The sequence below is a fragment of the Solanum stenotomum genome, chromosome 3 (assembly GCF_019186545.1).
Source record: "Solanum stenotomum isolate F172 chromosome 3, ASM1918654v1, whole genome shotgun sequence".
In the NCBI taxonomy this organism is placed as follows: domain Eukaryota; kingdom Viridiplantae; phylum Streptophyta; class Magnoliopsida; order Solanales; family Solanaceae; genus Solanum; species Solanum stenotomum.
Genome location: NC_064284.1, coordinates 43,448,352 through 43,520,440, shown reverse-complemented (window position 1 = coordinate 43,520,440; position 72,089 = coordinate 43,448,352). Strand labels below are relative to the sequence as shown.

Genomic DNA, 72,089 nt, shown 5'->3' with positions numbered 1-72,089 from the left:
GCATTGAATGTAACTTAGTTCATTATTATGGGAAGTTTACCATTAACTAACATAAACCATATGAGTTATAACAAGGAGTTCAGTGTATTGCTCCTACACCAAAAAGAGAGTGTCTGACATGCCAAGGTAAGGACCATGAACTTCTAGCGTAGGTGGACCACCAGCTAAAGAAAACATCCTATAGTATCACATAGTTTATGGGACATGGGTAACTAGTCCACTCAGTGCTAAGTAAAACATCCTATGGAATAGTCTTTCATCATATTCTTTGTTATCATCCATGGAAATGTACAATTAAGCAACCAATCCAAGCTATAAACATCATAGAGTAGCTCCTTAGACCATGTGTGAGAAAACATTTCACCGCCTATGATCTTTACATATTAGCTTTATAAGACCCACAGTCATTAACCTCATGCAAGAAATGCCATACTATTAATGGAAATAGTTTAAAAAGTGTAATCTATAATTATTAATGGCATATCCGAATATCATACTAATCAAGGCCTAATTTCAAAAAAATAGCCCAAAATTATTGATGGCAAATCTAGATGTCATTCATGTCATGTGGCCAAGCTTCATGGAACATATAAATACCTTCATCTATAAGCTTACTAAAGTCATAATCATTACTTTCATAAAACATGCATAATTTCAATAAATCATAGTTCATAAGCTTCATCATGTGTTCATATTCAAAAATCATGGATCATGTATGGGATCATATGAAATCAACTTTAAAATATGTAATATCTTCAATTCATGCATAAATAGATAGAAACAATCGATTGAATCATAATTGAAAAGAACTCATGAATATTGAATAAAACCCTAACTTTGAATTGAGAATCCTAACTTGTAAAACTGGAGATTTTGAGAACCCTATGTAGGAAAGGACTACATAGGTGAATACTAACATATCTTGGAGTTCAAAGCCCAATTCCTACGGTGGATTTGAGATCTTGGTGATTTAAACCCTAACTTTCTCTTCCTTAGCCTTAGAGAAAATTTTGAGAAGGAACTTGGAGGGAATTTGGAAATTAGGAGAATGGGTTTAAAGTAGGTAGATCTAGGACTTAAAGTCTTTATATAGGCCTTAGGATTGAGGCAAAAACGACATAGTATAGGCTTAAAACAATTAGAAAAAGATCAAAAAGTCTGTAATAAATAACTGCCAGAATTCTTTATTGTTTGGACCTAGGGTGTGTAGGACTTTCTACCCTCAAAATTTCACTAAATCTTGGACTCACCTGCGAGACCTATCTGCAACTCGTACATATGAAAATAGACTGTTCTGGTGAACCGTAAAAGGATAATAAGACTTGATTTTAGAAAATTATTTTCCCTCTTCATATGATTGCCATCTACAGCCCGTAGAAGCTTATACGGTTCGTAGGTTGTACTCGTAGAACCCGACTGCAGTTCAAAAAAATTATTTTCTTTCTCTTTCAAAATTTGAGGTGTTACAGATCAAATCTCTTTTTTTTATGAAAAATAGAATTAAAAAATTGTGTTGACTATGAACCGTTAATCGACAAAGAAAGGAACACAACATATTCAAGTTATTACATTAATTATATGCTTTATTTTATCACACATCGAATAAAATTAGGATTTATATCTTCTTTCCTCATTAATTTATTTTGAATAGTTGAGTTTATTGTTCTTTTCAAAGTAATTTGAAGAAAAAATAGTCGGGATAGAGAAACAACTTAAAGAATGGGTCAAAGATTTAATCTCTCAAAGAGTTCCGTTAATATACATCTAAACTATTTGTATAAGAAAATGGACAAAAACCAAACCTAATAAATTTTTGAATATTTAAAGGACTAAAATCGTAAGTGTGTAGTTAACGGGCCAAAGCTTATAAGTCTTTGAATACTTAAAGGACAAGAACCGATAAGTGTATAGTTAAGGGACCAAAGTTGATAAGTTTTTGAATAGTTAAAGGACTAAATCCGAAAAAAGTATAGTTAATGAATCATTTTAAACCTACTTTTATAGTTAAGGGGATATGTTTGGCATTTTCTCTATACTTGACTGTGGTCAATTCATAATCATAAAAATCACTAATTCAACTTAGACGTCCAAATGACTTCAAAGCCCCTTCGGACCCATCCAAGCTATCCAACTTAGTCTGAAAACACCATATATATTGCCTTATAGGATCTGTGACACCTTGATTTTGAACTCACTAACCCCAAATGTTGACATTGGTCAACTATTAGGGTGTGTTTGGTATGGATCGGAGGAAAACATTTTCTGGAAAATATTTTCCAATTTTTCCATGTTTGGTTGGTTTAAAATATTTTCCAAATCAACTCATTTTCCTCAAAATTAAGGAAAATGACTTCCCTTCCAAAATTAAGGAAAATATTTTCCAAATCAACTCGTTTTCATCCTTTAATTTTTTTTCTTATCCTACCCATACCCCATACCTGACCCTCCCTACTCATAAAAAAATTCAAATATATTTTTATTCCTACCCCCAAACCAGCTCACTCCCCCGCCCCACCCCCCATCAAACAAAAAAATAAGAATTATATTTTAAAATGTTACCTCCATCCCTATAAAGAGTGTATTTTAGAAAAAAATATTTTTAGAAAATATTTNCCTTTAATTTTTTTTCTTATCCTACCCATACCCCATACCTGACCCTCCCTACTCAGAAAAAAATTCAAATATATTTTTATTCCTACCCCCAAACCAGCTCACTCCCCCGCCCCACCCCCCATCAAACAAAAAAATAAGAATTATATTTTAAAATGTTACCTCCATCCCTATAAAGAGTGTATTTTAGAAAAAAATATTTTTAGAAAATATTTCAAATGTTACCTCCATCCCTATAAAGAGTGTATTTTAGTCCCAAGCCAACAAAAAAAGAAGATATTTTCTGAAAAATATTTTTCATTCACCAACAAACATTAAAACATATTTTCTAGAAAATATTTTCTACTCTCCAACCAAACATGAGAAAATAAGTAAGAAATTGTCACACCCCTAACTAGAAAGGGGCAGACATCAAGGATATACACAAGCACCTGCTAAATATCTTACTAATCTCATGCAAAAGTTGAAGATTCATAAGCAGCGGAACCTATATGAAGACACATACTAAAACATAGATAACAAAAGGGCCCGTTGGACTACTTTACAATGGAAACAAGACTAAGTCTACGAAGCCTCTAAAGAGTATGCCTCTGAGAATCTGATAACTAGTCGGGACAGGGCGCCGACATGCCCATTCTGATATATGTATATACGTAGCAAAATATAGGCTCTAAATATCTGATAGCTCCAGGTAGAGGTGGAGCTTACCAACTGCTAAACTGGAAGTCTCTAGTCTAATGAAAATGCTTATTGTCCTGAGTACCTGAGCCTGTAGTGATAAAAATGAAATACCAAAATAATAGGGACGTCTGTACATACAAAACATGTACTGGTATGTAAAGCAAACTGAATAACAAGTAGACATCAAATATCATGATAGGCAAATCTGAGCATATGTATGCAGGAGACATAATTCGTAACTGAAATGGTGACCAACCTCAAGGGTCCTCATCGAACGTTTCATGGCTTAGTCATTTATATATATATATATATATAATCCCTTTAATTTTCCTAAGTGATAGCTTTACTTCATTATATTGCTTCTTTTCTCTTTGTAAAGCTAACTGTCAGGGAATCACATGATGGCCTACTGACGGGCGATTAGTGAACCCTGTATGGCATCTGTAGCCCACTGTCACGACCACGCGTGAAATCTCACAGTCTCGTAACGAGGTCTATCAAGGTACTCCCCCAGGGTTCCTGTATGGTCTGCCCACAGGCTTGTATCAGTTAGGTGAATCCACGATGAGAAATTCCAGCTGAATATATCTGAATTATGTGCACAGAGTAGCGTCACACGTAGTAGCCCTAAATATACCCAACATACGCTGCAGAGTAGTCTATAGTCTCAACTGCTTGCAATTGTTTATAATAATTAATTCATTAATCACATAGCTCGTGATACAATTCTTTATTACATTATTTATCTTCAGAATCATATATCTTGTTACCTAGGCACTTACGAACAGTCTGTGGCTAGTTACTTTCTTTAAATTTATGCAACATGTACACCGCTAACTTCTAAGAGTTCCACCTGTAGACAAATGTAGTTGTGTGAAACATATTGCTTCCTTGAAGAGTATTATAACTCTATAGGTTTAGGACTCAATATGAGAGGGTTTATAAAATAGGATAACTTTCTTTCAAGTATCATAGAATCTATAGTGACATTTATCGGAAGAACATGCAAGTTTAGGTCGTGCCTTAAGGGCAAAAGAGGTTTTAGCTTTACGTACCTTAATTCGAGACTTACTATCTTACGTCGTCAAACTCCTTTGCTGACAACTTTATCTATAACATAAAATGATAAAAGGATAGTATAAGAAACTAATCAAGAGTCACAACAATGCCAAAAACACAATAATGGTTCGCAAGCGACAATCTCAACAATTACCATAGATGAGTGGTGTATTTCCACACCCTTCTCTTTCTCTACTTTCCAAGTAGGCTTATGAATTATTTACATGTTCTGTATTACTCCTCATCCTTTAACCATAAAGAACCAGCCCCCTTAATCATCCACACTTAACATAAAAGTAAAACTCATGGCCTCCGATCATCATCCCACCGGTTCCTTGTTAACAATGTCAAATTCCTTTATAAGCTCATAGTTTAAGTTGGTAGAGAACTAATACCATAAATTTAAATAATAGGAGCTCATATAATCAACTACAACATATTCTTAGTGACTTAGGAATTTCATCAAACACTTGGTGAGCGACAAAGTTTCAAGAACTATAATAGTCGCGTTCTCTATACCTCGCCTTCCGTTTTAATGTAACCAAATTACTTCCCCAATACAATACCATTGACCCCTCATTTGGTCAAAACAACAGCCCACACAACCTTCTACAAACTCCCTCCTCACCAAAACATCAAATACAATGGGTAAAACATGGACTCACGGCTTCTTATCACCGTCCCGTGAGTCCTACCCGCAAATTATACTTAAAGCATCCTTGGAATACTATTTATGAAGATAGAAGAGGATTCATACCTATATATCAAAGAAAAGCAGCCCCTGTCCTTCTTTATTCTCCAAGAACAATACTTTTTCCTTCAAGAAAATATTTAGCTAAGTATATCTATAGGTCTATGGAGAGGAAGACACTTGATTCTTGAAGAAACCAACTTACCTTAAGCTTTGGTGGATTGAAGATGAGAAAAACTTAAAGAAATAACTTGAAACCAGTCCTTACACGTTCTTGAGTATATGAGAAAGTATATCCCTAACTTCTAATAAAAAAACAACAAATTTGGCCGACTTTCTCTAAAGTGTCACATGTCCCGCAATGATTGGGCAGTGCGCGCGTCTGTCGTAGAATGAACATAACTTTTTACTCCGATTTCGTTTTAACAAGCGATTTATTTTTTTAGAAACTAGACTCAAATAGCTTCAATTGGATAGGTTGTAGGCCCTCTAACTCGTTATATATTAGGAGATATGCTCGTTCAAAATCAGATGAGAAATGAGATCATTTGTAGTATTCCTCCACAATGAACCTTTAAACTTTAATCTTTTCTTTAATGATCTCTTTGACCTAAAACTTTTGTGTAACCCTTCAAATGACTAAATATAAGGGGTACATGGTATGCCTAACCATTTTCAATGATATACCTCCCCCGATATCACATCTATGCATTGGTGTTTACGAGTCGCAAATGTATTTTAAGTTACGAGATATTACAGAAATGCACTTGTTTTCCAAGAAAATATTTTTCATGAAAAACATTTTCCTTCATACCAAACACTCCCTTAAGTGTTCAACTTTCTTTTTTGTGATTTTCTGTTCTAAACTGCGCCTTAATTAGTCCCTTGGGACCCGTGCCCCATATCCCCTCTAGTCCTAAAACACTTAGATAAACCTATGGGAAGTCTAGATTAGGAAAAAACGAGTGTAATACTCAACAAAACCAGATGGGTTGTTATAAGGGTAATGTTTTTTCCCTTGAATTTTCGGTTGGAAATTTCTTACGACGAGCCAAACTCTGATGGGTCATTCATCGGAAAATATCTTTTTTCTTGATAGTATCACCAGCATTCTTATTTCATGACACAAAATAGGAGGGAAATTTAATCCTAAGTTATACAATATTATTATGATGAATATATAGAAATGTACCAACCAAAAATTAAGCCACCAGTAATTGTTACAGTCATGTGGCATAGGCATTAACAGGATAATGTCAACCTTAAAGAGTTAAAGTTATAGGTTAACCTTATACCTCAACTTGGCTCATATTCTATAATTATATTAGTGAATATATATATGTATATATATATATATAGAGAGAGAGAGAGAGATATAGATATAGATATATAAGTCAATAAGCAAAACTGATTATAATTGAGGACTCATAAAACTCATGGGACCGCCTCTAGGTATCACTACAACAAAAACAATTTTTAGCGGCAATAAATAGACACATTAATAAAGAGTGCTAAAGTATTTACTGGTATTAGTTAAGTGTCATTAGATTCAATGTGCTAAAGGCTTTAGGGACATACAAAGAGTGTTAATTGCCGCTAAAAAAACATATTTAACGGTAATTGAGCTATTTCTGTTAATTAATTGTCGCTAAATATCATTTTTATGTAGTTTATAGAGATAAGATATAACAATGATTGGCCTTTTGTGATGAGTATATAAAATAGTATGCTCCTTTGAGTATAGGGAGAAAGTATATGTATACCTACAATTAAATATGAAACCAACCAACATAAATAATAAAAAAGGAAAAAGAGAAAACACAAACACATATAAACACACACATGGTTGTGTCTGGGTCCGAATTAAAGATTGACACTTGGCCACCCAAAAGCATTGAGGTGCATATTCTTTTCTTTTCTTTTCTTCTTATATATATATATATATATATATATAAGTGTGGGTATTTCTTAGAGCTAAAGCTGAAAGTAGAAGTTAATTCCCTAGCTCTTTCAATTCACAAAATATTCCGTCTCCTTTCCTACTTTAGAAACATTTTCAATTATATATTTGTCTCAATGGAGAGTGAAGGAGGGAAGTGTAGCAAAAGCATAAAACAAAATGAATCGGTATTGAAGGAAGATCCGAAATCAGCCTACCTATTGATATTTCTACGAAAGTATTACCGATCTGCTTTTCTCAAAAAGGTATTAGACTTATTATATTTTTGTTTTTAGATTAAAATAGTATTCCGTCAAAATGTTATGTTAATTGAAGAAATGAATGATGAATAAATTTGTAGGTGATAGCAGAAATAATAGCTACGTACCTATTAGTGTTTGTGACATGTGGTGCATCAGCTCTTAGTGGGAGCGATGAACACAAAGTGTCAAAGCTTGGGGCGTCCGTAGCTGGTGGACTCATTGTAACTGTCATGATATATGCTGTTGGACATATATCTGGTGCCCATATGAACCCTGCTGTTACCCTTGCTTTTGCCGCCGTTAGACATTTCCCATGGACACAGGTACGCATGCACGCTACGCCTTCTTATTAGTAATAAACTGTTCCTTTAACTTGCCTATTTCATACCCTTTACCCCTCTACCTCCCCACCACCATCTCATCATAAAAATATGTTTATATATATCCACCTGAAATTTTTTTATATTTTTCTAAAAAGCTCTTATTTACCCCGTATATTCTAAAGAAGAAAGATACATTTACGCTTACCATTCAACTTTAGGCATATATTTGCTTTTGGGCTGTTAAATTTCATTACCGCACTTTTATCATCTATGTGGCGCATACATCGCCATAATTAAAAAAAATACTCTATTTAATATTCTACTCAAACTAATCATTAAAATCCGACCCACCAAAGTATAAAAACCCATTAAATCTAACTCTTATATCCTTCACCTTGTTGGGTTTGAAAGTAGTCAGGGTATCATGTGGAAGCATACAATTGCAAATTATATTGGTGATAAATTAGATGAATAAGAAAAACTATATATTATGGATGCTCTTGTGCAGACTCAAGAAGTCTTTTCTATTTTCCAAAGATTTTGTCTGAACTGAAAAAGTATGATGTTAAACTATAGTCAATAAATCTAAATAAGATATAATAAAGATTATATAGTTTAAACTTAATTATTCTACCAAAACTTTTTATTTTATTTCACTAAAAATAAAAGAACTCTAACCAATATTTTTGAAATAGATTAGGCCCGAAAAGAAAAAAAATAGTTCAATTAAATTGTGATTGCTTCAAAATAAGAAATAAAAAATTTACATCATGGCAATTCCATTATTTTGATTAATTTTATGTGACGAAACATAAGATGAGATTAAAATTGCACTGTCAATTTATTTTTAGAAATACACATTCAAAACAAATATTCATGATATCTAAAGATGAAATACAAAGATGGTACTTCATTATTTTTAACAAGAAGTAATTTTATTTTTGGCTAAAATGATAGTGTTAGAATCGAATAATTTTCTCTTTCAAAATTGGCCTGAAAAAATGTACATTTTTTTGAATAAATTGTTAGGAGCTGATTTTTAGTTTGGTTTTTTTTCATTCCTACATACCTAAAAGAGGGCGTATTCACTCTCATTGTCACATTAACGTGCAAGGGTAAAAATTGTCGAATAACCAAATTTCAAAATGTAATTACGAGCCCGTTTGAATTGGCTTAAAAATATAACATTTAAACAGTAATTTTTTAAAGTGCTGAAAGTTATTTTAAAAATAAATAGTTATGTGTTTGGATAAAAGTGTTGCAGTTGAAAAAACATTGTTGATGTGTTTGGCAAATAAGTGTTGTTAAACACTTTTTTATCAAAATGTCTGAAATACCCTTAAAACTGTTAACATAATAAAAAGTTGATTAATCTAAGGTTCTTATTTCTAAGAAAAATTAAATCAAAATTAATTTATATTTTAATTCAATTTCAATAACTTAATATTTAAGTTAATTTTAAATGTGCAACTTATTTTAAATTTCAAAAATATATAATTTGAATAGATCACATGAATGAATTTGGGAATTGTTTAAAAGAATTAAGGGTAAAAAAGTAATCTACTTGGTCAAAGTAGAATGACTTTTGAGTTAAAAAAAAAGTAGGGATCATCCTACTTTTAACTTTTGACTTATTTTAAGTTGTTCTTATAATTGTCAAACTCTCTCACAAGTCAAACACTGACTTTTAAGTCAGTTTGACCAACTTAAAAACTCATTCAAACGGGCACTAAAACTATTATTACTAGTAATATTTTAAGAAGACTTGAATAAAACACATCAATTTTAGGATTGTCTTTAGACCAAACAAAACACATCAAATTGGTGCTCGGAGGGAAGCAAATAACACTATTAGAGAAATTTTGAGAAATGTGCGCATAAAATACCTAATTTTTTTTATCTAGACACATTTATTCAAGTACATCACAATTTGGACATAACTTCAACATGCATGACAACACTTTTCTCTTTTCTTAAACATAGTACTTCTACTAGTATATTTTTATATTTAAAAATAATTTTACTATGAACTTTCTAGTCATAGTTATATAACCACAAATATCATGACATTGATATTGTTCAAACATAGAGGCTGAAAAGTTTTCAATTTTATGCTAAATAAAATAACACTAGATGAAAAGGCATATAGGAAAAAATAAAAGGGACAGAAATCATTAATATGGCTAAAATGGCTTGTTGAATTTTATAAGTCTTTTCCTTACTTCTCTTAACTTAAAAGACAAATTCAAGATTGAAATTTAATTGTGTTTCCAAAAACAAGGTACAAATTGTGTAGTAGTTAAGTAAGTATTATCTCTCAATATAATAGAGGAATAAAAGATGTGCGGCATGAAATTAGCAATACTGGCCTGGGCTGTAGTTTGTCCAGCAGATGAGCTGATACACATGCACCTGCTGATTTTGATAGGCACATGACAATTATGAAAGTCATAATTCTTTCTATAAGAATAAAGAATAATAATAATAATTTTTCATTATATCTCCCATAATTAATGTCATAAATTCATTCAATTGCGGGTTGTTGCTCCGTCATATTCACTATATATATACATACTACTAGTTGCAAAAACTAATTCATTCAATTTTTGTTCCGTCGTATTATATATATATATATATATATATATATACACTAGTGGTGAAAACTAATTCATTCAATTGCTGGTTGTTGGTCCATCATATTCTAAATATCAAATTAAATTATTTGTGATTGATTTTTAAATCTATAAACCAAATTAAATTAATAAAATTTGGATTTTTCAATCTTGGATATTTTTTATACAAACATATAACTAACTTGTGTTCCAAATATTTCTTTAGTTCCACTGAAATACTGAAATATAACTATCTAAGGCGTTTCTTAAGAAAATAACACAAATATGAGATGAGTGATGACACTAAAATATTCAACAAAAAGTAATAATTAGGTCACATAAAATAAATATTACAAATTAATAAGTCATAATGAAAATGAACGTAATTCAAAAGTACTAAATAATCATGCTAAAATAAGTCTGACAAGTATTAATTACATGACTAAATAATAAAGAAAAGTTAAAATTAGATTATGTATTTTAACCGATTAAAACAATGTAAACTAAAGAACAAATATTCTACATTATTGTTATTCTTAGTGGTCAGTTGATTTATTTTTTTAAATATTAGTATTGATTTGATTTTGATTTGAGCTCCATTAGAGTTACTAATATTTATTGGACCATCCAAAATTCTAAGTTTCAAACTTAAAATAATATGTTTAAAGATAAAAACTATGAAAAAGTATAAGAAATATTTAGAAATTATATCAAAGAAATTTTTTTATGTATGAATAAACCATAACCTACCTCTACCGAAGAGTCGATGTCAAGTATAATTATGTGGTGTAAATAGGTACATTTTTCAGGCCAATTTGAAAGAAAAATTCACAATATCACTCAATGACTATAAATCACTATTAAGAGTCTATCTATCACATAGAATAAACCATATTCTACCTCCACCGAAGAGTCGATGTCAAGCAAGCTAATTCACCTATGTGTTTCCTTTCTTCAGTGCCTCAGATGATTTCCAATGTATCAAGTATGCAAAATTTATAAGTAGACGAGTTTATAGACACTCATATTACTATATGTCTAGCCTAGACCCAATAACTCTCCCAAATCTATAATCAATTTCCTAATGTTCAAGCCTAAGGTTAAGTCCCAATACCTCCAATTAACATAACTTTAATGGAATTCATATAACACAATATACCTAATATATATTTAATTACCTATCTCAATATACCATAATTTACTTTATAACATGATAATTAAAAAAGAATACTAATAAAAAAATAAAAGCCAACTGGTTACGAACCATTGGCGAACCATGTTAACTTTTAACATTGCACCATAACCAACAGCCTACCCAATTGCACCTTAATTTAATGTTTAAATTCTCATTTTTCTTTAACCCATCATCATCACCCAATTACTAACTTCCACGCCTAACACCACAACCTTAGCACTTTTCTATGACCCTTTAAGCTTCTACCTTCGACAATATATAAAATAATGTATACTACCTATTTAACAATTCCAACATACTAAAGTAAATGAATTCGTGAAATATCTTCCTGATGCACAATCGTTTCAATTTGGTTTTCGTTCCACGCCGCTTTCTGTTCTTCTCCTCTTCCCCTCTTTTCTTTTCTAAATAAAATAATTGTGTATTAAAATTGCTAAATTATATTATTTTTATTTTAATAAACATATGCCAAGTGATATAAGTTATTACATAAAGAAAAAATTATTTGGATGAGTACCTTTTAATAAATAATTATTGATTTCAGCGATACTTTTTATTTATTACCATTTATAGCAATGTTATGTTAAATCTCTAATATGTACTAAAAATGAATTAAATATGCAATATATATGTATTATAACTGTTTTTTAAAATATATTATGCTTGTTTGGTAAGAAATTGACACATTGTATTATAAGTGTATTAAAATATGTGATAAATATATTATCCATCAATAAAACTTGTATTATATGTGAATAATAAAGTGTTCTTTGTAATATGTATTAAAACTGTATTAAAACTGAATTAAAAGTGATCAAGTGAAAAAAAAATGTTATTACTATAAATGGTAAATATTTTTTTAATATAGTATATTTATGTAAGTTTCCCCAATAATAAATTATGAGCTCCCATAAATTATCAACTTAGCCCATTAACCACTAATTAAATCAACTATTTAAAATTACCCCATTAATTATATAACTATAATTAACTAATAGTCCAAAATAACCATTTAAAATTTATGGGAAGAGTCAAAATAATTCTAGTACTCAAAATGACCTAACAGGTTGTTACAAAAAATATAATAAATATAATTATAATAATAAAAGAATTTGAAAAGTTAATATAATGATATTGAAAGTGTTGTGTTGAATTTGATAAGTTGATACTATGATTTTGAAAAGATGTTAGACTTGTTGTTGTGCTTGAAATTTGTAAAAGATATACCAGAAAGTAAATTTTATATAAACATAAAATAATAGATTGTGCATAATGTAGGAAGTTTGACCATTGAAAGGCTTCATAATATTTAATAATAAGAGAATAAAAATAATGAAAGGAAAATGAATGAAGTATATATAAGGATAATAATGTCATGTTATTCGTCAGGATATAAACGAGACAACATAATAGGTAGCAACATAAGAAATGATAAACTACAATTAGCTAAATATTATTCTATTTTCAATTGTTTCGATCATTCCTATATTAAATAAGATAAAAAAAAAGTTATTATATTTTCCACTAAATATTTCTTTTAAAAAATTTAACATATGAAATATAAAATATAGCTTTAAGAAAAAGTGGGGCTCCAAATTTAAGACCCCAAATATTATCTTAATGGCCTTATAATCGAGTCATCCCTGATTAGATATTTTTAAAATTGAACCTACCTTATATTAGGAAGAATAACAAAACAAATCATGGCACATACAACTAGATTAATGTAACGCTTTAAGTCATAAGCATCCACTTAAAAAATTTCATAAAATTTATTTATTTATTTATTTGAACTAAATTCTGTTTCTATTAGTTAGGCACTTAAATTGTAGAAAACTTATAGATATTAGACATTTTGTAATGACATAACAAAATGTATAAAATAGATTCAAAATATTATTTGTCACGATCCAAAACTAGTCATGAATGGCACCCACACTTAGCCTCCTAGGTGGGCGAACCAACAAATTCAACCCCAACTTACGAAATACAAGCATAAAACGGAAGCTCAAATCTTATTATATATCGTTTCCCAAAACCTGAAAATCATCACATTAAGGACATCTAATCTCCAAATACTAAGTCTAAGAGTATCAAAGACACCAAAATAAATAAATAAAATAGTTTATGTCCGAAAACTAAGGACATCATGCCATAACCGAGAGAATCGAACACAATCTAAAATGAATAGCTCACCCTGGAACCTGATGTGCTGGAGACTGGCTAGAGTTGAGGGCGAGTGAAGTCACTAGTACACTTGCTGCACTCCACAAAAGGAAAACGAAGAAAATACAAGTAGGGGGTCAAACAGGGCCACATGTACTGAGTATGTATCATCGGCCGACTCAAAATAGAAATCAATATGTATAAAGTAATAACATGAAGTCAACTATAGCACTTAGCAGGTGACAAGCAACAACCAACATGAATAAGTGACAACAACACTGAAACAAGTACGAATCAGTCCACAATATCGAGAACACACATGAGGACTCATGCCTCCTCACCACTCTCTTTTGGGAATTAGGTTCTTTGAGATTGAGTATATTAAGTTACTTTAATATATTTTCCTTTAATGTTACCATGCCGGAACGTAAGACCCGATCCATATTGTGTCGGAACGTGACATCTGATCCAAATATATTGTGCCGGCTCGTGGCACCCAATATATTGTGCCGGCTCGTGGCATCCAATCCAAATATATTGTGTCGGTTCGTGGCACACGATCCAATAATATTGTTAATTCATCATTATGTATCATCTCTTTCAACTTCCTTAACAATATTTCATTAAGCCTTATTTATTCTAGGCATCACTTTAATAGAAGAAGTTCAAGATTATAGATTTCATGGTCTTGGGATTACAGACCAATCACAACAACACCTGAATTATCCAAACAACAACAAGCAAGTACATAAAAAAAATTCACAATATGACTCAATGACTATCAATCACTATTAAGAGTCCATCTATCACATAGAATAAACCATAACCTACCTCCACCGAAGAACCAAAGTCAAGCAAGCTATAGCTCCCCAATGCTTTTCCTTTCCTCAATGCCACAAAATGTTTCCAATCTATCAAGTATGCATAATTCATAAGTAAATAAGTCTATAGACACCCATATCACTATAATCACTTTTCTAAATTTTGATGTCAACTAATATGTCCACTCTCGTATTTCTCAAATTGTAAGCCTAGAATTAAGTCTTAATTTCTCAAATCATAATAACTTTAATGGAACTCATATAATACAATATCATAATATTTAATTATCTATCTTAATATATCAAAACTTGATTTATTATATAATATCTTACAATGAAATTTCAACCCAACACACAAGTTTGCTGGTTTCCTTAAAAGCAAGTGAAAATAATTAAATATAGATGGCAAGTTACCCAACTTAACCAAAAAAATCACTTTTTAGTTAAATGATGAAACTCGTATACCTTTTGTAAAGGGAAATATGAGAATTGTTTATTTTATTTTATTTTGTGAAAGCTTATACTTATCCAAAAATTCATTACCAATCCAATTGTATAAATCCACGCTATGAGCAATTTTCCCAACTCCAATCTCCTTTCAATCATAAGTAATCAGCCAATTTAAATCACCCTTTCCCAACCAATTTACATGAGAATTAAATAATTTCCCGTATACGAAAATTAAACTTAAAAATAGTTTTACCTGATCAATACGTGCGGCTGCTCTCGTCGTCTACATGTAAGTCCTTTTCTCAATTTGTTTTTAATTATTTAGGGCAAAAATTGTGAACTAATAAATATTAAATTTCACTAATTTCTTTCTACACATGGGTCATGTGGTATTAAATAAATTATCGATTTTGTCCATTATCATCAACTAATAAAAACTAATTATTTTATAAATATCCGCCAACTAAATAAATATAGTTATACAAATAGTTTAAAATTACCATTTAAAATTTACGAAAAAAGTCAAAATAGTTCTCGTACTTAAAATAATATAACGGGTCGTTACATTATTTGGCCAAAAAACTCTTTTTATCTTTGTTCTCTATAATATTTTCTTACCACCACTTCAACTACCGCACATCAACTGTCATCGCCGCTGCCACCACCCTTGTTTCTCCGGCAATTTACCACCTCGTTTGCCTCCAAATCTAATATACTATTGTTCTTCCTCCTTAGCTTTTAAAATCAAAACTTTACAATAACTTATTTGCCCCAAAAAGATAGAGCGACCCATTTATTATACTTTTGATATCAAAGTGTCTTAACATATACAAATTTCAAAGAGGAATAAATTCTACTTCAAATTTCTAAATGAATTTTCTGGATAATTTTAAGGGTTGTTTCTGACTTATGCCTGAGTGTCAATTTTTACTACATATACTCTCTGTCCACTTTTATTTGTCATATTGCGCTTTTTGAAAGTCAATTTGACTAATTTTCAAAGTTAAATTAAATTATATTAATTTGATATTTTAAACAAAAATTTAGATACTCAAAAACTAGACGAAGAGTACTATAAATTGTAATTTTTCGCATATCAATATGATGAAAAAATATATCTAAAATGTTAATCAAAGTTTTTATAGTTTAACTTTAAAAGAGGAAGTTATAACAATTAAAAGTGGACGGAGATAGTAACAATTATACCCGTATAGGTTTTGTTCATGACGTAATCTCTTTCTCCCTTCCATAAAAAGGTGTGGGCTTTTCAATTTTCTTTTCCCCGTCACATCAAGAATTCGAATTTCGTTTCTTTTCCATTGCTTTTCGAAACCAAACAACATAATTTTTCATCCAAAGTAATATTTTCTTTATCCTAATTTATGTGGTACAATAAAAATTTTATTGTAAATTCAGATATATAATCTTTAGTTAAGTTTTTTGAAAATTATATAGAAATTACTATAAGTTATAATAATTAATAACAACAATTAAAATATTTTTAAAAATAAATTAATTTGTTCTCATAATTGCAATTGTGTTACATTATTTGAGACGGAAAACACTACTAATTAATAATTGAAAGGGATATATGATAACTCCATTAACGGAGTTTGTGAATCATCTAAATTAAGTAAAAGAAAAGGAGAGAAATGCAGAGAACTCTAAAGAGTAAAAACAGTTACATTGATAATACATTGATAACCAACTAATTATACATGAACAACTAGATACTGTATTTTTAGACCATACAGTGTATTATGTTTTATTCCTAACTAACTCTAACTGATTTTATTGACTTATCTAACCATGGTAGCTTGTTAATCTTTCACTCTGCCACTCAAGCTGATGGTTTGAGAGCCCTGACCATGTATAAGATAGTCATGTGCTTTTTTTCAGCCACACCATTCTGTTGTGGTGTATATACACATATACTTTGATGAAATATGTCAAAACTAAACATAGATTGATAAGCAGTGCTAAAAAGTGAATCACTACCATTAAATTTGCATTTCAATTCTCAATATAATGGTTTTCTAGAATTACTACACAAAGAAAGAGGTAACAGGTAGATAATTTGGAATGTTGTTTGTAAAGGTGCCAGTGTATGCAGCAGCACAAGTTACAGGAGCAATATCTGCTGCATTCACGTTGCGTGTATTACTTCATCCAGTAATTAAACATGTGGGAACTACAACTCCCTCAGGCTCAGACATTCAAGCTTTAATCATGGAAATTGTCGTCACATTCTCTATGATGTTCATCACCTCTGCAGTTGCCACTGATACCAAAGCTGTAACTATTTTCTCTTTCTTATAAGTTATAACTAATTCACTTTTTTTGGACTAATTTTTAAGTAATTAACTTTTTATGATTATATAACCTTTTACTCGGCTGACATGCACTTCCACACTCAAATCATTTTTTTGAATGTTTAAATATTGTTATTTATAACATGTTTTATATAGTTTTTAAATATGTTAATTTTATTTTAAAAAATATTAAATTTTATAATTAAATTTATAGTCAAAATTTTAAAAAAATTATTCTCAAAAATTAAGAAATTTTAGACACTATTAATAGCTTATGAAAATACTTTTGTTTTTACTAACTTTTTATGAATCTTTAAAATAGAGAAAATGATAAAAAAAAATGTGATTATACAAAATTGAACAAAAAATATACTTCGATTATAGTTTATTCTAAGAAATAGCCCTATTATTACTTAATAGGTTAAAAATATCGTTTTTCTAATTTTATTTTTTTTAAATACATTTTCTTGACAAAAATAATTTTCTTTTTGTTGAACCTGTGTTTAATAGATTGGTGAGCTGGCGGGAATTGCAGTTGGTTCGGCCGTATGTATTACTTCTATCTTGGCGGGGTAAGCCGGTACTGGTCTCAAATCTTGAATATAAAAATACGAGCACCAAACAAATAAATGCATAATTTGAAAAAAAAAAATCTTTTTATAAAAAATTCAAAGTTATTTGAATCAATTTTTATTTTTATATATTTAGTATGATTTAAGTTGTAATAATTGATTATCAATCATTTCACAAAGCTTAGCAATTAATATTGAGCCATTAATATTTACTTAAGAAATTAATTACTTATAATTACTTTATAAACGGACATGATCGTGTAAGATTAATGGTAGAACTTAACCTTTTAATACAATGTTTTTTTTCATTAATCAAGAGCCTTAAAGAAACATAAAAGAATTTTTTAAATATTGTTTTCTTTATCCCAATTTTTGTTATTTAAGAAAGAATGACACTTTTACTTTTAAAAATAGATTAACTTTGATTATTCTTTTCGGAACAAAAATTTTGAAAAATATATTTAATCTCTTATGAAATAATTTATAAACAACACAAACATTTATGAAATTAAACTACAAATTTCAAAACATTTTTTAAAATTTGTTTTTGTGCTCGATTGAAAAGCCTTCATAAAATTGGATAAATGGAGTATGAGAAATCAGTTTCGGTTACATAAATGTTTATATTGAATTTGTTGTAGGCCAGTGTCAGGAGGATCAATGAACCCAGCTAGAACCATTGGACCAGCAATGGCTAGCAATGATTACAGAGCAATATGGGTGTATATCATTGGTCCCGTTTGTGGAACATTACTTGGGGCATGGTCCTATAATTTCATCAAGGTTAATGATAAACCAGTACAAGCAATCGCACCTGGACACTCCTTCTCATTTAAACTTAGAAGAATGAAGAGCAATCACGATGAAGAACAATGTGTAAACAAAGACCCTCTAAATGATTGAACTTCTTCCAATCCCATTTCACCCGTCTGTCTTAAAAACAAGTTTGGTTTCTAATTTATTTTCTCATGTTTGATTAGTGACTCAGAATATTTTCCATTGTTTGGATGGTGAATGAGAAACATTTTCCAGAAAACATCTTTTATTTTTAGGTAAAGAATTTAAAATACTTTTTAGAAAAATAGTTTCTGACTCAAAAACAAACCCTGATAACTGATTCGGGACCTGTTCCAACATTTGAACTAGGACATAACCCCGTCGATCGATTTAGGACCCTCCATAGATACCCAATTACCCAAAACCTAACCTCAACTCCCGATTCGGTACCCGACATTCAAACTAGGACTCATCCGCGACATCCAAACTTGGACACAAGACCAAAGATTGATTTAGAATCCGATCCTGACACCTGGTTTGGGATCTAACCCCAATTCTCGATCGAGACCTGACATTTGATGTAGACCCAACCCTAATCCAAACACTGACACCTGATCCAATGACTGATTCGGGTCCCGATTACGACACCGAACCCGATACTCGATGCCAACTCAAGACCCAAAGCTAGCTCAAGATCCGATGCTAACTTGGAACCCGACACCCAAAAAAGTCCTGACACCTGAATTAATACCCTACTTTTGAACCAAAACCCGATTTAGAGTCAATTCCCTAAATGGTCACCCAAGTTTAGGGAATTTCCTTGAAATATCATATTATGTTTCATTTAGGACCAAAATATAACTCAACTATCATTATTTTCCTTCAAATATACTTACCACTTCAAAAGTTTCACTCTCTCCTAGTTGGAATGCCATGTCATTGAAGCTTTTTTTTTTAAGAATAGACTTATTTAATTCATCAAACTCATTAAACTAAAATAATGATCTTATTATTTTCTAAAAAGTATATATTAGTTTATAAGAAGAAATTTTCATGCTTAAGAATCTTTTATCATAATTAATTTTTATTTTTTTATGCTATGAAGAATAGTTTTTTTAAAATTTACTATAATGTCATTAATTTTGAATACTTATAAACACATATATTCAAAATATATTGATATATAAATCACTCATGAATGTCAACTTACATCAATTAATCATATATTATATAATGGATCAATAATATTAACGGTCAATTAACTATTAAAAAAATAATTAATTGGGCACTTTGAAATCCATACTTACAATATTTTTTTTTGAAAAGAAAATAGCAAGTGAATAATATTTATATTAGAAAATAAAATTTTGATCTTTATTTATCAATATATTAATCTCATATAATATGTATATTACTAAATTAAAATAGACAATTCAATTAATTATTACTTGTATTTCATGAATTTGGGATGATATATATATATATATATATATATATATATATTGGTGTTTAATTGTATGATAAGTTAAAGTATGATATAATATAGCAATTAAAGAATAAAAAATAAAAAAATAAAATTAAAAAAAAGTTAAATAATAATTTTCTTTTTCTTAATACTTTTATAAAAAAATTGCTTAAAATTTTCAAATAATTTACTTAGGAATTTTGAAAATTACCAAGTAATAATTGCACACAAAGTCTTTTTCATTGAATTTTGTTTGGTAAAAAATATAAAGGAATTAGTTTTTTTAATTTTTTTTTGTAATCTTTATAAATGCTCATGTAATTTATATATTGTTTTGTAGAGACATAAGTTTGATGAATTAAATAGGTCTATTATTTTTTGAAATAATGTAATAACATGACATATCAACTAGAATAGAATGCGACTTTTGAAATATTTAGTATTTATTTATTATTAGATAAAAATAGTAATAATATTATTCACTTTTTATTTTTTTCAAGAAAAAATATTGTAAGCATGAATTTCAAAATACACAATTAATTTTATTGTAATAGTTAATTGATATTTAATATTATTGATTCATTATAAAATTTATGATTACTTGATGTAAGTTAGCATTCATGAGTGATTTGTATATCAATATTTTTTTTGAATGTATATGTTTATAAGTATTCAAAATTGATTATATTATAGTACATTTTAAAAACCTTTTCTTCATAACATAAAAAAAATAAAAAAGTTTAATTATAATAAAAGATTCTTAAGTATGAAGATTTATTCTTAATAAACTAATATAAAAAAAATTATGATATGATCACTATTTTAGTTAAATGGGTTTAATGAATAAAATTAGTCTATTATTAATAAAAAACTTTAATGACATGTCATACCAACTAGCAGAGAGTGAGGCTTTTGAAGTGTCAAGTATATCTGGAGGAAAATAGTAATAGTTGAGTGATATTTTGGTCCTAAATGAAACATAAATGATATTTCAAGGCAATTACCTAAACTTGGGTGACCATTTAGGGAATCGACTCCCTGATTTAGGACCTGAACCTGAAATTCGATTAGGGACCTTATTGTAACACCCATAAGTTTTTTGAACTAAAATCTGAACCATCCTTTCTGGTGAGTAGGATTTTACCAAGGAATTCAAAATTTCTTAAGTATTAAGATCACTAGATATAGCACCTTGAGTTCCAACAAGAATTAAAGAGAATTCATTCAAGTCATTCCTAGGTTCTTCTAAGTTTTGGGTCAACTTAAAATGGCCATAATCTTCATTAAATAATGAGTTATGTGACCCATAAGATATCCAATGAAAGGTCTTCGAATTATCTTTTCAACGCCACTGAGTTTGCTAAATTTTGAGCTCGTATGAGGGAGATATGCCCGTTTGAAGACGGGCTGTCCAATTAAGGAAAGTTACCCAAAAATATGAGGGGTATTTTGGTGTTTTCCTTACCCAATTGGATTCAAGCGTTTTAGTAAGGTTTTAGTAGTCTAAGCTAATTAGAATTAGTTTCATTCATCCCCAAAAGCGTTTAGGATTTTAGAGAGAAGATTCAAGAGGAGAAAAAGTTCAAAGTTTCAAGCGTTCGTTAAAAAATTCATGATTTCGCCAAGAACCTAGTTCTTTGTGATATGTAAGCTTCCATAGTGTTGGGTTTGTTCACCCAGACGCCAATAATGCGTTTTTTTTTGCGAATCTATTCATAAATATTGAGCAATTTAATTTCTTGATGAGTTCTTGATAAGTGTTCTTGAAGTTTCCTTATCAATTAAGTTTTGATGTAAGATTCTACTTGGGTCAAGTTTAAAAAACCATATCTCTTAGAATATAAATAGTTACATGAGTCATAACCTATTAAATTAAAGGTATTTGAATCTACTTTCCAACGCCATCAATTTCGCGTTAAAAGTTATGACTATTTTAGTAACCTATACAGTGTTGTTACAAATTTAGCCCACAGGAAAACATTAAAAGGGTTGTTTTTGTTTTTTTACCTCCAAGAAAACCCTAAACACATTTCTTGACAAATAAAAGGCTCAAAACAATAAGATTTTTATCTTTTAATCCATTATTCTCTTCTCTCTCAAACCCTAGGGCAAAACCCTAAGGAAAAATCAAAGTAGAAGACTCCATTCAAGANTCAAATGGAGGTCGGTAATTTCCGACCTNACAGGAAAACATTAAAAGGGTTGTTTTTGTTTTTTTACCTCCAAGAAAACCCTAAACACATTTCTTGACAAATAAAAGGCTCAAAACAATAAGATTTTTATCTTTTAATCCATTATTCTCTTCTCTCTCAAACCCTAGGGCAAAACCCTAAGGAAAAATCAAAGTAGAAGACTCCATTCAAGATTCTTTCAATCTTTTACAAGATTTTTCTTCAAGGTAAGTCTTTTTCCAAGAATTTCAATTTTTTCAACTCAAAATCCTCCATACAATTATGAATCACTAATGAAAATCATAATTCTTGGCCATAGAAATTTCAAGAAACTAATTCAAGAATCTCAAGAAAGGTTTTCTTGATCGTTTACCTCAAGCTAGGGTTTCAAGGCTTCTAATCAAGTTCTTCTTCAAAATCCTTTCAAGATTCTTCAAGAACCTTGGTTTTCCAGGTATGTAAGGCTAACATAGTGTTGGACTAGTTCGTCCTCACGCCCTCCATCTACTTTCAAATCAGTAAAAGAGAAATTCAAGATTCTTTCCTAGATTTGAGTATTCTTGAGATAAGTTGATTTGAGTTCTTGAGTTCATGGTTCTTTTAATAATTATATTCCTAATTATTGAGTTTTAAACTGAGTTTTGAGGAAGTAAGTATGAGAATGAGAAGAGTCGTATACATGAGTTCTATATTATTATGTAGACCCTCGAGTCGAGTCGTTCATGCCCATAAATTCCTCATGAACTTCATAATTTGAATATCTTTGAGAGGAGTAGTATCTTCGAGTTCTAAGTCTTTGAGAATTGAGTTTCTAATCCTTTTGAGATTATATTCCTACTGATGGGACTACTACATGTTACTCATGAAGCCCTTGAGTTGAGTTGTTCATGACCATAAATCCGAATGAACCCTATGAGTCGAGCAGTCTAGAGATGAGTAGTATCATTGAGTCTTGAGTTCTGATTACTGAAGTTCTTTATTTCTATAAGATCCCTAAGTTGAGTCGTTCATGTTCATAATTCCACATGAACCCTATGATTTGAGTTATAAATTTTAGAAAGCTTTTTAAAGCCAACACTTGAGTTCTTAAATTGAGTTTTGAGAAATTAAAGATGAGTTTTGAGAAAAGAGTTTTCTAAAATATGATTAGTATGGCAATCGAGTATGCCATCAATGTATGAGCAGTATGGTATCTAGATATACCATCAATGTTTATGCAGTATGACTTCCCCGAGTCATCAATGATCCCATTATAATATGATTTTGAAATATTTTTGAGAAAGAGTAGAGTTGAGTTCATTTTTTTAAAAATTATATATGGGAACTAAGTATTCCTAAGATTAAATGTTTTCACATTTAAGATGAGAGAAAACTGAGATTTTCAAAAGAGTTTTGAACAGTTTGAGTACCATCTCTTTTAAGAGAAAGATTCTTTAGTAATAATTTCAAACCACTGAAAAAGTTATGATTTTAAACATATGAGCTAAGTATATTTTTAGGACTAGTATTGAGCACCGATATGGGAATGAGTTTAGATAACTCAAGTCTCCATAAACTATGTAGCTAATGTGGATAGAAAGGGTCATACTTTTAGATGATTCCTTAATACTTTTTAGCATAGACTAGTGGATCCACTTAGTTGAGATGTTCTATACCCCAGCAAAGTATAGGATGGTTCTGGCAGCGTGGGTGAGACGCTGTATTATCACATAGCTCATAGTGATGGTTGTCGGTTAGAGTAACTCTCACAAAGTTATATTGTATTTTTATATATCCAAACTAAGTTATTATTGTATTCTTCAGTACATTGAGTTTCTATCTACTATTTTAAAATCTTTCCATATATATTGTATCTTTTACTGTTGTTTTATCCTTAAGTATCATGAGTTGAGTCTCTTGAGTTGAGTACCTTTGAGTTGAGTATCATATCTTTGTGTTGAGTATCTTATTCTTGAATTGAGTTGAGAAGAGGTAAGTATGTTTCCTTTTTATCAAGTTCAAGCCTATGTTTATGCTTTAGAATTCCCCTTACATGCTCGTACATTTCACGTACTGAGCCATTTGTCCTGCATCATTTCATGATGCATAAACAGGTATTCGGGGTCATCAATAAGAGCTTCGTTGATACCACATGGAGTTCCAGTTAGCTATGGTGAGCCTCCTTGCTTTCAGAGAATTTTATTTTCTTTTTTCAGTTTTGTGAGGATGTCGTGGGTCTTGTCCCGACTTCCATCTTTGTCATTAGAGGCTTCATAGATAGATAGTAGAGTTTGAGAAGTTTATTTCATTTATTTTGTTAAATGTTTTAAAGACTTGAGATGCCTATTTCTGGCGAGTTGAATATATTATTTTTATTCAGTTTTTAAGCTTTGTATGCTTGAATTAGTCTTCTGCTTGTAGTTAGCCAGGATGAGCGTTCACTTGGGGACCAGTAATGGTTCTCGAGTGCTGGCCACGTCCAGGGTGTAGAATTGGGTCGTGACACTAACCTCAACTCTTGACCCAAGAACAGACTTCTGAACCAAGACCCAATCCTGACACTTGATAAAGGACCCGACTTCTTAAATACGGACCCGACTCTGACTCCCAATGTATGACCTGACCCTGAATCTTGACTTAAAATCAGATCCAAACTCCTGACTCGTGGCTCGATTCTGACCTCAACGTGACATGACCTCGACTTACCACCCAAGACTCGATCCCAACTCCCAAACCGGGACCTCACTTTTGAACTAAGACTCAACCTTGATGTTTGACCCAGAATCCAACTTTCAAAATAAGATCAGATCTCGAGACCCAATCTCAAACCCAACCTTTGACTGTGATGATCAATTTGAGACCCAAACTTGACATCTGACCTAGGATCTAACCTCGACTCTCGACCTATAACACAAAAAATGACTTGAAACCTCACCCAACACCGAATTCAAGATTTGACCTTGACCTCGATACTTGACCTGGGATTTGACCTCAAATCTTGAGTCGGAACTTGATATCTATAATGGGATCCAACCTTGTTCGAGACTTTGGAGTTGGGTATCGAATCGAGGTTACAAGTTAGGTCCTAATTGGAGAATCAAGAGTTGTATCTCGTATTAGTATTGGGAATCGGTATCCAAAACATGTGTTAGGGTGGAAAGTTAAAAAAGTGTTTTTGAAAATATTTTTCTTAATTTTGGAGGTGAGTAATTTTTCTTAAATTTGAGAAAAATAAGTTGATTTGTGTCACGCCCAAGCCTATACACCCTAGGCATGACCAATACACAAAAACTACTTTTGGTCCTAAGCAAACCTTTGACCTGACTGACTTCTGAGCGAACGACTAAACAAACATAAATAAGGTTTATAAAATAAATATTTTATATCATTTAAATATATCCCATGCAAAAGTCTAAATAAATTTGAATATAAATAATAATAGTCATAATAATGTTTAAAACTTTTGCATGATAATGACTGATCCGGCTCTTTAATTTTGTCTATCTAGGAAACATCTACTAACTAAAGATAGGTGTCTGGACAAGAAACACGACTACCTGACTATTTCACTAACGATGACCAAAAATCAAATAAACTGAACTAACTAAATTTGAGTCCTCCCGAAGCAAGGAGGTCTCTCCAACAACTGATGGAAAGAAATCTTATCGAACGTATTCTATCAAAATTATCTGAATTTGCATAGTAAAATGATGCAATACCAAATGATGTCAGTACATATACAGAATGTAAGAAGACTAAATGAAATACATAACTGAACTTAATAAAATAGATAGAAGTAAAGCACGGACATGAACGAAAAATCATTAAAGTTTTACAATAAGATATGCACTAATTGCCAAAAACACTAAAATAATATACTTTGCTTTTCTGGGATCACTATGAGTCTTGTGATGACACAACGTCTAGTTCACATTTCCAGAGATGTCCTATACATTGTCGGAGTAGATGACAACAAAACTTAAGTTATGGATCAATCTAAAAATCCCTCAATGAGGCCGGGTTAGGATTCACCCAAATCAATGGCACAATCATATCTACACTGTGGCACAGGTTATGGGGTTTGAGATATCTAAAGTCTTACTCAAATCGGTATTCAATACTACTCCCAAAATATGCAATAATGCTCGTACTATTATTTGTGTTGAGTTACTACTCTAAAGACCCTCTTTAAGAAAAACTAATCTTTACTTTACCAACTGAGATTTCTTCTAAAACTATTTATGCTCTTCTTGAATTAGTTATACTTTTCTCAATACAAAATAGTTCATTTGGTTTCATTAGCGTTCCCTTAAAAACTCTTCTCAATTGAGTAACTTAAAATACTTGAACTTTACTTTAATTTAGAAGTCAAGCATGAAAATATGTATGTAAAAACTTTCAATAATTCACAACTAAATAGGGTTCATGTGATAAAATAAGCATGAACAACAATTTAAGAACCGAGATACATGAAGTACTATAATCTCAATGATAAGAATCAAAGTTCAATAACAAGGAATAAAAGTCAATTTGAAGTTCATGAAAACCTTGGTAAAAATCTTAGATTTAACTCTTACTAACTAAATTTTAGAGATAGAGAGTGAACACAAACTTAGTCCATCACCATGAATAGCTTACATACTATCATTCTAATGGAAACTCTAACTCTGAAGAGGAACCCCAAAACTCTCTTCTTAAACTTTAAGGATGAGTTTTTGTTTTTTCTAGATATAGGCGAAAGACTTGATGTTAGAATCTTGTTAAGAATTGTGATAAGAGATTGAGATTGCTTAGAATTAAATTAAATACATAGGAGAAACATGCCTTGGTATTGGAGATTGAGGAGAGAAGAGAATTTAAAAGAAATAATCCCTAAGTCATCCGAGATGAATTTTCTAGTGACCCATCAACTTAACTTAGAGACTGTTTGACATTGATGCTAAAAAGTACGTATTTATAGAAGTGTTATAAAGTAAAAGGAGAATATTAAACTAAAATAACAAAGAAAGAAAAAGAGAGAAAAAGTAGTAACTGTATTTTGCTTCTATCTTGTATAGATTTATTTCATATAGAATGGAGGGTTTTATTAGCCTTCAAACTTGGAGTAGTATACTTGCTACAGTAATCTACTTGGCCTCCAAGATGAGTGGGCCCCATCCATATATACATCCAATTCTTTATTTTACAACACTCCTCCTTGGATGTTCATGTAAAAGAAAAATTATAGTAAAAGAACAAATATGTATGGTTATAATTAAGACACATTGTTTGTTCCCTCATTACAAACAACTTGAAGAAAGATAGTAGGGCTACTTGTAAGCTGCTTATAAAAACTTGCTTGTGTAAGCTATTTATAGGAACTTGCATGCGGAGCTACTTGTAAGTTGTATTCTTGATTTCAAGCTTATCTAGGAAACTGTGTAATGGGCATCACAATATGATGTATTTACTATTTACTGGAGTTTTTTCATAGATAATGTGCCTCGTTAAAATCTCACTAGAAAAAAAAAATCCTATGGGAAAAAGTCCTAGTGAAGGAAAAAGAGTACACAAATCTAGAAATACACGTTGAGATCTGCCTCATTAAAAATCTTACCAGGAAACCCAGTGGGACAAACCCTTGGTTAAGAAAAAAAGAGTGCAGTGCGTATTTACTCCCCCTAATTAAAACATCATTTAATTCTTGTAAAGGATGTCTCCCAATCTTATACTTAGCTTTCCAAATGTTGATATTAATTGTGTCTTTGTGATCAAATCACATTCATAAAGATGTTGCATCATTGAGCTTATCTTGATATATTGTTTTCTTGTCCATTGGATATGTTGAATTCAGCCAAATACATTTTTGACAATCACTTAGTTTGTGACTTCGTCGGCATAGACAAATTGTTCATATAACTTGTTTGTAGAAATATTCAAGTGACAAAAACTTTCTTGATAATAAGATTGATTGTCTTGTTGTATAATATAATATGATAGTATTTCCACATGAAAACATGTATCTCTTTTGAGATCAAACTTGGTATAAATCAAATGATTTCCTGTAGTTTCATAATCAATAAACCTTGACAAGATGGCTAGAATAAATAAATCAATATTTAATTCACTTTGATATCACTATCGATAAGAATAATGTTATATTTTTCATGCACATTAATAAAATTATCGTACCATGAATAACAATAATAATAATAGCAGAATACATAAGTGCACCAATTGCACTATGACATGGTACTTTCTTACCATTTTAATGAGATAAAAACTTATCTTTATGTTAAGTGATCTCACAATCATTGGGGTACTATTCAATGGAATCACTTTAAAATCTTTTAAATCCTTTAGGGATTTACATATAACATTTACTGTCTACATGATAATCATTCATCATGCATATTCAAGTTTTTCATATATTATCAGACTGATAGAAACCTCATCGCATCCACCTTAGGAGTATATATCTCCATACAATAATATCAGGACTTTTGCAAAAAATCCTTATTTTTCAACGTATAAGCCTTAGTTCATATTTTACGATTTCACTTACCGCACAATAATTCATTTGTACCCCACTGACATTATATCTTGATATATGGATAAAATAAGTTCAAAAACATCACTTTTCCTAGTGAATAAAAATATACTTGAATTCTTTGGCCAACCATTTATCTTTCAACTTTAGACATATTTAATATCAAGATCCTCATCACCATTTATAATTTTGAGCACTACATTATATTCAGATATCGTCAACGATTATCTGATAACGATTCTAATGTGACATAACTTATCAAGCTCACTTTGTTTTTAATCGTTTTTAGGTACCTGAACCTTTACCAAGGTTTTTATGAAGTGTTATGTCACGGTGCTCTTTCTAAAGCACATGCCTCATTATTATGACCATCTTGATCATTTGCTTCTTTTCTTCTTAAAAAAGCTTTATGTTTCGAATCGGTTAATCTATCGCGCTTCATGCGTGCCATAAATTATGTTCCTCAAGGACCTTTTACTGGGACATTTATAACTGAATTATAACAAAGGGTCAGCGAATGCATTTGACAATTGACTTAAATTATCTCTTCAATGAGGATCATATCAATGATAATTCATTACGTATAACTTATTTCTAGTTGATTACCTCCCCCTAATGTTAGATAATCTAACATTCACCCAACCTCATTTAGGGACTCATCTTTGCGCATTGCGTAATGGTGGAGCAATGAAATAATATACCACACATTTAAATTTATAGGTGAGAATTATTTGGTTCCTGGCCCAAAATCAATTGTGATAGGGGAACTTTGTTGGCTTGATGCGTACACATGTTACTATACTTTAAATAACATATCTCATATCAAATTTCTTTTGGGAGTTTTGTTCTCATAACTAATGGTTTACCTATGATTGGAGGCATATAATTTCTATTTAAACCACTTGGATATAAATCAACATCACTACTATATAATTTTATAATTTGAAATGTTCTCTTGATTTAACAATTCGAGCAAACAACCTTTGCAAAAATCAAATTATAAGTTGAAAATAAAGCACATGTGACCTAGCATAGATGCATCTATTAAAATCATTTAATAGTAAATGGTCCACATGGCGGGTGAACGGGTCCAAATTCACATTTTTGTGCATTTAAAAAATTTTAGGAGATAAAATCTCAATGATAGCTGGTACAACAATAATTTTATCATGAGAACAAACAACACAAGACAATTCTTGAAGAATTTATTATTTCTTCAATATATATATATATATATATATATAACCACATAAATTCTCATTTATCTTTGTATCATATTTGAACCGGAATGGTCATCAACCGGTCATGCCAACTGATATTTATTTCAATAAACTTCTACTTTGTTTTTCATGTGATTCCCATCATCATGCCCATACTTAGTTACCACAAACAACATGAAAGCATGGTTAATATTTCACATAAATGTTTATAACCCGCTCTGAATAAATGAAGATCTTAAATCTTTCCATATTTTATAGTCTCAATATAATTTTTTCTTGACTATTTCTTTGAAACTTAAAAAGGTTCTTTTGAAACTTACTATAATTCCAATATCATGAGTAATTTTATTTATTTGGGTAGTAGCATATTAGCTTACCAAAGCTCACAATTAATATTGGATACTACCACATATTTCATAACATTGTTTGTGTGGTGAACATCTCATTCAAGGAGAAATATATATCATCATTGTCATGGTCAAAATCATTACATTATTTCTCTCAAACCTTCCGTAGAGGTGAGCACTGATATTTATCCAATCAAACGTGAGCACGACATTATCCAAAATTTTCATTATCTGCTGACACATTCACTTCAAGAATGATCGAAGGTTTGTTGATACTTATCACAAGTCATATTCTCGTCAAGGGATTGACTATAATCATATATACATGCTTCATAATTTTTCATTATAATTTTGTTGTCATATCTTGACATTTATCATATTTATATGACACATCTCAACATCACTTTGAAGGGAAAGTGTACCATCACTTTACTTTTATTTCTTTAGATGAAGGATTTATAGATTTATCAAATTATTAGGTTACATATCAACCGTTTGCCTAATACTTTTCATATCAAATTTGATGACAAAAATTATTTTCACTCTTCTAAGGATCAATTTGAGAACTCGTAATGTTCTTTCTTTTATAATTATAACAATGACTATTATTATTTTGTCCCTTTATGTCTATATTCATATGTTCAACCATAAAGTCATATTGTCATCTTTCAGACTTTTAATATATTGCTATCACATTCACATGGAGCATATAATTCTTGGTTGAGATAGGAATATAATTTTTTCAAGAAAATTAAAGTGTCGTGCTGATAACGTGTTATAAAATAAAAGAAGAATATTAAACTAAAATAACAAAGAAAGAAAAAGAGAGAAAAAGTAGTAACTATATTTTGCTTATATCTTGTATATCTTTATTATTGGAATGTTTTATAAGCCTTCAAACTTGGAGTAGTAACTACAAGAAATTGTACTTTTAACGACCATTTCTTAATGAAGGGATATGAATCCGCTCATTAAAAGTGTATTTATAGCGACACATTTTTTTTCCAGTCGTTAAAGGTCCATTTTTTTTTATTTAATATAGTTAGAGTTAGTATAATATCCAGACGTTAAAAGTATTTATATCAAGTTATTAATTATTTATATACTAAAAAAAGTATTGAAATTTTAGTTTCATTATTTCCTTATTTTTCCACTACACACGTGTTACCACTCTCCCACTTCTCCAAAAAGAAAACATAAAGTCCTGCGTAAACTTTCCTCATTGCCATATTTTTCTCTCTAGAAGTGAAAAAAAAGCTCAATTTTCTCAGCATCTATAGTCAATGGAGCGATGGTTAGAGAAAAATCAGGAATCGTTGGAGGAAATTTCGCAAGCACCTTCTCTCCCATGTTCTCTTTGAATAAAATCAGCTAAGCAGAGATCTAATTAAGTGCGTCTCTCCAAGGTTTGTTAGAGGAAAATTAGCATATACAGTAACACATGTTTCTCTGTTAAACGTTATAAAAATATGATCTGCATCTCGCTTGTTTGATTGCAGCACAACAAAATCATCTTTCTCTTCTTGCGACTTGTTGTAACTTTGCTTCAATTGACATTATTCAGACTCTATCTTGGTGTTTCCAATCTTCCAGGTATGATTTTGTTATTATAACTATGAATTGCCTTGTGGAATGCTTGATTTTGTTCGATTTTAGGTTTTTCTCAATTTTAGGTTTTTCCCAATTATGGGTTTCATCTGGATTTTTTTCGTTCTTTTTTTTTTGTGTTCTTGAACTTATATATATATATATATATATATATATTATTCATATTGATATTTTCACCATCCTTACTTGTTGTCTGTGCGAGTGGTCCACTTTCCGTTCTTTTGTCGAGTTAGATAGTTGATGGAGGATCCACTTATAGTGATATAGAACTTGAGTCAAACAGTGAGTAAGAGCATGAAAAATATCAATAACTTATGTACCATAAATTTCAATTATTAGTGGATGTAAGCTGTGTAGTAAGGAAAGTTTAAGTTCATAAAAGAGGGCGAGTAACTTGAACACTAAACTGTTACCAACAAAAATTGACAAACATTTCATTTTTAGGCTTTGAACAGAAGTTTACAACTCTTGCAGGACAAGAGGAAAAGAAAATGGAAAAAATTATTGCCTCTAATATGAACTGTTAGTTCCTCGTCTTTACGAAATTCAACAACAGTTCACTGTTTATATCCCTGCTCCACTATTTTGTGTCTTTGCTTATAAATGATAATTGTACTAACACTGATCAATTGATTTTTAGGCTTCCCTAAGACATCCATATCATTTTTGTTAGATGTTTAACTAGTATTCTTATCTATTGCATAATGTGTACCCTCTGTTTCTTTGTGTCTGAGTTGATGGACTATTGAAACTTGTATTATTGTCATAACTTGATATCTTCTGTTAGTGCCTACAAACTGCTATGTGTTTTTTAAAAAATAAAGTATACAACATGTTGTTGGCCTGGATTGTTGACTTAGTTGTTGCTAGCAGCTGTTGTTAGGTATTTAGCTGTTGCTGTACCTGCTAACCTGCTACTTTAGTTACTGCTAATAGATGATGAAGTATTGTCAAGGGTTCTTAGGTGTTTAGCTGCGACTGTATAATAATAATATGATATTTACAGAATCTTCTTTTGTTAATTATTATATATTTAATAGGAAAATTCATAAAAGTTGAGAATTTATTCAATAGTGACACGTGTTGAAAGAAGAAATATAGCCTTTCGTCGTCACTGCTCAACACTAGTGTTCTGTTTTGTTTGACCCAAATATATGTCGGGTCAACGAATGATGATGAAACGACTGCTTGTAAGCGTGATCCTCTATCCTCTCTCAATTCACCTATCACTTGATACGAAATCAATCAAGAAGTAAAGAACTAGTAAAATCCTTGAGTTGTACTGAACTAGTTACTGGGACAATTTTGTCCAAAAAAGGGTAGAACTAAAACTAGCTTTAAGATGACGGCTTTGAGTTATTTGGGAAAATATTTTCCATCAAACCACCTTCTATTTCTCTCATTTCTGAAGGCTCCAAAAATAGCAGCAGAGATCATCGACAAGGTGTTCTTGATGGTCTTATCAACTTTCCAACGACTCCAACTCACATATGCCTCTATCTAAATCTGAGGTAACCCATCTCAATCCAAAAATGTTGAAAAATAAGCTCCAAATGCCAAAATAAACTTTTGTAAGTCATTCTGTCCGGAATACTTGCATCACTGTTGGAAGCTTCCACCTTGGCTAGCAATTCCAGCAAGCCCTCTAACTTCTAGGCTTGAGGCTGTCTTCTTAAATGTACATTCCAGATGTTGCTCCAGTTTTTTGCAATTGAGAAGACCTTGTCAAGTTCCATATCATATAAATCAGGATAAGATGACGGCTTGTAGTTATTTGGGACAATATTTTTCATCAAACCACCTCCTATTTCTCTCATTCTGAAGGCTCCAAAAATAGCAGCAGGGATCATCAACAAGGTGTTCTTGATGGTCTTATCAACTTTCCAACAACTCCAACTCACATATGCCTCTATCTAAACCTGAGGTAACCCATCTCAATCCAAAAATGTTGAAAAATAAGCTCCAAATGCCAAAATAAACTTCTGTAAGTCATTCTGTCCGGAATACTTGCATCCTTGTTGGAAGCTTCCACCTTGGCTAGCAGTTCCAGCAAGCCCTCTAACTTCTAGGCTTGAGGCTGTCTTCTTAAATGTACATTCCAGATGTTGTTGCTCCAGTTTTTGGCAATTGAAAAGACCTTGTCAAGTTCCATATCATATAAACTAGGATAAGATGACGACTTGGAGTTATTTGGGACAATATTTTCCATCAAGGCACCTTCTGTTTCTCTCATTCAGAAGGCTCCAAAAATAGCAGCAGGGATCATCAACAAGGTGTTCTTGATGGTCTTATCAACTTTCCAACAACTCCAGCTCACATATGCCTCTATCTAAACCTGAGGTAACCCATCTCAATCCAAAAATGTTGAAAAATAAGCTCCAAATGCCAAAATAAACTTCTGTAAGTCATTCTGTCTGGAAGACTTGCATCACTATTGGAAGCTTCCACCTTGGCTAGTAATTCCAGCAAGCCCTCTAACTCCTAGGCTTGAGGGTGTCTTCTTAAATGTACATTCCAGATGTTGTTGCTCCAGTTTTTGGCAATTGAGAAGACCTTGTGAAGTTCCATATCATATAAACCAAGATAAGGTGTTTCTACCAAGCCATTTATCTTTCCAAAATTTGACATGCTCTTCATTACTTGAATTGAACCATACCTTTTGGAGAATTCATTACCCAGCTTGCTAATATATTTCTGAAGTCCTAATCCATAGCGAGCATTAGAGATATAAAAAATTTCTTCACAAGGAATAAGGTAAGAAACTAATAATCTTAGCATTTGAGGATTTGTTATTACTAATGATATGTTAGGTATTAAAATTGCAGCCCCTTATGGTAATAACCGAAAGTAAACAGATTAGAGTTAGTAACAAAGGCCTAAAGATCTGGATAAGTGCTAAATGACAATCTACAAATTGTAAAGAGTTTCGATAATCTCAGCAAAGTAATATAATCTCCGAACCTTCAAGCCTCCTATCTAAAAGAGTGAAACAATTTTAAGATACATAGAAAGATAAAATGTAATTGTAAGTCTTTCTTAAGTGATTGATAGTAATTAAATTGACTAGTAATCTTAGCTAGCTAGTTAATCCATTATTAAAATGATGAATATTTATTGTACTTACAAAAGAGAATAGTGATGTATCAAGTCTCTTAAATCTCTTAGCATTTGTTTTTTTGATGCATCATATAAGAATCACACCTTTCTTGATTTATACTATTTTTCATGTCATCTTCACTGCACTTCTCACTCAGAAACATGTGTTTACTATTCTATATATTATCCATATATATTTCCATCATCTATCTCAAAAGTTATAACTGAAACATCGATCTAATGTTAAATATCTCCGGATTAAATTTCACTTCCCAATAAGACATAATAATTATTGACTTCTGTAAATGTACATGAACTAAGTGTACATTTATAATTGGAGCAATCACTACACAAATAACTAATTGAAAATCACATAATCAGTTTTCTGAAACTTACCTAGAATCTTTCAGAAAGAGGTCTTCTTCAACTTTTGAACAATAAATGGTTAGTTCTTACTTATGTTGGTGTATTTATAATATCTTTTGTTGAATGAAGATTATGACACCTAATAAGGAATGGATGCAACTTGTTCAAGATAGACTTGATAATGCTTACATCATTGGGGTGGAGAAATTTTTGGATTATGCTTTTACAAAATTGGGAGAAACACAAGAAATACGTTGTCCATGCATCAGGTGTTGTAATGCATCTTCCAAAACTCATGAGATGGTTAGGTCACATCTATTAGTGTAAGGAATAATTCAGAGTTAATACTTTTTGGTATTATCACGGGGGGAGGTTAGGTCAGCCAGAGTCAAATTCTAAATTCGTAGAGGACAATAACATTGAAAATGATGATGATGAGGATAAAATGCATGAGCTCTTAAGGGATTTACACCCTGATTTCATTGAAGAGAATATGAACACTAACAGTGATGATTTTGTTGAGGAAGAACCAAATCCTGAAGCAAAACGATTCTACGGCCTATTAAATGATTATGAACAGCCATTATATGAAGGTTCAAAAGCAAGAAAACTTTCTACTTTGATTAAGTTACTTCATATTAAAAGTATTGGCCAATGGAGTAATGCTTCATTCACAATGTTGTTGAAGATGCTAAAGGAAGATTTATTGCCTGACGGATCAAACTTGCCAGATTCATATTACAAGGCAAAGAAGGTAATTCGAAATCTTGGACTTTCTTATCAGAATATAGATGCGTGTAAAAACAATTGCATTTTATACTGGAAGGATGATAAGATTCTCGAATTATTCAAAGTGTGTGGCGCATCTAGATGGAAGGAGAATCAACGCAATGGGGAAGCACAATCTAAACGTGGTAAAAAAATACCATGCAAGATTTTACATTATTTTCCTCTAAAGCCAAGACTTCAGAGATTGTTTATGTCCTCAAAAACATCTTCTTTGATGAGATGGCATCATGATGAAAGAGTTGATGATGGAATAATGAGGCACCCAGTTGATTCAATTGCATGGAAGAGACTTGATGAACTTCATCCATCTTTTGGTATTGAGCCTCGTAATGTTCGACTTGGACTTGCTAGTGATGGTTTTCAACCATTTAAAAATTCGAAAACTCCATATAGCATTTGGCATGTGGTACTTATTCCTTATAATTTGCCACCTAGGTTATGCATGAAGCAAGAAAATTTTATTTTATCGATGCTTATTCCTGGTCTTGAAAGTCCCGGGGATGCAATTGATGTTTATCTCCAAACTTTGATAGATGAATTAAGGGAATTATGGGAAACTGGAGTTGAGACCTTTGATGCGTCAACTAAATAAAATTTTATGCTACATGCAGCTTTGTTATGGACCATTAATGATTTTCCAGCATATGAAGTTTTTTTCAGGATGGAGTATCAAAGGGAAATTGGCTTACCCGTGTGGCAATAAAGAAACTATTTCAATTAGGTTGGATAATGGTCAAAAGCAGTGTTATATGCATCATAGACACTTTCTTCCTCTTAATCACAAATGGAAGAAAGATAAAGATTCCTTTGATGGCACAAATGAGCAAAGATTACCGCCAAAAACGTTATCTGGTAATGATATACTTGATCAAGTAGATTATTCAGAAGGTCTAACACAAACAAAGGATCCAAGGAAGAAGATTAAAATATCATACAAGAATAGGGGTGATAATTGGAACAAGAAGAGTATTTGCTTTGATCTTCCATATTGGAATACTCTATTGTTGCGACATAATTTAGATGTGTTGCACATTGAGAAGAATATTTGTGATAATATTTTGGGGACAATCTTAAATGTCAAAGGAAAAACCAAAGACACCTTGAATTCTCGATTGGATTTGCAAGCAATGAACATAAAGAAGGAATTGCATCCGATAGAGAGGGAGATAAATATGAGTTACCTACTGCAAGTTACACATTATCTCCTACAGAGAAGCACAAATTCTTCACTTCCTTGAAGAATTTAAAGGTTCCAGATGGGTTTTCATCAAATATTTCTCAGTGTGTCAACCTTAAAGATAGAAAACTTTTAGGATTAGAAAGCCATGATTGCCATGTTATTCTACAACATTTACTTCCACTTGCTTTACGTGGTATGCTCTGCAAATCTGTGCTTGAACCACTTATTGAGTTGTCAATATTTTTTAAGATACTCGGAGCAAAATGTTTAAGAGTAGATGAGCTAGAGAAAATAGAAGCCCAAATTCCAATAACTTTGTGCAAGTTAGAAAAGGTCTTAATTCCTGCATTTTTTGATATCATGGTCCACTTGCCAATTCATTTAGCTAATGAAGCTAAGATTGCTGGACCTATCCAATATCGATGGATGTATCCGGTGGAGCGATGGCTATACTTTCTAAAATCATTTATTCGTAACATGGCTCGCCCAAAAAGTTGTATTGCACAAGGATATATAGCATTTGAATGTATGACCTTATACAACAACAACAACAACAACATACCCAGTGAAATCCCACTAAGTGGGGTCTGGGGAGGGTAGAGTGTACGCAGACCTTACCACTACCTCGTGGAGGTAGAGAGGCTGTTTCCGGAGGACCCTCAGCTCAAGTTCAACAACCCAAGAGAAATAAGAGGAAACATTATATATGACATAGTATCCAATAAGAGAAAAGTGCATAGTCAACAACGGAGACAATAACATCAAGAAAATAAAGTGAGAGGTGAAACTCAGTAAACGACACAAGACTATATGATCACAGACAAGAACTACAAGATCAAGGCTAGGACTACTACAAACGTTACCAACCAAAACCCTCGCACGGGAAGACAACACGCTAGCCCTACTAACCTTCAACCTTAATACGCGACCTCCACTCCTTCCTATCTAGAGTCATGTCCTCGGTAATGCGAAGCTGAGCTAAGTCCTGTCTAATCACCTCTCCCCAATACTTCTTAGGCCTACCTCTACCCCTCCGCGTACCCTCTACAACCAGCCCCTCGCACCTCCTCACTGGGGCGTCTGTGCACCGTCTCTTCACATGCCCAAACCATCTCAGTCTCACTTCCCTCAGCTTGTCCACCACAGAGGCCACTCCCACCTTCTCTCGGATAACCTCATTCCTAATCTTATCGCTCCTAGTGTGCCCACACATCCATCTCAACATCCTCATCTCCGCAACATGCAGTTTTTGAACATGTGAGTTCCTGACTGGCCAACACTCCGCTCCATACAACAAGGCCGGTCTAACTACCACTCTGTAGAACTTACCTTTAAGTTTCGGTGGAACTTTCTTATCACACAAGACTCCAGAGGCAAGCCTCCATTTCAACCAAGCCGCCCCAATGCGATGTGTGACATCACCGTCTATGTCACCACTTCTTTGGATTACAGCCCCAAGATACTTAAAACTTTCTTTCTTGGGAATAATCTGTGTGTCCAGTCTCACTTCCCCATCTGCCTCATCCACCGCATCACTGAATTTGCATCCCAAATATTCAGTTTTGGTCCTACTCAACCTGAACCCTTTGGACTCCAGCGTTTGTCTCCACACCTCCAGCCTCGCATTAACTCTGTCCCGCGTCTCATCAATCAGTACTATGTCATCCGCAAATAACATACACCATGGTACCTTCTCCTGAATAGACCGCGTCAACTCATCCATCACCACAGCAAATAGAAAAGGGCTAAGGACTGATCCCTGATGCAACCCCATCTCAACTGGAAAGTGTTCCGAGTCTCCTCCAACCGTCCTAACCCGAGTCTTGGCTCCACCATACATGTCCTTTATCGCCCTAATATAAATCATCGGGACACCTTTAGCCTCCAAGCACCTCCAGAGGACCTTCCTCGGTACTTTGTCATAGGCCTTTTCGAGGTCAATGAATACCATGTGTAGGTCTCTCTTCCTTTCTCTATATTTTTCTACCAGTCTTCGCATAAGATGAATGGCTTCGGTAGTCGATCGTCCCGGCATGAATCCAAACTGATTTTCAGAGATGGACACCCCTCTTCTCACCCTCATCTCCACCACTCTTTCCCAAATCTTCATAGAATGACTTAGCAGTTTGATACCCCTGTAGTTGTTACAGTTTTGGATATCACCCTTGTTTTTATACAACGGAATGTATGACCTTATGTTCAAGGTATTTGCATACGATGGAGACAAAATTTAATCGCCATGAAAGGAATTATGATGGTTGTTCTATTGAATCTGATGGAGGTTTAGAAATTTTTTCTCAACCTGGAAAAAGTTTGAGGGGTGAAAACCACGCAATCTTGATTCAAGTGAATTTGAGCTTGCACATTTTTGTATTTTGAAGAACTGTGATGAAATTCAACCATTTCTCGAGTAAGTAATGACTCATTCAAATAAGTTACTCTTATATTTTCCATATCCTTACATAAAAGGACATGTTATACTTCAAATTATTTGCGGAGAATTTTCACAAATTTCAATTGAAACATCCAAAATCATTCAGAGATCGAATGGAATAGACAATTCTTTAGTTGGTTAAAAATAAAGGTGAGTAGTTAAGCATTTGTATATATTAAATCAACTTATGAATAATATTTTCTAAACAATGTACTAAAATTTGATAGGTTGCGGAATTGCACAAACACGTTGAGAGTAAGAAAATAAAAGATTTGCTCTCATTGTCACGTGGTCCTCTTCCATATGTGACATGTTTAAAAAGCTATGTTACTAATGAATATAGGTTTCATATGCGAGATCATGATAAAGGTTTGAGAACTCAAAATTGCGGGGTGGTTGTAGTTTGTGAGACAGATGAAGAGAATAAAAATATTGATTATTACGGAGAGTTAACTAAGATTCTTGAATTACAATTTACTGGTGGGAGAAGAGTGGTTTTATTTCGATGTATGTGGTTTGACGTATATGATCAACAAAGGGGAATCAAAGTAGATGAATATGACTTTGTAAGTGTCAACTGCAAGCGATTTATGAAAATAAATGAGCCTTTTATATTAGCCAATCAAGCATCACAAGTGTTTTATGCTGATGATCTTGCAAATAATGGCTGGCATATTGTACAAAAGGTTCAAGCTCGTGATTCTTTTGATGTTGGTGGAAAAAAGGATGATGATTCGGCATAGCTTCAAGGATTCTAGGAGGCAGTTGTGACTTTGTATTCATGTTTTATTTCTGATTCTCATTTTATTACTATGGTATTGAATTTGATCCTAAAAGTACTCTTGATGTTATAGTTTCTGTTTTCAAGTATTTTTCTTCATGATTCTTTGGTCGGTGCTTACAAATGGACTATTTATTAGTAGTAATGTAATATTGTTTATTTACATGTAAATTGTGCTTCAAAACTTTGAAGCACGTTGGAATTTTATTCGCAGATTCTGAGTGACTTGTAATTAATTGTTTCTCTTTGTCAAAGCTTCTTTCATAATATCCATCTTCTGAAACTGATATTCTATTCCTGGGCTGACCACATCCCTGTCACTGTTTTGAGATGAAGATTAGTTAGGTTGTAGATATCTGGAAATTAACCACTTTCGAAATGTCAACTTCATGTCATTTTTCATTCCAGAAGCTAGTCTTAAGTGGTTGTGCTCCTTTGATGCTCACTTTTTTTGGTAGTTGTACCTACACAGTCTTTGTACAGTTTAATTTCTTTGATAAATAAAATACTTTTACTTTTCAAATAAAGAAAGGGATGTAGTAGTGAAAACTTGTTCAATGACTTTTCTCTTATTGGATGAACTAACAAAGAAGTGATTTTTGTATTAGGCTTACATGGATCCCTTAAAAATTCAAAACTCTGGAATGAAATCAACTATCAAGCCTAATAAACTTGCATACCTTCCACCTGGTGCTTTAGCAATTAGGGGACGTGGGAAAAGCTTACGATCTTTGGGCTCTGTAAGAGTAAGGGTTGAAAAAAGAACTCCAATCAACAAAATTCTAAACATCAATCCATCAACATCTTATCGAAATGATCCAGTACAAAATATTGTTCCTGTACCTCTTGGTTTTGATCCAACAAAAGATATTGTTCCCTACTCTCCAGAAGTCGAACTGATGCAAGATGCTCAAACAAATGAAATAAGTATTACTGTCTCAAACTATATTTTTTTGTTGTTTTTGGTGTGATGAAACTCTTCTTTATGTCCGATCTGAATTAATTTGCAGGTGCATGTGAGCTGAAAATGCAAAAAAAAGTTAGAGGAACAAACATTTGTAAAAATGTTGCACGACTCAAACCTGGAGAAAAGTTAAATATCACTTTTTACCAAAATTGAGTTGTTGTAAAAAATTATGCCTCATTTGTGAGACACTTGGGTATTTTAATTCGTGATCGTAATATGTGCCCATTACGGGTACACTCATGGACAGACATTAAAGAAGATCAGCTAGAACACATGTGGGATGCTGTTACTGTAAGTATTTATAGAGTTATTAAATTAATATCTGACTTCTCATATCTAAAAAGGAAAATTAATGAGCTATAATTATGCAAAACATGTGGGATGCTATTAAGGTAAGTATTTAGAGAGCTATTAGCTGATAACATCAGTTTTGACTTCACATCTGGAAAAAGTAAAACTAGCACGACACATTTTATGCCAAACCTTTGAGATGCTGTTACGGTAGGTATTTACAGAGCTATTAGGTTATAGCTTCATTTCTGACTTCTCATCTGGAAAAAGTAACACTAACACGACACATTTTATACCAAACATGTGGGATGTTATGATAATTATTTAGAGAGCTATAGCTAATAGCTTCATTGCTGACTTCTCATCACGAAAGAGCAAAAATAACATGGCACATTTTATGCCAAACAGTATCTATGTAATGTTATAGTTATGTTTTCCTAATAACCTATATGTTGCTATTGTAGTTTGTGTTATCTGCTCTCTTGATCTCTCGTATGTTTTTCCTTCTTTCTCTTGATACAATCCTCTGGATAATCACTCATTTCTCATGACATATATATCACCTTCCACTGGAAGAGTGCCATAAGCAAGAAATATAGATTCAATTGACTTCTAGTTTGGCTGAAAATTTGAGTTTATGTTTAATGGTACATGTGAAATATTGTAGGATAAATTTAGCTGTGACGACATGAATGCTAAGAAAGAACATGTCCTTCAACCTATGAGAAGGTTGTGGAATAACTGGAGAGGATCACTTCATAAGAATATGAAGTCTAAGCCATTTTGTGATGCTCTAAAAGATGTGCCAAAAGGGGTAGATAAGAGTGATTGGGAATGGCTGGTTAAGGAGCATTTCTTAAGTGGCAAGTTTAAGGTACAACTCCATCGTATTTATTTATTAACATGTTATTTGAAGCGACTAACTATAATTTTTATGGTATGTTGTGAATATAGGAAACAAGTACAAGAAACATTGTCAACAGGTCTAAGTTGAGTATGCCTCATCGTATGGGGAGTAAGCCTATTAGAGAAATGATTTATGAATTGGTAAGTAAGTTTTGTAACTCTTTAAGAAGTCTCTTGTTTTCTAAAATGATTTATTTGACTTGTTTATTTATATGTTAAGGGAGGTAAAGATGGTAAGCCACCAAACATGGATACTATCTTCTTCGAGACTCGTAAGAAGGATAACAAGCTTGTCGAACCTGAAACAAATGCAAAATATGTATGTTTAGTGATAAATTTTATTTTAAATCATTCAACTTTATGTGTTGTATTATTTTAAGTTTTCTTGTATTTTATAGGCTGAAATCCAAAAATTGGTTCAATCTGATTCTTCTCTTACAAATATTTGAGGTTGTTGAAAAGTGTTTTGGACCTCAATGTAAGAGTCATGTAATTGGATTTGGTGGCGGGATAACGGCTAAAGAGTTGAAAGGTGGGAACTCTTCAAAGGCTGCATTATTAGATAAATTGAATGCACGTGAAAAAGAAAATGAATCACTAAAAAGACGCATGGATGAGTTAGAGAATAAATGTGAACGCATGGATGAGTTGGAGAGTAAACATGAACAACTTGCAAGAGTACTGCTTGGTCAGCCTTCAACACCTGCGTCTTCAAGTGATCAATAGATGGTACCATTAAACAGGTTAGTAAATCGATTTTTCTTTCTCTTTATGATGTACTCAAGAGACATGGAAGGACTTTGACTGCTCAATTTTTTTCCTTAGTTTGTTGTTATAGCCTGCTGGCTATTTACCATGTACAATTGATTCCAAGCATCAACATCCTAATTGCCTCTGGTAGAGTGCAAAATCAAGTGCCATTACATAGTGAATGTTGTATTTTAATCCTTGCTTCTAAGTTTTACTCTTCATCTGGTTATTTGGACAAGCATACCTTATGTTTTTATGTTTTAGGTGTAGTGTTCCTATATGACATCTATGTGATTAGGAGGTTGCTAATGGTACCATCTTTCAATAGATGGCAACTTTATCTAAATGATCATGCTGGCTGTCTGTGTATTTCAGCATATATACAAGTAACACCTCTTTTTCTAGTACCAAGCTGCCTGTCGCATTCTTTCATAGTGAATATGCTATTGCTTTCCCAAAAGATAGTATCTGTTTTGGTCTCATCATTTTTTGTATTTTTCCATTTCTGCTAGCAGCTCTATCAAGTTGTGCATTTCCCAATCATTAACTGCTCCTCTTAGTAGAATAGCCTAGTTTTTTCCATTTCTGTTTTGTGCTATGGTGGAGCTTTATCCACAGTAATTTGTTGAGCCTTTCTCTTATGTTGAATGAACCCTAAACGCTAGATTCGTCCCTCTTCATACCACTTGAAACACTAAAACATTCAGATATCTGACTACTTCTGTCATCAGTCCCAACATCATTGTCAAAATCCATTTTCGAAGCAGAACTCAAGCTTGGACATTCCATGAATAGTCTCTTAGGTCCCATTCCAAAAGCAAAATTAAAATTCTCAGTATCAAATAATCTCCCTTCATTTCTTCCAACCTTAGTTTGAGTACTATGGATCATGCTCCTTTTCCCCGACGCTCCTCTCTCAATTGACCCCGATCGATAGCTTCCATTGTTGTTCCTCAAAACAGGCTTTTTGAAATCAGCATCCATGACTTCAGACTTGCTATCTGCAACAATTACACTGGACTTCTCATTGAATCCTTGATTACCTAAAAGATCCATCTTTACGAGAACATTATTACCAAACACCGTACTAATCCGAGCATATACAGTACACACAGTCTTGGCCAAAAGTTCAACAACTTTATCATAAGTCTGATTCCTAAGTGAAACATCTTCTAAATGCCTCACATCTTGTTTTTGCCAAGCCAATTTCTGCTCAAATGCCTTTCTACTTTCCTCATGTTGATTATGCTGAAATTTCATTGTTGCCACTTCCAATTCATTCAAAACAACCATCTCACCATACAAACTAGCTGTAGAATTCACATATCTCTCCATTTTCCTAACCATCCCCTCCACATCTTTAACAAAAAATCCCAAATCCTTCATATCAATAACCCCAGAAATAACATCCCCATAAGCATGCTGAAACCCTTGTAAGGCAGAAATTGTACATTTTCCCAAGCCTAGACACTACACTAGCAACCCTATTCAAATCATCAAGTTTTTCAACAAGTACTAATTCAAGAAACTTATCTTCATTATTAGAAACTAAAGCCTTTACTTCTATAGACTTAAAAATCTCATTTTTAAGCTTAAGAATCTGAGAGTCAGTCAAACTTAAGAATCTGAGAGTCGGTTAAAGATTTATGAAGATGAATAATCTTAGACATCATATTAGCAACTTTAAATGAAAATATCCCTATAAACAACTTCTCTTGCTGGATTTGTTTCTTCATATATAGATAATTTCTTTGAATTTTCGATAAGTAAAGAGTGTTTCTTGACATTAGTACTTACCTGAATACCCATCCTCAAACACCAAGGCTCAACCACCTGACAATATAGTGTAACTTCCAAGGAGTGATACCTTCGTTTGTAAAAGGAGTGAATCACATCAAATTTCAACTTTCCTCACCCTATTAATACAACACCATTCCAATTTAGTGACGTGAGTCCTTTCTTCAAAGTCATATTATCAAATCTTTTCAGCATCTCTCGTGTTTTTGAAAATATAGTGTAACTTTTAAGGAACGATGCTATTGTTTAGAAATTAGTTCAACCAAACGAGTGAATCACAATTCCACTCCAGTGAATGGATTCCAGTCTTCAAAGCCGTAGTTTCTACAAAGTTGGTCTCTATTCCTAGTGGCATGGAATATTCTATACAGATGCAACCTTTATTTATAAGTCATGGCATAATGCTGCCTTTATGTTCCTTTTCAATTGTATTTCCATTTTAAAGATGCTTTTGTGATCATTTATGTTTTTATTAACTTAAAAGCTATAGATTTTAGAAGTTATAAATGTGATGTAGTTTGGCTAATGCCTTCTGATTTTATAAATATACTGGAAAGTTGAAATGGGCAGGAGGTTGTAAACCTCCAGAAACAGTTTTGGAGGCCTATCTATTTATGTATTTTCTGGACCATTTGGTCTGGTAGAAATAGTGCTTGCAAATGAAGTTGGAAGGAAGGAAGGAAATAGATAATAGTCCTTGGTGCTTGTTTTAAAAGCACACATTATCTTGTATTTAGATTCTTTGAAGAAACATAAGCAATGCTTTTATTTTGTGTTCTGTCCTTAGTATGTAATTTGGTCATTGGCAAATTTTAAGTATGTTTAAGCTTTTCTTCCTTATCCTTTTATTCTTTCCCTAAAATTGAACAAAATAAGAAAACTTCAATTTCTCGTACTTCTCCTATCCCTTTGTTGCTCACACTTTCTCCAATGTAATGGAATTTTAGGGCCTCTCTGTTAGTGTAAAGGAACTTCCATGTCATTTTCCTGTTTCATCTTAATTAGTGAATTTGCTTAGAAACAGAACACTATATTCCCATGTGGAGCAAAACATTCACTTCCATATAGCATTGTTGGTCTTATAATTGGGGATGTCTTGTACTTTAATGGCTTAACATTCACTTCCATATAACATTGGTGGTCTTAATAAATATTCTATAGAACTTACCTTTCACTTCGCTACACATTGTTCTATCACATAAAACTGGTAGCACTCCATTTCAAGCATTTGATTTTGATTCTTTGTGTAACATCTTTTTATTCTGTTCTCTGGAACAACGAACATAAAAACTTAGAAATTAGAAGAGAAAACTTCTTCCTGACTTGATTAACTCACAATGTACAAGATTGCCTCCTTATAGAGGAAGTTTTATGTGATGTATGATATGGTGGGCAATCATTTTGTCTACAAATAAGTAAGGTTAATATTTAATTAAATGCAAAATATCCTTAGATATGGTGTAGAGTACTCTATATGGTTTTCCTTATTCAAGTGTAATGAATCTAAAAAATGTGCTTTGTGCTTAACTCAAAGTCAAAAGGTAGTTCATGAAGTTGGGTTTGTTTAAAGATGACACAAGTAAATACTAAATAGTAGTTCTAGTGAAATTGGTGAGCTCAGTCTGGTGAACTACAACATCCAGCAGTTTAACATCGAATCAAACAGGCCGCCTGACCCATCCAAAACAGCAAACAGTCTTAATTAGGTACTGAGTATAGATTCTCTTTTCTATTACAATTTGATTATCGATATTAGCCTACTACAATTTGCTAAGTTATCTAGTGTGCTTGAGCTTCAGATGTCTTTTCGTGAATGTCCTCAGGGAATGTGGTTGAGCATATCTTAATTTGCATGTGCACAACTATCTCTCTTGCTACCTTCGACTCTTGATATTGGAAACTCTGGAATCTTTTCATGTTCTGCTTCCTTCATATTAGAGATGTTACTGTAGCAAACAGAAAACATATTATGCCTCCGTCTTAGAAAAAAATAAGTTGGTGCCTCGGATGTGCTCTCTATTTTGGTCTGATGGCTGTCATACTTTTTTCTTGTGTGAATTCTATATTGAACAGGCAGTCTGCTTCCCAAAAGATGACTCATCCAAAGTTTGCAAGGTTCAAATAGCTTTAATTCATGTATGTACTCTCCATTATATTTGAAACTTCTTGATCCTCCTCCTTGTCATCCAAAGCAGGAAAGAGTTATACTAGTCCCTTGTTATTATGTTTTGTTTTGTTGGCCTTACGAACTAATTGTTGATCATTACAGAAAATCGTTAAATAGTTAATAGATGTCGGGACGAGACTACAAGTTATTGTTGACATGCCTTCTTTTCTTTCAAACTTTAATGTTTTGCATCTTTTTTAGTAAATACTTTTGAGATTTCATGGTTCTTCTTTAGGAGTTTATTCTTTGTTTTTAAATTGACATAAGTTTTTTTCTTACAGATCAAGCATTTGAATATGAATAATATATCGTTCAACAATGTACGGAGCAAGTTGAATTCATGAGCTAGGGATTTTACTTTAGTTACGGGTGGTTTAAATTAAAGACAATGTCTTATTATTTATTTTTTGCAATTTTTTTCTTTTTTAGGAGTTGATAAAGATATATTATGCTACTTGAATATGATATATCTTTCTTTAATTAGTTCTTTGTATTGACCATGAAATTTTATATAATGAATTAAATTATTTAGTTTATTTTGAGTGTTTCTGTGTTCATCGTATAAAATTTTGTAAAACAACAAATGAAATTGGTTCTTTTAAACTCTTTTATAATTGGCTTCTTAAATTTTTTGAATAAACAACAATTAGCGACAGGAAATGTGGTCACTAATAGTATTGGTATTGAAATTAGAATATAATTAACGAAAGAACATTTGGTCGTTAAAAATACTTGTACTAAGGGCAAATCCGGTCGTTAAAAAAACTTTAAACGACCGGCTGTTAATTTGGTCGTTAACTTGACTGGATTTATTACGGTCGTTAATGACTTGTAGCAACCGGATTTGGACCTTTAACGACCATATTTCCCTTCGTTAAAGACCATTTTTCCTGCTGTACAGTAATCTACTTGGCCTCCAAGATGAGCGGGCCCCATCCACATGTACATCCAATTCTTTATTTTACAACAAGAACTTTTTTTTTTAAAAAGGTTTTGAAAAAACAATACTTTGGTTTGGCTAATTCATTTGAAAAGTTATTTTGATAAGTAAATTGTGTTTGACTCCTCTTTAAAAAAAAAAAATATTTTTGAGAGTCAAATTACAACGAAAGGGTAAGTATCAATGTAATTTTAATATTAAGATTATTTTATAGGGATAAACTATTTTAAATATCTATTACAAAATTTTAATTTAAAATGTACATATTAAAATTTCTAATCAATATTATACATACATATATAAATTACTTAAATATTAATATTAATTAACATGATGATTTAAGTATAATTAAAAATATCAGTAGTATAAAGTTAAAATCATTCCACAAATTAAACCACTATATAAGAAAAATTCACCATAAAAAATAAATAAAGTCCTTCATATTTTTAATCCTACAAAAATATTATTGTTACCTTTATTTCTAATTTAAAAGCAGTTTTAAAGATTCACCAAACACAAATTTTTTCTAAAAAAAGTGTTCTTTTCTCAAAATATCACTTTTGACTTCTCAACAACAATGTCAAATAGGCACTTAATAAATAGAGCATCTTAAAATCGCGGACACTAGAGAATTGGCTTGGGCCAGAGCTGCCACACTACAGGGCAGGGGAGAGTGCACAACCGATTTGATAATATCGAGGCTACAAACGTCCTGGCGCGGTGCACCCACGCTATCAGGTGCACAGAGCTCATGTCTTATTTTCCATCTCTCTAGTAAAATGTAAATAACTTTTTACTAAAGAGTCAGATTAACGAGCAATTAGTGGCATTGGAAAGAATACTCGTAGATTTATTATTTGATAGGTTATGACTCACCTAAATCTTATTATTCCTAAAGATATGGTCATTTGAAGTTGACCCTTGTATGAACTCATGTGAAAACTGTAACACCCATAGCCCAATGAGGGATGCTTAGCAAACATTTTTTTTGCAGAACTACCAGGTGTCACCCATGAGGGACAGCCACGCCTCATGGTCGGACCCATGCCCCGTAGATGGGCCTCCTGGTTGGGCATCCTGGAACACTGTCTGAGGCAGAACCACGACAAGAACTCACGCCCCGTGGATAGGTCCACGTCCCGTGGTTTCGGCTCCGTAGGTCCACACCCCAATTTCAGAGTCTCTGATCCTTGAACCACGATTGACCAGAACGTACTGTAGATCCATCCATGGTCCGTCAGTTGTTGTCTCGTGGGTCAAGTCTGGATAGTTATTTTGGGGACTTAAGAGTCTTTTCCAGTTTTAATTAAATGAATATGGTGTCATTTTGCCTAAACCTAGACCACCTATATAAGGACTTTAGACCCCTAAAGTCACTCAATTAAGTTATTCTCTCAATTCCCAAAAGAAAACCCAAATCCTCTCTCAAAATATTCTCTCTAGAAGTTGGAAGAAGAAGAAGAAGAAGAAGGAAGAAGAGGAAGCTAGGTCAAGTTTAAGTCTCCAATCTTGAAGCTTTTGTGGGAATTGTGACTAAGGTATGATGAATTTTCATCCATGGGATCCTTCCTCCCATGGAGTCCCCTAGAATTCCACAATTTGAAGAAGAATTTCTCCAATTCTAGTTAGGGTTTCTTCCAATATTGTGGGTTATGTTGAATGTTGATCCAATTGAGTGGATTATGAATGTTTATGATTGAATTGATAGAATTGCATGTATTTAGGATGAAATTACATGTACCCATGCCTATCTTATGATCTTAGGGTTGAATTGATATAGTTGAGTTGATGCCATGTGAGGGAAACTCTATGAGGTAGATATATCCTTATAGGATTGATGAATCATGACTATAATTGCTTGTGATTGAAGCATATATGATGAATATGATGTTAATTGCTTGAAAATAAAACTTCGCCGAAGATCATGAGAATTAGGGCTTTGAGAGTAAAGCTCATGGTATGAATTGTTGGTAATTGATGTTATTGTTGAGGAAGGAATACTTCACACATGAATTGCTTAGTTATGAATGTATGAATGTGAAAGGTTTACTCACATGAATGATTCTACATTGAAAAGATTGCTCACCTAAAATGAATCTAGACTAAAAGCTTATGTATTTGATGAGGGTTGAGGGAAGTTTTCTCCGAAGATTTACCCGGTATTCCTCCTGAAAGGGAAATAGACTTCGGGATTGACCTACTCCCTGATGCTTATCATGACCAACAACACTATCCTACGGTATGAGTGTCTACGATCATCGATATTATAGTAACCCAACCAAGGATTGGGCTCGTGTCCCAAGGGAGTGGTTTTGAGAATTGATAGAAAAATAGAATTGCATTCTAACTAGTCATAGCTAAAGATATTAACGAACAAAAACATAGTAAATAAAAGGGGGTGACACGAAAGTATCAAATATCAAATGGGGGTTTTGTAACAAGTGATAAAACAACAAAATAAAGAAGAAAATCAAGTATGGGGAAAGGTTCTTGGGATGTGACCTCAATATAAGTTGAGATAAATTGTTGGGTACGTGCTTTCGATAGGAAATTTACAAAATAATAGTGACTAGGCTAAGCTTTAAATGGAAATAAGTTCTCTCTCGGGCAACTTACCCCGTTTCAAATGCGTTTCTCTTGAACACCCATTTGCCACATCAAGACCAGCCTATGCCTTATCCCACTCACTATCTCGAGCTGAGTGTTAGGATATGGGACTAGGGCTCACCCTCTCGGGCTGAACCTCATGTCAACCCACTCCTTAGGCCATTAGTCTAGTGGTTTTGGTTTTGCGACCTCTCTCTCGGGCAGGCCTAAAATACATGGGTGGCTTTGTATTTGCAACTACAAACCCTTTAGATTAAACCACAATCACTAGGTGAAATCACCATTAAAATACATCTAACCTATCAGCAAGCAAGACCCAACAAGAATATCAACTCATATTTGCTAAATCACACCCCAAGAATGGGGTTTTTTAGCCACACATCAAGAAATAAGAAATTATACCTAATATGATAATGAAATCAACTGGGTATAAGAAATTAAACCTTAAATTAAGCAAAGAAAAATGAATAGAGAAGACCCACTTCCAACTTGGGGAAGAAGAACTCCTTTCTTCAAGTCTCCACAAAACCCTCCCCAAACTTGAGAGAAAAGTAAAGAAAAATACTATAGACTAATAATAATTTTTACACTAAAATGTTCCTCTCAAAATTGTTTTCCAAGACTATAATTCTAACTAGTATTTATAGTTTTCACAGATTGTTCTGCGGAGGATTGTTCGGCGACATTAGTCGAGATCGCCGATGAACTCAGCGATTTGCCTTTTGGTCAGTTCATCGCCTTCAGTGTCTTTTCTTTAGCATCCTCGCATTCTGGATCATTAGGCGGTACGTACTACTTCACGGAACTGATTGGCGACTCGCCGACTGCTCCTTTCCTCGCCTTTTGATCCACTTCCTTCAAGGCTTCACGTACTGGAACGAAGGGCGGTTCATTTCCTTTGGGCGACTCGCCAAGTTGAACTCAGCGATCCGAAGGATTCCATTTCTTGTTCTTTTCAGCCCTATTTGCTCCGTTTTGCGCCTAAGTATCCATGCTTCCACTAAAACTTCAAATACCTGAAACTTCAACATTTTAATTAGGTATTGAGATAAAACGAGAATTCAAGGACACTATTTCTATTAAAATAAAGCCCTAAATTAGTCCAATTTGTGGACTCATCAACACCCACAACTTAAACTTTTGATTGTCCTCAAGCAAACTCAAGTTCAGTCGTTCAAAAAGGGTGCCTCAAACAGTGCTACACAAGACTAATTCATGAATGCACACACCAAGACTCAATTTACTTATGCAAGGATCAATTGTGTACTCAAAGATTCAAATTGTGACACACCATCACCAAAGATTCTCATGCTTGCAATACTTGCTACTTGTGCAAGTTCAAGCTTAACAAAAATATCTAAATTCCTCGCACATAGAATGATTCCATATTCACACAGATATATGAGCCAATTTAAGATCAGGAATAAGATACAACACTCACACTCAAAAAGAGGAACACAATGTATGTTTTCACCCATAGGTTTGCCCTTATTTTTCAATTGACTTTCATCCAGCTTACTCAAGATAAAAAAGGTCTTTCTAAAGCTTGTAACGTGGCTAAGTGCAAAAGTATGGTCATTTAGGCTTAGTGACTTTTTCCTCGTGAGATGTGGTATTCTCAAAGCATTCCCTTCTTTTCCTTTATCACTTCTTTTTCTAGTGCTTTTAAGTCATCCTTTTATTCACTCCCCATGAGTTGCTTGGAACCCCAATATCCTTTGTACTTTATTCCACAAATTTCTTTTTCATTTTTTTTGGGGGCTCCATTGTTCTGCAACATGGGTAAAGGGGGACTTCTTATAGCACTTCTTGACTTCTCCTTTTCCTTTTCACCACACCCCCAACTTAGGCTTTTTGTCCTAAGTTGGCTATTCACTAAACCACAAATCAAGAGGATTATAGGTAGCGGATCAAGTAAGGTCTAGGGTTTATCAAGGTTCTTCCAAAGAAAGGTAAGGCTCAAAGATGTTCAAAAGAGTTTCACACGCTCACATGTAGGTCACAAAAAGAGGTATATGTCAAATTTGTGCTCACACTCTTTAAAATTGCCTAAGATCATCTCAAGAGTACACCTTTCTAAATCAAATTAGACTAACATGGAAAATTCTAGGTTTAGTCATGCATGGTTCAAAGTAAGCTAATCACACAAGGCATCGATACTTCAGTCAAACAAGACTAGACACGTTCGCTAGCGTGCAACGGTTCTCACAAGAAAATCAATTCGATAAATGGCTAGTCACAACGAGATGCGAAGAGTGCACATATTATCTATGTAACTTCATTTTGTCTCGTCGTTGCCGTGCATTCTTGGTTTTTCAATTGAGAGCACTATTCAAGTCATCGGTATTGATTGAAACCGAGACTTATATTTTTGCAAAAGAACAACCACTTTCAACACAAGAGGTGGCAAATTTTTTTCAAAATAATCAAAATTATTTTGCAATTTAAACAACAGGAGCCATAAGCTCAAACATCCACAAAAAGAAACAATATTTAAAACACAATTTAGGGCAAACCAAACGACCCAATTTCATGCGCAAAACAACAAAGTATTCACACAAACAAAAAGGTGAGCCTCACCCCACCCAATGAAAGAGCATTTGTCCTCAAATGCAAGTAAACAAAAATATACAACAAGTAAGATAGGAAAAGACAAAGCGAGAGAGGTAAGGAAAGGTCCTGTCTATGCAGTCTCTCTGTCTGCTGGGGCATCAATGCCCGGTGCATCTTTCTAAAGTAAAACAATGGTCCCTGGAGCATTGTCATTTTGGTTTCCACTGTTTGCCTTTGCCTTAGCCTCTGCAGCAAGATTTGCTGCAATCATCTGATCTATCTCCTGAGCTGCTCTGAAGACATGTATTGCATTAACTAAACTTCGATCACATGGGCACACATTAAGGTCAAAAGGAATTCGTCTCTTTTCCCTAGCCTCCTTGGTGTACTTCCTTTGTCTAGCTAGCTCTGCTCTCTTTTCATCTTTTCTAAATTCTCTTGATCTTATGTGCCTTGGTGGATCATCTCTCCCTGCGATTTTTGATCTAGCCATTTCTGCAAACACTTCGAGGCTAAGTTAAATATAGATTCACATAAGAGCAAAAATGGTGTTTCTAGGTGTGGAATTTCTCAGTCTAATAATTTAAACTGATGTACAAATGATACAAGGGTGCAGGCAAAAAACGAACAAATGCTCTCTCGGAGCGTCGCCGAGTGTATTGTGTGAACCAAGCTGACCACCGAGAGTCACAGGTCAATCAGTCATAAAACATGCAGTTAAGAGCAAAATGGAGCTGGTAGGCGAACCACTGAGCAGTTCGGCGGAATTCGATCACCTCGCCTATCAGCTCAACATGTCCATTATCAACCCAACATTTCGACTCTCACCTAGCAACCCCAGACAATATAGCCTATGCGCACGTAACTCAATTTCAATCAATGAAGACACACAGAAACTTCTATTCCCATCAGTAACAATCCAACTCAAAGTATAGCTAAGTGGGAACTCCTCGAATAATGCACTAGGTGCCATATTATGATAGAAAATACATGTAATTCTAGTAACTCAGAGACTCAGCAGAGGTTTAACACTTTCATCATTATGCAAATGAGTACAATTATAATATTCTTAAACCTGAGGTTCAGACTACCAACTTTAGATGCTGAGTAGATGCTAACGAAGTGCCAGACAATAATGCAATCCAAATCCGCGCACAAATCAATGAACCACAATATTCCAAAAGTGCAAAAAATATAAAACTAGGGTGTAGGTGTGAGTTTGGTAGGATGAAGAAATGAGAGAAAGTGAGTGAAATAGGACTTTTAAACCTGTGGTCAGAAAAAACCGTCCAATTCCCGCCCGTTCAGTGATGTGAGTCAAGTTTGCCTAGTCATTCCGCGACACGCCGAATGTCTAATTTCTTCGTCGAAGTTAGCAAGACCTTCGGTTTATGTAGGGATCCCAATGGCGGTCTCTGTCGAGATCACCAACATGGTTGGCGATGCGCCAATAATTTTTCTAGACCACTGAGCTTTACCGAAGCCCATCTGAGGATTCCTTCGATCAGACCGCGGAAGAATTTTAGTTCGCCAAACTTGTCGGCGACCCGCCAACTAAACCTGTTGCTCGCTTTCATACATATTTTCAAGCACTTCCCTAACTTCAACTTGTTCAAACAAAATACTATTATTTTATCAAGAAAATTATAAAGCAAGTAATTGGTTTTGGGTTGCCTCCCAAACAACGCCTTAGTTAACGTCGTGGCACGACGCAAGTCAATGCTCAAATCGGCTTTTTGGTGTTACACCTAGTGTAACTAGGTGATCCTGCTTGTTCATACGGATGAACCTAAGGTAGTGCAAGATTCAAGAGAGTTTTGATTAGCTGAATAGACCTAGAATGAGAGCCACTCATCTGATTCAGCGTTTCGACATTTTCTCTAATTTCCTCTAGTATTTTGTCTTGCTCATTCAGCTTTTGGAGGATGGTTAATAACGTATCGTTGATACTTCTGTTTTCAATGTCCATGCATCTTCCTTGCTCCGTCGATGATGGGTACTTGCTCTTTCCTTTGGACATCGCTTCCAGTTCTTCAACCTTTTGGGTCAAGCTATTCATTTGACCCAACAAAAAGGTCATTTGCTGGTCCTTCTCTCCATTCTTGTTGGTTTTAGCTGCAAGGTCAAGGAATTTGGCTGCGGTCTCATAGGGGTATTTCTCACGTCCACTTGGCATGAGTTGGTTTATTATTTCCCCTTTTCCGGGACTTAGACCCCTGTAGAAGCATTCCAGTAGAACTAAATTGGGTATTTCATGAGTTGGGCATTGCATCAATAGTGGTTTAAACCGCAGCCACGACTCATGAAAGGGTTCTCCTTCGAGATGCTTGAAATTTAGGATGTGATCCCTGAGCCTCATCACCTTTGCTGGAAGGTGCTCCATTGGTCCACCTTCTCCATCATGTATACTCATTGTTGTGCCTCAACACGCAAACAACTAGACAAAACTAAAACTTAGGTGAGTAAACTACTACTAACAAGAACAACAATTCTATTAGACTAAAAATTCTCACATAACACCACTCCCCGGCAGCAGCGCTATTTTGATACTTATCGTGACCAACGACACTATCCTACGGTATGAGTGTCTACGATCGTCGATAATATAGTAACCCAACCAAGGGTTGGGGTCGTGTCCCAAGGGAGCGATTTGGAGAATTAATAGAAAATAGAATGTAATTCTAACTAGTCGTAGCTAAAGATATTAACGAACAAAAACATAGTAAATAAAAGGGGGTGACACGAAATGTCAAATAACAAATGGGGTTTTTGTAACAAGTGATAAAACAACAAAAGTAAAGAAGAAAATCAAGTATGGGGAAAGGTTCTTGGGATGTGACCGCAATATAAGTTGAGATAAGTTGTTGGGTACGTGCTTTCAATAGGAAATTTACAAAATAATAGTGACTAGGGTAAGCTTTAAATGGAAATAAGTTCCCTCTCGGGCAACTTACCCCATTTCAAATGCGTTCCTCTTGAACACCCATTTGCCGCATGAAGACCAGCCTACGCCTTAACCCACTCACTCTCTCGAGCTGAGTGTTGGGATATGGGACTAAGGCTCACCCTCTCAGGCTGAACCTCGTGTCAACCCACTCCTTAGGCCATCAGTCTAGTGGTTTTGGTTTCGCGACCTCCATCTCGGGCAAGCCAAAAACACATGGGTGACTTTGAATTTACAACTACAAACCCTTTAGATTAATCCACAACCATTAGGTGAAATCACCAATAAAATACATCTAACCTATCAACAAGCAAGACCCAACAATAATATCAACCCATATTTGCTAAATCACACCCCAAGAATGGGGTTTTTTTGCCACACATCAAGAAATAAGAAATTATACCTAACATGATAATAAAATCAAATGAGTATAAGAAATTAAACCTTAAATTAAGCAAAGGAAAATGAATAGAGAAGACCCACTTCCAACTTGGGGAAGAAGAACTCCTTTTTTCAAGTCTCCACAAAACCCTCTCCAAACTTGAGAGAAAAGAACAGAAAAATACTATAGACTAATAATAATTTTTACTCTAAAATGTTCCACTCAAAATTGATTTCCAAGACTATAATTCTAATTAGTATTTATAGTTTTCACAGATTGTGCTGCGGAGGATTGTTTGGCGACATTAGTCGAGATCGCCAATGAACTCGGCGATCCGCCTTTTGGTCAGCTCATCGCCTTCAGTGTCTTTCCTTTAGAATCCTCGCATTCTGGATCATTGGGTGGTACAGTACTACTTCGTGGAACTAATCTGCGACTCGCTGACTGCTCCTTTCCTCGCCTTTTGATCCACTTCCTTCAAGGCTTCGCGTACTGGAACGAAGGGCGGTTCATTTCATTTCGGCGATTCACCAAGTTTAACTCAGCGATCCGCAAGACTCCATTTCTTGTTATTTGCAGCCCTATTTGCTCCATTTTGCGCCTAAGTGTCCATGCTTCCACTAAAACTTCAGCATTTTAATCAGGTATTGAGATAAAACAAGCATTGAAGGACACTATTTCTATTAAAATAAAGCCCTAAATTAGTCCAATTTGTGGACTCATCACTCCCCGATACCCAACCTATCTCTATTCCTCCTTATATAATGGCTCCGATGGAACTTAAGGAGATGAAATAACAATTGAAGGATCTATTAGATAAAGGTTTCATTCAACCGAGTATCTCTCCATGGGGTGCTCCAATGTTGTTTGTTAGGAAGAAAGATGGTTCACTCCATCTGTGTATTGATTATCGACAATTGAACAAAGTAACCATCAAGAACAAGTATCCTCTTTCGAGAATAGATGAACTATTTAATCAATTTCAAGGGGCAAGTTATTTCTCAAAAATTGATCTCCTGTTGGGTTATCACCAATTGAGGGTGAAAGAGGAAGATATTTCAAAAATGACTTTTAGAACCCGATATGGTCATTATGATTTTTTGGTTATGTCCTTTGGTTTGACAAATGCTCTAGTGGCGTTTATGGACTTGACGAATAGGGTGTTTAGACAATACCTTGATATGTTCGTAATTGTGTTCATAGATGATGTTTTGATTTATTAAAGAAGTGAGAATGAGCATATTGATCATTTGAGGATTATATTGCAAATTCTCAAGGACCAACAACTTTATGCAAAGTTTAGCAAGTGTGAATTTTGGTTAAGGTCCATAGCCTTCTTAGGCCATATTGTTTCAAGAAAGGGTATTGAGGTAGATCAGAAGAAGAAGGATGCAGTAAAGAGTTGGCCTAGACCTTTATCATCGACAAACATTAGAAGCTTCTTAAGTTTGACTGGTTATCACAGACACAACCATGACCAGGACCCATGCCCAAGTTGGATGGGTCCACATCCCGTGGTTTGGGTTCTGTAGGTTCACACCCCAATTTTAGAGTTTTTGATCCTTGAACCACGATTGACCTGGACGCACCGTAGGTCCATCCATGGTCCGTCAGTCGTGGTCTCGTGGGTCAAGTTTGGACAGTTATTTTAGGGACTTAAGGGTCTTTTTCGATTTTAATTAAATCACTGTGGTGTCTTTTTGTCTAAACCTAGACCACCTATACAAGTATTTTAAACCCCTAAACTCACGTAATCAAGTCATTCTCTCAATTCCCAAAAGAAAACCCAAATCCTCTCTCAAAATATTCTTTCTCTAGAATGTGGAAAAAGAAGAAGGAAGAAGAGGAAGCTAGGTCAAGTTCAAGTCTCCAATCATCAAGATTTTGTGGGCATTGTCACTAAGGTATGATGGCTTTTCATCCATCGGATCCTTCCTCCCATGGAGTGCCCTATAATTCCATAATTTGAAGAAGAATTTCCCCAATTCTAGTTAGGGTTTCTTCCAATATTTTGGGTTATGTTTAATGCTGATCCAATTTAGTGGATTATGACGGTTGATGATTGAATTGATAGAATTGCATGTATTTAGGATGAAATTACATGTACCCATGCTTATCCTATGATTTTAGGGTTGAATTGATATAGTTGGGTTGATGCCATGTGAGGTAAACTCTATGGGTTATATATATCCTTATAGGATTGATGAATCATGACTAGAATTGCTTGAGATTGAAGCATATATGATGAATATGATGTTAATTGCATGAGAATAATGCTTATATGAAGATAATGAGAATTAGGGCTGTGAGAGTAATGCTTATGATATGAATTGTTAGTAATTGATGTTATTGTTGAGGAAGGGATACTTCCCACATGAATTGCTTAATTATGAATCTATGAATGTGAAAGGTTTACTCACATGAATGTTTATAGGTTGAAAGGATTGCTTACCTAAAATGAATCTAGACTAAAGGCTTATGTAATTGATGACGCTAGAGGCGATTGCCCTTGACCTCTATTTGAAAGGATATGAGGTGATTCCGTATTCCTTAGAATTGAACAAGAGGTGAGTCCCCACATTCTCACTATGATGAATGAACATGAAGCGAGTACCCATGCTCCTTATGAAATGATATGGAGGCAAGTACCCGTGTCATATGATTGGATTGTAGAGGAGAGTACCCGCGATCTAAAAGTAAGTAAGGCAAAAGGCGAATACCCATTAGCCTTTGTAAGTTAGGCATTGAGGCGAATCCCCATGTATTTAAAAGTAAGTATGAATAATGTAATTATGTTATGAGGATGATGTGATTGAAGTGTTGCTAGATGTGTCTTCCATGATGCAAGCTTTACTATAGGTGGATGACCTATGTCTTGTCTAAGGATAAGTGAGGTTACTTAAGGAATCATTCCTCTTTCATTATGATGTTTATTATGTCTTGATTATGCTTATGCCTTATGTCTTATGTTGACAAATGCTTATATTGTATTGTTTATGCTAGCCATCATATGTAGTACTTGATTGTACTAACGTATACGTTTGCCTACATTCTTATCAAATGTAGGATCCGGCGACATAGATTCTCACACTTGTGGCTAGGTTCGTTGTTGATCAAGGAAGTGAAGATTTGGTGAGTCCTCAATATGTTCGAGGATGTGATCACCACTTTCTTTTATTCTTTTCCTTTATGTCTTGGACTATTATATGGGCTGCGTCCCAAGACTTTATTCATGTTGTTTAGATGGTTTGAGACAATTTTGTTTAGTTTTCCGATCGTTTTTATAAAAGATTTTGATTGTATTGAAAAGTTTTAAATTCCCACACTTTTCTATTACTTTATGTTATGATATGCTAACTGGCTTGTATGAGGCCTCTTGGGGTCTTATACACCTTGTTACTAGGAGGGTACCCTGGGTCGTGACATACTTTGTAATCAAAGCACAAGGTTTAGAATGGTTCTAAGATGTCTTAAACCACGTTTAGTAGAGTGTTGTTCATAAGTGTGAAGTGTGCCACATTTATCGATGAGAGGCTATAAGATGTTAAGGAACTTCACTTCTTCACTTCTCTAAGATGTGCCATGGAGTTTAACTCTATAAGTCTTTCTCCTAATCTGTGCTTGATGGTTTTCGTGGAATGACTATAGAAAGGCTAATGCTAGAAGGTTGGAGGAAGGCAATGTTGAGCATGAGGTTCCTCCTCAAGTTCCTCCCCAAGCTCCTCCTCAAGCTCTGATTGACCCATTAAATGAGAATGTGACTAATGCGGAGTTTAGGTCTGCATTCCAAGTGTTAGCTCAAGCCGTGACAACACAAGCCAGTAGAGAGGTGGTAGTCCCCGTGAACCCAAGTATGGGTGTGTTGGCGGCAAGAGTGAGGGATTTTACAAGAATGAACCCTCCCAAATTTTATGACTCAAAAGTTGAGGAAGACCCTCAAGATTTTGTCGACGAGGTCTACAAGATACTTTCTATCATGGGAATAAATCCAATAGAGAAGGCAAAATTAGCCCCTTATTAACTCAAAGGGTTGCTCAAGTTTTGTTTAATCAATGGAAAGAGGCAATGCCAGCGGAAGCGGGTCCCATAGAATGAGAAAGGTTCAAAAGTGCTTTTCTTGATTGATTTTTCCCTCTTGAGATGAGAAAAGCCAAGGTACTTGAATTCATTAATCTTAGGCAAGGAAATATGAGTGTGAGGGAGTATGCCTTAAGGTTCACTCACTTATCCAAGTATGCTTCTTCCATTGTGGCGGATCGTAGGGCCAAGATGCGTAAGTTTGTGTCAGGAGTGTCTGACATGGCAGTTAAAGACTGCCGCACCGCTATGCTTGTTCATGACATGCACATTTCTTGCCTTATGGTGCATGCCCAACAAACTGAGAAAGAAAATCTCAAGGAAAGATCTAGAGAGGCAACAAGAGAAAGAGCAGATGATGGTAACTATTCACATTCTAGGTCCGGTGGACAGGGTCATTCAAGGTTCAGACAAAAGTTCTCCGGGAAAGGTTCTTCAAGTGCTCCCCCAAGGTCAAATAATTAAAGGGTGTCTAACCCAAAAACTCAAGGAGATGGTAATAGGCCTTCTATGCCTACTTGTGCTAAATATGGGAGAAATCATGACAGGAAGTGTCTAGTGGGTTCTAAAGCTTGCTTAGGGTTTGGAAAGTCGGATCACAAAATAAGGAATTGTCCTTTGATTGCTAAGAATGATGGAGATGGTCGTCGTAGGGCTCAACCCTACCTTTTATCCGGTCCTAGTGGTTCGCGTGCAAGTTCTCCTAAGCAAAACCGTTTGTATGCTCTCCAAACTAAATGTGACCAAGAGAGTTCCCCGGATGTTGTGACTGGTATTTTAAAAGCTTTCCATATAGATGTGTATGCTTTACTTGATGTGGGTGCAAGTTGTAATTTGTGACTCCTTTTGTAGCTATGAGGTTTGATGTGCTCCTCAAAGTGTTGTTAGAAGCTTTTTCTATCTGTACCCTTGTTGGTGATTTTGTGGTGGCTAAGAGAGTCTATAGGAGATGTCCCGTTTCCTTATCCCATAGAGTTACTTTGGTAGATTCGGTGGAGCTTGACAAGATTGACTTTGTTGCATTCATGTTATGCCTCTATCGATTGTAGAACTCGGGCAGTTAAATTTCAATTCCCGAATGAGCCTATCCTAGAGTAGAAGGGGGGAAACTCTATGCCTAGAGGTCAATTTGTTTCTTACCTAAAAGCTAGGAAAATGATTTCGAAGGGTTGTGTCTACCACATAGTGAGGGTGAGGGATGTGGAGTTTGAAAATCCTACTCTTGAGTCGGTCCTGGTGGTAAAAGAGTTTCCGAAAGTTTTCTCCAAAGATTTACCCAGTATTCCTTCCGAAAGGGAAATAGACTTTGGGATTGACCTACTCCCCGATACCCAACCTATCTCTATTCCTCCTTATAGAATGGATCAGATGGAACTTAAGGATTGAAAGAACAATTGAATGATCTATTGGATAAAGGTTTCATCCGACCGAGTATCTCTCCATGGGGTGCTCCAGTGTTGTTTGTTAGGAAGAAAGATAGTGTCATGACCTAGGGGTACACCCTAGATGTAACACGGTATACTTGACCCCGAAGTGGTCTCATATAACCCCTTAGCACATCATAAACATAAGTAATAGAAATGATGCGAAATTTAAAACTTTTTACAATCGAAATCTTTTCATAAAATCAAACGGAAGTCTAGACATTGTCTCATTAAAACTATCTAATACAACTGAATATCGATAAGGGTCACAACCCTTTACAACATAGTATCAAAATGAGAAATTGATGAGTCCACAAATTGGACTCATTTAGGGCTTTATTTTGATAGGAATAATATCCTCAAATGCTTATTTTGTCTCAATATCTTATGAAAACTCTTAAGTTTTAGGTATTTGAAGTTTTAGTGGAAGCATGGACACTTAGGCGCAAAAAGGAACAAAAGGGTTGAAAAGAACGAAGAAGCTAAAGCTTGCGCATCGCCAAGCACGCTTGGCGATTCGCCGAAGGGATGCACTCCGCCCTTTGTTCTAATACGCCAAGCCTTGAAGGAGCAGGATCAAAAAGGCGATGAAAGGAGCAGTCGCCGTTTCGCTAAATAATTCCGTGAAGTAGTACTAGGTCTCCCAATGACATAGAGCAAGATGATGCTGAAGGCTAGTGCAAGACAGCGACGAACTACATCAAAGGGCGAAATGCCGAGTTAATCGGCGATTTCGACTAACCTCGCCGAAAGATCCGCCAGCACTATTTTCTGAAGTCTATACATAATAAACTTGTTATTAATTTTTAGGAGTCGAACAGTTATTTTAATTTCTAGAATAGAATAGTACTTTTGGGATCTTTTCTGTCAAGTTTGGAGAGGATTTTTGTGGGACTTGAAGAAAGAAGGATTTCATCTTCCTCAAGTTGGAAGTGGGTCTTTTCCATTCTTCTTCCTTTGCTTAAATCAAATTTTAATTCCTTATACCCATTTGATTTTAGTATCATTTTAGGTGAATTTTGTTATTTCTTGATGTGTGGCTAAAAACCCCATTCTTGGGGTGTGATTTAGCAAATATGTGTTGATATTTTTATTGGGTCTTGCTTGCTGATAGGATAGATGTATTTTAATGGTGATTTCACCTAGTGGTTGTGGTTTATTTTAATGGGTTTGTAGTTGCAAATACAAACCCACCCAAGTGTTTTTGGCTTGCCTGAGGGGGAGGTCGCGAAACCAAGACCGCTAGACTGATGGCCTAAGTAGTGGGTTGACATGAGGTTTTGCCTGGGAGGGTGAGCCCTAGTCGCATATCCTAACACTTAGCTCGAGAGAGTGAGTGGGGTAAGGCGTAGGCTGGCCTTCTTGCGGTAAATGGGTGTCCGAAAGGAATGCATTTGAAACGGGGTAAGTTTCTCGAGAGGGAACTTATTTCCATCTAAAGCTTATCCTAGTCACTATTATCTTGCAAATTTCCTATCGAAAGCATGTACCCAACGATTTATCTCAACTTGTATTGCGGTCACACCCTACGAACTTGTCCCCATACTTGATCTTCTTATTTTTTTTTGTTTTTTTTTTTACTACTTGTGACAAAACCCCCATTTGATATTTGACAGCTTTATGTCACCCCTTTTTATTTACAATATTTTTATTCGTTAATGTCTTTAGCTACGACTAGTTTAAACTAAAATTTATTTTTCTACTAATTCTCAAAACCACTCCCTTTGGACACGACCCCAACCCTTGGTTGGGTTACTATATTATCGATGATCGTAGACATTCGTACTGTAGGTTAGTGTTGTTGGTCACGATAAGCATCAAAGTGGCGCCGCTGTTGGGGACTGGTGTTGTTTGAGAATTTTTAAATTAGTAGAATTTTTGTTCTTTTTAGTTGTAGTGTACTTACCTAACTCTTAGTTTTGTCTACATTGTTTATGTGTTGAGACAGGATAATGAGTATATATGATGGGGATGGTGGACCAATGGAGCTCCTCCCAGTATAAATGATGAGATTCAGGGATCACATCTTGTACTTCAAGCATCTAGAAGGAGAACCTCGTCATGAGTCGTGGCTGAGGTTTAAAACACTATTGATACAATGCCCAACTCATGAAATATCCGATTTAGTTCTACTGGAATGCTTATATATATAGGAGTCTGAATCTCGAAAACAGAGGGTTAATCGACCAACTTATGCCAGTGGTCGTGAGAAATATCCTTATGAGACCGCAGCTAAATTCCTTGACCTGGTGGTGAAAACCAACAAGGATACTGAGAAGGACCAGGAATTGATCATTTTGCTGGGTCAGATGGATAACTTGACCCAAAAAGTCAAGGAACTGGAGGTGATGTCCAAAGAGAAGAGCAAATACAGACCACCTATTGAGCAGGGAGGATCTATGGACATTGAAAATAAACATATCGAAGATAAGTTATTAACCATTCTTCAAAAGCTAAATGACCAAGATAGAGTGTTAGAGAAGATTAGAGAAAATGTAGAAGTGCTAAACCAGATGAGCGGTTCTCACTCTAGATCCATCCAGCTAATTGAAACTCTCTTGGGTCATGTAATGCCTCATCTCCATCAAGCACAAGGCAAGGGGTCGCCAAACGATGTTTTGTATAACACCGAAAGTGAAATTTAGGTGCTAACCCGCGTTGTGCCACGATGTTAACTAAGGCGCTATTTGGGAGGCAACCCAAAGCCCTTAACTACTTTAATTTTGTTATTTTTGAAGTGACGGTGTTTTGATTTTGTAGGATTGGGCATGAAATGTTTGTGAAAAAGTGCAGGATGAATTACACAAGTCCAATTAGTGAATTGCCGACTAGATCGACGACTGCTACCAAGACCACGGTTTGGATCCTCACTTTGACTGAGGGTCCCGTAAAACTCAGCGAGATAGATGAACACTCGGCGGATCGCCGAGTAGCGAAGAAAATCCAACTAATGTCGTTGAATGGATAAGATCTGGAAGGATTTTATAAAACCACGAGTTTGGACTTTCAACCTTTTTCATATTCTCTCACTCTTGATTTTCGTAAAATCAGATCTACTTAGTGTTTTCAGAATTTTCGCACCTCGTAAGTATTTTAGCTGATTTAGTAGTGCTTGGATCTGTAATAACTTGTCGCCTAGCATCACAATTTTGACCTAATCTGCCCAAAAGGTTGGTTCTCCAAACTCTGCATTTAATTATGATATTTATGCTCTCATTCCAAGTAATTTTATCCTATATCATGTGCCTCTTTGATAAATTTAGGCTATTCAGCGTGCTGAGGCGAGCTCGCCGAATCACTTGGCAGTTCGCCCAAGGGACTCCATCTTGCTTTTAAATTTATGCTATTCGTAGTCAGTGTTCTGTAACTCTCAGCAAAAAGCTGTGATCATCAAAAGCAGTCGGCAACTCACCGAAGGTCTCCTTGGTTGCCCTTTGTCTGCATTTCCGAACCTTTTTGCACTACATACTTCAGCGGATAAAGCCGTGATCGCCAAAGCTACTTGGCGACTCGCCGATCTATCCGGTGAGTTTGTCTGTAATTGCATCCCTCTGAACTTGATTTAGTTGTTTGAAATTCTTTTGGATTCTTTGCATAAATGGCTAGATCTAAAGTTGCAGGAAGAAGCAAACCACCTAGAAGTAAAACGAAAGGGATCACAATCAAAGAGGATGCAGACGTGTTTACAAGCAAAGTTGCTAAATTTTCCAAAACTGGTGAAAAAGGGAAGGGCAAACACAAGACCCTTTAATTGACAGATGCAAGCACTGACATTAATAACTTTTATAGAAATGACCCCAACCAATCTAAAAGCGAAGATATACGTTCTGATAAGGAAGAAATGCTAATAGCACAGAGGGTCCAGCGGCGAATTAAGAAGCTGAATGATTCATCCAGTGCCAGGACGTACCAGCATACCACTACTACACTTCCAGTTCCAAAGCAGGCAATGGTATTAACACCTCCAGTGCAAGGTCCTTCGCCCAAATCTATGAATCAAGTAAAGGCTGAGGGGCTGAGAAATTTTTTGGAGGAAAAACGTCAGTCCATAGAAGGGGTTATAGACAGGCACCTAGAGATAATGAAGTGTTTGAGATACCACAAATTCCAAATCTTCACCAAACCCCGTGGCCCCTATATTCCAAACTTGGTAAGAGAATTCTATAGTGGATACAGTGCACTAATACCCAGCAAAAGCAACTAGCAGCAGCCTTCAAAGAAGTTGACTATGTGGTTGTCAGAGATAGAAGGGTGAAGTGTGATAGTGAGGAAATCAATGTAGTCTTGGTCCTGTCCACAAACATTGGGGATCACTGCCAGTACTTGATTAGAACAAAGCAGCTGGATGAGATGAAAATATGGTTAGCCCCACTAAATGCAGATGAGACTCCCAAGTAGTTGGCGGAAAGAGTTTCGATTGAAAAGAAAGAAGTAAACATAGCAGCAAGGTTCTGGTTCAATTTTATCAGCAGCACAATTATGCCATCCCAGAATGAGTCAATCATTCGCCTCGCCAAGGCAGCTTGCCTGGGTTGCGTCATAGAGGAGACTTAGATAAATTTGGGCACAATTATCGCTTCAGAGATACTCATACGTGCAAGGCAGTCTTGCTCACAAAATTATGCAAACGAGCCCAAGTTCCTCAAGATACCAAGAAGGATGTGAAAGTGATACCCATAGCCTCTACTAATATCTGGAAGATCGAAGATGAGTACCTTAAGGATCAAGCATAAAGGAAGAAGGAAACAATGATGAAGTTAGTCAACACACAATCATCGCCTGCAAAGGCTTCTCTGCCTGCTCTGGCCTCTGGTCCTTCAGGTATATCCATTGCCACTGTTACTCTCGCTGATACTCCAGGTTCTTCTACTGCTGCACAATCGCCAAGACCCACTAATATTGCTGCTGTTTCCCGGCTTTCACTCACCCGAGCGTCCCTACTCTGGATGGGACATCTGGCTCTTTCTGCTGATCATCGAGCTGCTAGCCTAGAGGCCTCTGTTCCAGGCATGATCCAGATTACCTTAAATGATGCTATGACACATCTGAGCACTACTATTGATGCCCTAGCAGCCAGAATAGCGGTGTGTGAGCACAACCAAGGGTCCACAAATGAGGTGATGGCGTTAAAAGCTGCCATTGCTGAACTAAGAAATGATGTAGACCACCTAAAGGCTACCGATGTGTCCATGGTCATTGGAATAGTGGAGATGCCAGACATGCCTGAACTTCCTCAGAAGATTAATGGACATTGGGGTAGAGCGAAACAGGTAGCCGACCATGAGTCAGAAGCAAAGACTGATGAAGAGACTGAGGGAGCTGCAGATGAAGACTTGACTGAGACGGACAAAATTATGATAGATGCTGCTATGCAAGTTTCTTCGGCAAAATCTCCTGCTACTAGATCTAGTGGAGCTGGTACTTCTGGTGGTCACTCCGGGTACTGATGCCCAAACAGATGAAGCGACCCATTAGCCAGGATCCCCTCTTTACATCCCTCTCAAACCTTTGCTATCTTCAAAATCTTGGTTAATTTTATTTGCATTTGAGGACAAATGATTTTTATTTGTGGTGGGGTGAAGCCCACTTGTGTCTGCTATTTGTGATTCATGTTTTGTATATATTTGAGTTGTTCTGTTTTAAATTGTGTTAATACTGCTTTCTGTGGATGTGTGAGCTTGTGGCTCCGTTTATTTTTATTTGCAAAATGATTTTTACCCTTCCAAAACTTTTTGAATTTTTCACACATTTTTGCCACCCCTCGTGAGTTGATATGGCTGTTCTTTTGTAAAAATTTTGAGTCCCAATTTTGATCAATATCGAGGACTTGAATAGTGCTCTCAATCGAACAGATATGAATGTACGGCTACGATGAGGCCAAATGAAGTTGCATAGACAATATGTAAACTCTTTGCATCTCATTGTGATTAGCCATTTATTGAATTGATTCTCTTGTAATGACCGTTGCACACTAGAGAAAGTATGTGGTCTTGTTTGACTTAAGTGTCGATGCCTTGTGTGATTAGCTTGCCTTGAACCTTGCATGAATAAACCAAGAATTTGCCCTGTTAGTCTGATTGATTTAGAAAGGTGTGCTCTTGAAATGATCTTAGGCAACTTTAAAGAGTGTGAGCCAAATTTGACATATACCTCTTTTGTGGCCTACCCGTGAGCATGTGAAAATCTTTTGAATACCCTTTGAGCCTTACCTTTATTTGAAAGAACCTTGATGAACCCTAGACCTTACTTAACCCACTACCTATAATCCTCTTGATTTGTGGTTTATTGAATAGCCAACTTAGGCCAAAAGCCTAAGTTGGGGGTGTGGTGAAAAGGAAAAGGAGAAGTCAAGAAGTGCAAGAAAAGTCCCCGTTAACCCCTGGTGTTGTAGAACAATGGAAACCCTTAAAAAAAAGCATATTTGTGGAAAAACGTACAATGGAAATCGGATTTCCAAGCAATCCATGGAGGTGAATAAAAAGAAGACTTAGAAGCACTAGAAAAAGAATTGATAAAGGAAAAGAAGGGAATGCCTTGGGAATACCACATCTCACGAGGAAAAAGTCACTAAGCCTAAATGACCATACCTTTGCACTCATCCCCATTACAAGCTTTAGAAAGCCCTTTTTGAACTTGAGTAAGCCGAATCAAAAGTCGATTGGAAAATAAGGGCAAACCTATGGGTAAAAACATGCATTGTGTTCCTCTTTTTGAGTGTGAGTGTTGCATCTGATACCTAATCTTGAATTGATTAACCTCTGTGTATGAATATGGAATCATTCTTGATGTGAGGGCATTTAAATACTTCCTATTGAGCTTGATTGCACAAGTAGCAAGTATTGCAAGCATGAGAATCTTTGGTAATGGTGTGTCACGACTTGAATCTTTGAGTACACAATTGATCCTTGCATAAGTAAATTTGAGTTTGGTTGTGTGCATTCATGATTTAGTCTTGTGTAGCACTATTTGAGACACCTTGTTGAACGACTGAACTTGAGTTTGTTTGAGGACAAGCAAAAGTTTAAGTTGGGGGTGTTGATGAGTCCACAAATTGGACTAATTTAGGGCTTTATATTTATAGGAATAGCGTCCTCAAATACTTATTTTGTCTTAATATCTAATGAAAACTCTTAAGTTTCAGGTATTTAAATTTTTAGTTGAAGCATGGACACTAAGGCGCAAAAAGGAACAAAAAGTATGAAAAGAACGAAGAAGCTGAAGCCTGCGCATCGCCAAGCACACTTGGCAATTCACCGGAGGGACGCACTCCGCCCTTTGTTCCAGTACGCGAAGCCTTGAAGGAGAAGGATAAAAAAGGCGATGAAAGGAGCAGTCGGTGTTTCGCCGAATAATTTCGCGAAGCATTACTAGGTTACCCAATGAAACAGAGCACGACGATGCTGAAGGCTAGTGCAAGACGACGATGAACTACACCAAAGGGCGAATCCCCGAATTAATCGGCGATTCCGACTAACCTCATCGAAAGATCTGCCAGCACTATTTTTTGAAGTCTATAAATACTAAACTTGTTATTAATATTTAGGATTCGAACATTTATTTTAATTTTCAGAATAAAATGTACTTTTTGGGATCTTTTCTCTCAAGTTTGGAGAGGATTTTTGGGAGACTTGAAGAAAAAGGATTTCATCTTCCCCAAGTTGGAAGTGGGTCTTTTCCATTCTTCTTCCTTTGCTTAAATCAAGGTTTAATTCTTTATACCCATTTGATTTTAGTATCATTTTAGGTGTATTTTGTTATTTCTTGATGTGTGGCTAAAAACACCCATTCTTGGGGTGTGATTTAGCAAATATGTGTTGATATTTTTGTTGGGTCTTGCTTACTGATAGGATAGATGTACTTTAATGGTGATTTCACCTGGTGGTTGTGGTTTAATTTAATGGGTTTGTAGTTGCAAAAACAAAACCACCCAAGTTTTTTCGGCTTGCCCGAGAGGGAGGTCGCGAAACCAAGACCGCTAGACTAATGGCCTAAAGAGTGGTTCGACATGAGGTTCAGCCCGAGAGGGTGAGACCTAGTCCCATATCCTAACACTTAGCTCGAGAGAGTGAGTGGGGTAAGGCGTAGGCTGACCTTCATGCGACAAATGGGTGTCCGAGAGGAACGCATTTGAAATGGGGTAAGTTGCTCGAGAGGGAACTTATTTCCATCTAAAGCTTAGCCTAGTCACTATTATCTTGCAAATTTCCTATCGAAAGAATGTACCCAATGATTTATCTCAACTTGTATTGCGGTCACACCCCAAGAACTTGTCCCCATACTTGATCTTCTTATTATTTTTGTTGTTTTTTTACTACTTGTGACAAAACCCCCATTTGATATTTGACTACTTTGTGTCACTCCTTTTTATTTACAATGTTTTTAATCATTAATGTCTTTAGCTACGACTAGTTTGAACTAAATTTTATTTTTCTACTAATTCTCAAAACCACTCCCTTTGGACACGACCCCAACCCTTGGTTGGGTTACTATATTATCGACGATCGTAGACACTCGTACTGTAGGTTAGTGTCGTTGGTCATGATAAGCATCAGAAAGTAAGATAGAATCTAGAATGAAACAACTCTTATCCTCGAATCATGAGGACTCACCAAAAGCGTGGTGAATAGTCAATTCAAGCTCTTGATCAAGAAGGAATTACAACTCAACACCGAGCCCTACACTTATAGAAAAAATGTAGAAAATATGGTTAGTACAAAAAATAAACTAAGTATGGAAGCCATGCAATAAAATCCTTGAAACTTGCAAAAAGGGACAATTTGGTTGAAACCATGCATTTTACCAACTTTAAGTGTCATCATGCACATTAGTGTAAATACATAAGTCAAATCCATTAATAAGTAACCTTAAGTTATACTTGTGCAATGCATAGGCAAGACTCCATAATCTCATCTAATACTAAATACCACTTTTAGGCCACAATAATCATACATATCATCACTTGACCTTATCCATGGCCAATACTGATAAACAAGGAAATATTCATGTTCATTAACTTGTAACAAGGAAATCCACTCATAGCAACAATCCGTATCATACATGCATAAATTCATATATCTTTTTAACATAAGAAAATCACACTATAAACCCTTTTCAAAGCCTACTTGTGCAATGAATAAGTGAAGTCCCATACGCCCACTAACACTATGTAGAACTCCTTGAGAAGTCATAAGTATAGTTCATGTTCATGTTCTTGTCATATTCATATTCTTGTCATGTAAGGAAGTATCCTTAACCGACATAGACCATGTGAGCTACGTGGAATCTGGTGTCATGTCCCAAACTGAAAAGAGATGTCCTACTTGCCTAAGGTAGAACTACATGTATTAGCTTTTAGGTGGATCCACTAGCTAAAAACCTATGTGGGTACATAGTTATTGGATAGGGAGATTGCTTCTAGAACCCCAAACCTATTGTATTGATGGGGGAGCTTCCATCTCATGAGGTTACTTTAGATGACCCGGCCTATTGTATTGACGGGAGGGCCTCTACCTCATATTCCATATCCACTCGGTGGTAGCATAACTTTCACAAAAATTCACATATTTAGTCTTGAGTTATATTTGCATGCGTGAAAGAGTATCTTACCCTTCATTCAACACAACTCATAAAATAGCTCATGGATTCAATTAGGTGACAATTGACTTCCAACCTTAGAATCATCAATACGTGAGTAAACCTTTCACATCATATTCATAGTGTGTTCATGAGAATGACCTTTCAATTAACACAACATATACTTTCATAGTCATAGACATTACATGCATAGTCATGTGTAAGGGTATGGGGAGAATGATCTTTCAACAATATCACAAATACACCATAGTCAA

At 34.4% G+C, this 72,089-nt stretch overlaps 2 protein-coding genes and 1 pseudogene across 2 annotated transcripts; 2 read left to right on the top strand and 1 right to left on the bottom strand.

The window, feature by feature from the left end:
• The first annotated feature begins 7,017 nt into the window (after positions 1-7,017).
• Positions 7,018-18,730, top strand: LOC125859550 (aquaporin NIP2-1-like). Its single transcript, XM_049539319.1, has 5 exons — positions 7,018-7,246; positions 7,342-7,566; positions 16,908-17,105; positions 17,633-17,694; positions 18,336-18,730. The coding sequence occupies exons 1-5, from the start codon at positions 7,118-7,120 to the stop codon at positions 18,595-18,597; spliced, it is 876 nt and encodes a 291-aa protein (XP_049395276.1). The 5' UTR covers positions 7,018-7,117; the 3' UTR covers positions 18,598-18,730.
• A 22,734-nt stretch (positions 18,731-41,464) lies between these two features.
• LOC125859930 (uncharacterized) lies at positions 41,465-47,764 on the top strand. The gene is made up of 5 exons (XM_049539787.1): positions 41,465-41,694; positions 42,362-42,568; positions 42,821-42,919; positions 42,999-43,343; positions 47,596-47,764. The coding sequence occupies exons 1-4, from the start codon at positions 41,620-41,622 to the stop codon at positions 43,047-43,049; spliced, it is 432 nt and encodes a 143-aa protein (XP_049395744.1). The 5' UTR covers positions 41,465-41,619; the 3' UTR covers positions 43,050-43,343; positions 47,596-47,764.
• Positions 44,005-53,907, bottom strand: LOC125858963 (uncharacterized; annotated as a pseudogene).
• Positions 53,908-72,089: the final 18,182 nt, after the last annotated feature.

What these genes read in the sequence shown, in the direction of transcription:
- LOC125859550 (XM_049539319.1), top strand. Translation starts at nt 7,118, where the DNA reads ATGGAGAGTGAAGGAGGGAAGTGTAGCAAAAGCATAAAACAAAATGAA. An exon ending in GATCTGCTTTTCTCAAAAAG is followed by an intron (nt 7,247 to 7,341) that starts GTATTAGACTTA and finishes ATAAATTTGTAG; the next exon opens with GTGATAGCAGAAATAATAGC. An exon ending in GACATTTCCCATGGACACAG is followed by an intron (nt 7,567 to 16,907) that starts GTACGCATGCAC and finishes TTGTTTGTAAAG; the next exon opens with GTGCCAGTGTATGCAGCAGC.
- LOC125859930 (XM_049539787.1), top strand. Translation starts at nt 41,620, where the DNA reads ATGTGCCCATTACGGGTACACTCATGGACAGACATTAAAGAAGATCAG. An exon ending in ACATGTGGGATGCTGTTACT is followed by an intron (nt 41,695 to 42,361) that starts GTAAGTATTTAT and finishes GAAATATTGTAG; the next exon opens with GATAAATTTAGCTGTGACGA. An exon ending in CTGAAACAAATGCAAAATAT is followed by an intron (nt 42,920 to 42,998) that starts GTATGTTTAGTG and finishes TGTATTTTATAG; the next exon opens with GCTGAAATCCAAAAATTGGT.